The 72,089-nt window shown below is 35.9% G+C and overlaps 4 protein-coding genes and 1 long non-coding RNA gene across 16 annotated transcripts; 4 read left to right on the top strand and 1 right to left on the bottom strand.

Annotated features, from left to right (window-relative positions):
- The first annotated feature begins 7,637 nt into the window (after positions 1-7,637).
- Positions 7,638-40,559, top strand: LOC114403483 (proline-rich protein 36-like). 10 transcript variants are annotated; one of them, XM_028366491.1, is made up of 16 exons: positions 7,639-7,791; positions 11,587-12,339; positions 29,505-29,720; positions 30,261-30,476; positions 30,699-30,914; positions 31,155-31,319; positions 31,549-31,764; positions 32,007-32,204; positions 32,497-32,694; positions 32,870-33,337; positions 33,410-33,648; positions 33,728-33,940; positions 34,025-34,117; positions 34,201-34,302; positions 39,853-40,212; positions 40,341-40,559. In XM_028366491.1, exons 3-16 carry the CDS (start codon positions 29,507-29,509, stop codon positions 40,407-40,409), a joined length of 2,967 nt encoding a protein of 988 aa, XP_028222292.1. In that variant the 5' UTR covers positions 7,639-7,791; positions 11,587-12,339; positions 29,505-29,506; the 3' UTR covers positions 40,410-40,559. The 10 variants fall into 10 exon arrangements, with proteins under 10 accessions (XP_028222295.1, XP_028222297.1, XP_028222296.1 ...); XM_028366494.1 differs by lacking the exon at positions 11,587-12,339 and having other exon boundaries at positions 7,638-7,791; positions 31,564-31,764; XM_028366490.1 differs by lacking the exon at positions 11,587-12,339.
- On the top strand, positions 20,452-21,165 carry LOC114401877. The gene has a single exon (XM_028364454.1). It carries the CDS (start codon positions 20,452-20,454, stop codon positions 21,163-21,165), a length of 714 nt encoding a protein of 237 aa, XP_028220255.1.
- On the bottom strand, positions 22,508-23,038 carry LOC114401878. Its single transcript, XM_028364455.1, has one exon. The coding sequence runs from the start codon at positions 23,036-23,038 to the stop codon at positions 22,508-22,510; it is 531 nt and encodes a 176-aa protein (XP_028220256.1).
- Positions 40,560-45,162: 4,603 nt separating the features above from the next.
- LOC114403704 (peptidyl-prolyl cis-trans isomerase FKBP43-like) lies at positions 45,163-51,648 on the top strand. Of its 3 annotated transcripts, none has more exons than XR_003664689.1 (12): positions 45,163-45,286; positions 45,377-45,450; positions 45,640-45,875; positions 46,128-46,261; positions 46,379-46,730; positions 46,858-47,082; positions 48,128-48,355; positions 49,306-49,591; positions 50,516-50,616; positions 50,689-50,730; positions 51,008-51,056; positions 51,153-51,648. XR_003664689.1 is itself a non-coding variant. In XM_028366817.1 (12 exons), exons 1-12 carry the CDS (start codon positions 45,274-45,276, stop codon positions 51,232-51,234), a joined length of 1,809 nt encoding a protein of 602 aa, XP_028222618.1. In that variant the 5' UTR covers positions 45,163-45,273; the 3' UTR covers positions 51,235-51,648. The 3 variants fall into 3 exon arrangements, 2 of the variants coding, with proteins under 2 accessions (XP_028222618.1, XP_028222619.1); XM_028366817.1 differs by having other exon boundaries at positions 50,529-50,616; XM_028366818.1 differs by having other exon boundaries at positions 48,131-48,355; positions 50,529-50,616.
- Positions 51,649-58,678: 7,030 nt separating this feature from the next.
- LOC114402296 lies at positions 58,679-59,222 on the top strand. The gene is made up of 2 exons (XR_003664409.1): positions 58,679-58,754; positions 58,970-59,222. It is a non-coding gene; the product is annotated as an uncharacterized LOC114402296 (long non-coding RNA).
- Positions 59,223-72,089: the final 12,867 nt, after the last annotated feature.

Below are 72,089 nucleotides of genomic sequence, written 5' to 3' on the forward strand. Positions count from 1 at the left end.
TTTATAGAAGCCATAGATTTAAAGATATGGAAAGCCATTGAATTTGATTCTTTATTCCTACAATGGTAGAGAGAAATGCAACTATGTAAAAAAATTAGAGAAGAATGGAATGATGATGAAAGAAGAAAGAAAAAGATTCTTCTTTAGCCCCAAAATGCTGAGCACATGAGATTCAATTGTCCTGTCTTCAAAAGAAGAATGAAAAATTTGATAAGAGGAATTTCAAAGAAAAGAAAGGATACATCACTTGGGAAGATAATCATAAATTCTTCAAGTGATTCAAAGAATAAAATCAAAGTTTGGGTATCATGATGAAAGACTGAAAACGGAGAAGAGCAAAGTCGATACATTGATAGCAATTTCTCCAAACACATGGCATGCATCAAAGTTTATTCATATTTCTCCCCAAGATAAGTGGATATGTGATTTATGAAGACAACAAACAAAGGCCACTTTTCTCCCTAAGAAAAGTGAATCTCAAGAAAAGTGAATATGTGATTTATGGAGACAACAAAGGCCACTTGATCAACAAGTCCAACAAGTGATATCAAATGATACCAACAGGTCACTTGTCTTTGATTGATTACTTTTGATGCTTGTTTGCTACTTGAGTTTAGATTGTCCTTGATGATTGTGATTGAATTTGATTGGTTGTGTTTGATGATTGATTGATTGTGTTTTTTGATTAATGTGTTTGTTTTTGCTTGTTTGATATTCAATGTTTGTTAGTTTGATTGATTGATTATATTTTATAATTGATTAATTGTGGGTGTTGATTGTTTTTTATTGAGTTTTGATTGTCTTTGATAATTGTTTTTGATTGTGCTTTGTTAATTGCTTTTGATTGTATATTTGATTGATTGTGTTTGATTGTGTTTTTGATTGATGTGTTACTATACTTGTTTTTGCTTGATCAATATTGAATGATTGGTTTAATGCCTTTTGGTATCACTTGATTCTCATACATTACAACAAGTGGTAACATTTTTCTCCTCTCTATTCTTGATTTATTTTTTATGTTGACAAAGGGGGAGAGAAAGATAAAAGATAAAATAGTAAGAAAAATTATCTATTTTTTATGAGACAACTTTTTATATGTGAAAAATATGAAATCTTCAATTGTCTCATATAAGCAAACATTGAAAAATCAAGGGGGAGTAAACTATATGCAAATAGATATTTTCTTTGTTGTTGCTCCTAACCTACAGGTGGTTGTCATCATCAAAAAGGGGAAAAATGTAAATCATGAAGATTTTGATGATGTCAAGAAGAATTTGCTTGAGAAAGGGGGAGAATGTAAATCATGAAGATTTTGATGATATCAAGAAGAATTTGCTTGAGAAAGGGGGAGAATGTAAATCATGCAAGCTTTGATTGTGTCGAGAAGAAATCAAATGTTTGTCATCATCAAAAAGGGGTTTGATTGTGTCAAGAAGAAATCACATGTTTGTCATCATCAAAAAGGGGGAGAATGTGAATGTATGTATACATGATTTTGATGATGCCAAAGAAGAATCAAACAAGGCTGCTTCAAATGATAAGCATTTGCTTCAAGAATAATTCAAGAGTGCTTCAACAAACAAAGCCTTGTTTCAAGATTCACTAAAGACCAAGTCTTGCCTTAAAACAAAGTGCTTTCAAGACATTCAAGGCTCTGGTAATTGATTACCAGGCAGTGTAATCGATTACCAGAAGATAGGGTTGAGAAATAGCTGTTGAAAAAGGTTTTGAATTTGAATTTTCAACATGTAATCGATTACCATATGTCTGTAATCGATTACCTGCAACGAAACTTTTGAAATTCAAATTCAAAAGTCATGACCCTTCAAATTATAGCTGTGTAATCGATTACACAAACATTGTAATCGATTACCAGTGGAAAGTTTTCAAAAAATCTGCCAACAGTCACATCTTTTCATTAGATTTGTGAATGGCTATCAAAGGCCTATAAATAGGTGACTTGGGCACGAATTTTATGAGAGATTTTTGCTTGGAAAAAATGTCTTATCCTCTCAAAAGACAATGAGAGAGATTCCAAAAGAACTTCATTGTCAAATGCTCTCTCAAAAGAAATCTTTGGCCAAACACTTGCAAAATCAATAAGGATTCTTACATGATCTTCATTGTAATATTCTTCTCTTGAAGAGAGATTTCTTCTTTCATTCTTCTTATTCAATGAGATTGGCTAAGAGACTGTGGGTCTCTTGTTGTAAAGCATTTGAACACAAGGGATGGGTTGTCCCTGTGTGGTTCAGACTTTGTAAAGGATTTTACAAAGATAGTGGAAATCTCAAGTGGGTTGTTTGAGTACTAGATGTAGGCACGGGAAGTGGCCGAACCAGTATAAAATTGTGTTTGCATTCTCTCTTCCCTTATCTCATATATGTTGTTGCAATCAATTGTGTTAAAGAACATTGTTAAATTGATTGTTGTTGTGTCTTCTGCATTCTAAGTCTATCCCTCTTAAGATTATTGAGGCCACAAGGTCCAACAAAGTAATGGAAGTACAACTAACGTTTGAGTTATATATAGGGTTTAAAAGATTGAAAAAAATTCAAAATTTGAAATTAAACATCTTCTGAACTAACGATTTGAACTTAATGTGACACAATAATAGGGTAGGCATTTATAGTTGTAAAAGAGGTAACCATCTCCTATTGGTTAGCATGAAAATCACAACCATTATTAGATTATGTTCCCAAGATATTTAATGTTGATTAGACAAGATATTAAAATAATATCTAAATATTTGTTATGAAAATATTGTATTCTGGAAAGATGCTACTTGAACATACTATTTTTGGGGGGCATTTATTACCTCTGTTATGTAAAATTTGACTAAGTTATAAAAACATGTTTCGATGTACTTGTCTTGAGAGGAGTAGAAGAGTCCATTCAAAAGCGATTAAAATACGATCTAAAATTCGAGAAGTTATTTCGATTGGAATTGGTGATTTCAATAATTTCATTAAGGCACGTAAGATTGGAAAATGTTCAGAAGCAAAATCTTTTTCGACAATCGAAGTACAAGTTGATGTGATTGCAGAGAAGTTATACAAAGACAGTTACTCGTATAAGATCAATGTATTTAAGAATATCATTGTACATGTGTCGAAATCATATAATTTGACTGTCAGTATTAAAAGTCTATAAATAAAACTGATGAGTGTCAATTTTAGGGGGGTTGAAATACTATCATTCAATTCCTCAAACACCAATAATGCCTATCATTGAAAATCGGCTACAAGTTTAACAGATCATGGTATATGTATTTAATTCTCATCTTTCATGGATTATTAGTCTTTCTAATCTTCATCTTTTATGACTCCTTTGTTATGCCTCACTGAAATCAAAAATAAAAAATGAGCAAAGTATAAGAATCGAAAGCTGCAATCTAAAGGCCGTACTCTGATCCTGTTTGACCTGAAATTGTTTTGCAAAGTATTGAAAAATAAGAATAAGAATTTGTAACAGCCCCTCGTCTTGTTTGATTTTAAAGTCATGTTAACTCTTTTAAAAGGAACTAGTCTCTAATCCGTGCATACGCACGGGTCACTTGATTAGTTCAATTACAATAAAATAAGAAATTCTGAGTATAATTTATTTTCACCCATAAATATAAAGAGAAATAATTAAAATACACAGAAAATAAAAAATATACTATGTAAATAAAAATGCAGGAAGGCCAATAATATGTAATTTTTGCTCATAATTGTAACTCGTGCATATGCACGGGTCATTTGTTAACCGATTTGGTATACTTTTTTTTTTTTTGCAACATAGGCATAAAATGAAACATAATGTTGAAGCATAATAAAGTTGAATATTAATAATTAAATAATTATTTAAACATCAAAATTAACAAAACATTATATGTTAAATAATAGGGAAAAAATTAGCCACATTTTTCCATGTAAATAATATATATATATATATATATATCTGAACTCCATAACAGAATTCAAAAAATAAATTACATAAAGGATCTACAACAACTTAAAAATAACTATGATTATGTTAGACAAATCAAAAAATAGATGATACCATCAACTCCTCAAATTATAGAAGATACCAAGTTCGAATTGTGTACTCTATTCTGTTAGAGAGCTTCAAGAACTTAGTCCGGTCATAACCATGTTCTGCATATAGTATCCAAAATTTCATAACACATAATATAATAACATTGAATGGGAAAAAATAATATGAATCATGGTTAACAAATGTATAAGATGAAGCTGATACCTGCTTGCCCATCAGCCCATTGACAACATTCTCTATCCAACTATTCGTCACAGTCTGTAGATGATAAGTTTTTAAAATAAGAAAAGGCAGCTTCGCAACAAAAAATGTACACATTTTAATGAGCTTCAATCATCACTGTTCAAAAAAAAAAACTTCAAATTAGTAAGTGATTAGTTATCGACGTTCCTTTGGATTTCCAAAATCTAACCTGTGAATTCCACATCATCTGTCATTGTGTCAATAGTGACCTCTCCATGAAGCAAAAATTTTCTTCTAGGATCATTTCCTGTGTATGCATGTTAACACTGGCTGCTCAAGGCAACCAATTCGACATATCAAAGACTGCAACACTACATTAATATCAGCCAATATGTGAACATGATTTAGCAAAAAAAAGGGAAAATAGAGCAAGGCAAAGAAATTTAGTTTCAAGTTCACAAAAATAGAATAGTCTATCACAGACCACCATCAGCTCTCCATCGCATGTTCTGGATTCTTCTGGCAACTGCTCTATTATGTGGCAGCCATAATGGCTGGGAAAAAAAATAATTATTACGAAACACTATGCAAGAAGGCATAGAAAAAGTATAAGTACCAAGCAAATAGAAGCAAAAGCAAATGCCATCACAACAACATACCTCCCATCCGGAGAGTGATTAACAGTATTGAAAGTTCCAGTGTAGTAGCTTGCACCACTAATACCGGAGAAACTGTTCTGAAGAAGCAACAAAGATAGATAAATGCCTTGACCTTGCCATATAAAAACTGAAAATATCTAGCAATTTACATAATATGAAAGATGCCCAAATGAAAATATCTAGCAATTTACATAATATCTAGCAATTTAGATAAATGCCTTGACCTTGTCGTCCCAGTATCTCATTGAGCACATACTTAACAAAAGGGAAAAAAGAACTACAAAGAGATCTAAAGCCCAAATTCAAATCATTGATATAGAATAAGACTACCCTCTAACAATATACATTTTAACCCATATTGAATCCCCTATATTTGAAGCTTCCCCTTGGAAAACCAATGCTCTGTCACGACAAAATATGCACAAACTTCTCCTTCGTGAAGTTACTCATCTATACATAAAATCCACAAACTACAAATTCAATTGAAGTTTGTTAAAAAAATAGCAACAAATTAAAAAAACATTTCACAGTTAACAACCTGCTTTATAACTTCTATCCAAATAATTTAATATCACCACTTCGATCCTAAATAATTTAAATAAAAACTATTGTTGCATAAATGGATCATGCTAGTAGAAAAGGATTTGTCAGTAATATTTAAAATTCAAATAAAATACAACCATATTTTCTTAATTTAAAATGTGAGATATATTATTTTAATTAACATTCATAGTTTTGTATTTTTGAACGTTTACTTCTTAAACAATAAATATTTGTGAATTTTTAAAATGATTACATGATACAATAATTTTATTTTATCTTACAATAATAGGTTAAATTACTAACTAATTTACAAATGATTCAGAGACATGTTGAATTATCATTGACATTTTAGAAAGGTTGATTTCCTTTTGATATCTGCATCAACGCCACGGAACTTGATCGCAGCTCGATCATAAGCCCTGAAACTAAATAATAATAATAATAATAATAATAATAATAATAATAATAATAATAATAATAATAATAATAATAATAATAATAATAATACGAAATATTTCTTACGCCTAAACAATACCAAAAACACCTAATCACGAAATTCAAATTACCTTGCCGCAGCATGCATGGTGTCAAATCCACCTAAAAGAAAATAAAGAAAAAGAATGCGATATTAAAGAAAACTGTAGTTAATATAAAGCGAATCTTCTACTTGCACAATCAAATACATTGTGAGGAATTAATGCAAAAATGTGATATCCTCCCCAAGTGAATCATGGATTCTTCACACCGCAAGCACTTGAACAATCAATTTCTGCAAACACAACCTTATCCATCAGTCAAGTCAACGTTTTATCCATCATAATTCAGAAAAACAAAATACCCTATACCTGAGGGTACTCCACCCAAGGGGCCCAAACAAATTTACATATACACACAATATCATAGGGAGTAAAATATCATAACAAAAATAGACTTGATAAATCAGTAATTCCTATTACATTAAAAGAATTATACATGTCTTCTTTATTTTATTTATATAATCAAATACACAATATCATTAGAATCCAAAAATATACGTATAAGAAAATATTGTTATTTCTATTTTTGTTAACTTTATAATAAAAAAATTAGGTGTGGGACCCGTGCGTTGCATGATTTTTAAAAAATTTAAAGTGAGAAAAAAAAAACAAAAGGAAAAAGTGGGAAAAAAAAAGAAACGTGTTGCTGTGGGACAATTTATATATTGGTTTTGGAAAAGGAAGAACACGCTTCTGGAACCCTACCCCAACCCTAACTTCGAAGGCTAAATTTTATAGTTTAAAGCCAAGCCCAGAAAGGGAAACTCGGTTGAGTGCAAGAATGACGGCGAGATAAAGCATGGCCACCCAACCCATCCTCAAAGCCAAACCAAAATCGTAAAAACAAAAAATAGAATGAAGATGAGAACAGAAACAAAAAGCAGAAAATGCTCAGGCTTTGTGTAAAGAAGAGATGAAGAGAGAGGAAACATCTCAACGTGGCAGAAAAAAGGAAACACAGCAGGCAGGTGGCACAAAACCAAGCCAAAGCTAGACAAAACAAAGGAACAGGTGGCACAAAACCAAGCCAAAGCTGGAAGGGCATAAAATGACCAAAAAACCAAAAAAATGGACAGCTGTCAAGCTCTCAACTATGGATATTTTAGTATATTTCACATACTTCAACTTTAGTATATAGATATTGATACATACGGAAGCCATCTAACAAAAAAAAAAACCAAGAACAAGATTAAAAAGAAAAGCAAAAATGGTGAGAAAGCACTAAGAGGAGGTCTCCGATTGTGAACTTAAAGATAACAATTAAAACTTAACATTATATAATATGTAAAGATTGAAACTTATACATGAAAAAAAAAATAGAAGATTAAAACATAATAATTTTTTATATAATATTTAAATATATGTAAAATTGTATAAAATATTTAAATCTATGTGAAATTATAAAATTTACAAAATTAAAATATATAATTTATCAAAGTAATTATGCATCATCTATAAATCATGTTTATTTTTTAAGAGTTTTAAACTTGATGTGGGATGGTTAAAATTTATATATATAAGTTTTGTGGCAATTAAGACAAGCTACAACAAGAAATAATGTGATAATCAGACAGTTTATTAACCTGTCACTTTTTATTTAATGGATTGAGAGTTGGGTTAAAACATAAAACCGTCACTCCTAAAATTTTAATTAAAAAAAACATTTAATAGCCGACTATTGTTGCGTTTTTTAATTTTCGTTGTTTGCTACAATTTTTTGGCGCTGCAGAATGGGGCCCTAATTCCCGAATCGTGAACCTGCTGTACTCCTTTACTGCGATTCGTGCTCTCCTTTCCTCAGTAAATCGACATCGATCTCTGTTTTGAATTAGGTATTTCTCACTTCCTCTCTCTGATTCGTTCACTTACATCGCGTGTTAGGCTTTGCTTTAACCTCTTTAAAATTCGTGTTCGCTTATGTGATAAGATGTTTTCGTGTTTTTTTTTCTCTGATAATTTTCATTTGTAGATTGAGGTGCGTTTTTTGTGTGTATTTTTTTCTCTTGAAGTAGTTACATAGGTTGCAACAGTTGGTTCCCTCGAAAACCAGCTCTAACACAGAAAAAGAAAAGAAGAACTTGGCTGAAAACTTTGCAAATGATTCCTCTTGACCAGTAAATTGATAGCGATACGTATGTATAGGTATTAGGTAAAAGAGAGAATGGTTACTGCTAACATAATTTACAACAGAAAGCAAACCTATCTGACTTCCAGCTCATCACTAAACTAATTGCAACAGTATACAATTCATAGTATCCCCCCGCAAGCTAAGGATGGTAGATATCTAGCAATCCTAGCTTGGAAATGAATTTCTGGAAGTGAGAAGGGTGTAATGCCTTGGTGAAAACATCAGCTGTTTGATCCTGAGAAGTGATTGGAAGCAATCTCATCAATCCTGCCTAATTCTTTTCCCTCACAATATGGCAATCAATTTCTAAGTGTTTGGTTCACTTGTGAAAAACTGGATTAGCTGTTACATTCTCGGTAGTTATAAGGTTGGCTTGGTGCGAAAAAGAAGAAGGGAGGGAGGAAAAGGTCATGGATTCGATTACCCTCGCTAACAAAAAACTAACAATTAACAACTAACATTTGTCCATCAACTGATTTTGTGAATAGGGAGTAATCTTTTGTAGCTTGTGTGTGTCCAAGATTCATCAGCAAGCTGGATAATTTCAAATACCATTTGCGACTTGCTTGCTTTGAACCATATAGTGACTTCAAGAGCTTGCAAACTCTATTTTCCTCCTTACAGTTTACTCCTTTGGGCACTTCTATATATATATATATATATATCTTCTTCAAGGTGCCCATGAAGAAAGGCATTATTTACATCTAATTGGTGAACAAGCCAGTTTTGAGTAGATGCAAGAGCCAACAACGTATAGTAGTTAACTTTGCTACTGGTGAAAATGTATCAAAGAAGTCCACCCGTTCAGTTTGTGTGTGTCCCTTGGCAACCAATCTTGCCTTGTACCTTTCTATTGAACCATCCAACTTTCTTTTGATCTTATAGACCCACTTACTTCCAATGTGTTTCAGATGTGGAGGTTTTCTACAATTTTCCATGAACGATTTGCTTCTAAAGCTTTCAATTCTGCATTCATGGCATCAACCCAGCAGGTGTTTTGGATAGCTTGGTTATATGAAGAGGGTTCTGTAATAGTGTACACTAGCATGCCAAGTGGCAGCAGAAAAAGGTTTACAAGTGGCAGAAGTGCCAACAGAAGTATTATTCTGAGTACTATTTACAGAATCAGAACTAGAACTTGAGTAAACAGTAGTGAACACAAAAGACTTCGACTTGGGAAGTTGAAGCAAGTCAGGAAATTGGTAGAGAAATCTTGTTCCATCTAGCCTTTGAGAAGAAGTTCTTTAGAAACCTGTGATTTCACCAAACAGAAGGTATGGTGGAACTCAAAATAGACCAAATTGTCCTTACAAAACTGACTCACACTAATTGAATTTTTAGTAATTGAAGGAACAAAGAGCAAATTATTAAGAATGAGAGAAAACTTAGGGTTTAAAGGAGATGGAGATAAGGTTAGCACTGTGGAATTAATATCAATACCCTGCCCATTACCAATGGTTATCTGATCTCTGAACCTTCAAAAGGTGTCAACTGCTGAATGTTTTGAGAAACATTAGTGACATGATGGGAGGCACCAGAATCTGGATACCAACTGTTTGAAGGAGCTGAACCAGCAGTAGCAATTGTTAGCTTGAGGAGGAAGAGTTGCTTGAACTCCAGCATTATGCACGTATGGCATTTGAGGATAGTAGTAAGGAAAAGGAGCCATGATAGGCGTGTATTCCTGAGCAGAGGGAAGTTTTTGTGTTACAGCTTGCTGAGTGGAAGGTTGCTGAACTGAAGAGGTGATTTGTGTGTTTTCATAAGCCATGGGCTGTGTAGCAACATAATTTTCTTCATAGCGATGGTAGCAAAATGAAGCCTCATGACCAAATTTGTGACAAACTTGGCATTGAACATTTGCAAACCTACCACGACCATGGCCATCTCCTCTACTAGCATTGCTTCTACCTCCATAGTTACGTCCACCTCTACTAGAAAAAATCTGCTACCATTGTTTGAAACATTGGAATTATTATAATTCCCTTAAGTGAGGTGAGCTTGAGCGGCATCAACAATTTGAGTGCTTGAGCTACAACTGGAGGAACTTGGAAATTTTTTTAGCACTTGAACTGGTTGGACATAGGCAGTACTGTTAGAAGTTGAAGCTCCTTGGGAGAAATTAACAGCAGAGCTAGTAGAAGCCCCTTGAATCAAATTATCACTAATTTGGGAGTCAAGTTTCTGAAACCTATTAAGCCTAGCTTCATGACCTAGCAGTAACGTTGCAACTTCATTAATGGAAAGTGTTTCAAACTTACTGCAGATTAGTGTGGACTCATAATCCTTGGGTAGCCCCTCAAGAATAACATCAAGTTGCTCATCAGGAGAAATAGTGACTCCAATTGAACCAAGTGAATTAACAATAGTCTGAATTTGTAGCAAGTACTCAGATATAGACTTATTTTGCAACTGTATACTACAAAGCTCAGTTCTTAGTTGACAAGTTTTTGCTTGAATTAAAGAACGAAAGTGAGAATGTAGCCTATCCCATAGATGCCACGAGGTGTGACATTCAAGGAGCCTAGGAAGTACCTTAGGAGAGATCGTCGATTGAAGCCAAGACAGCAGCAACTGATCCTGTGATTCCCAAGCAAGGTACTCCGGAGAAGAGATTCCAAGATTGCGATCTGCTAGGGTTCTGAAACACGAAGGAATAGTAGGATTTACCAGAAAGTGATGAAGACGATGACCTTTCAATACAGGTTGAACTTGCTGACACCAAAGCGAGTAGTTCGAGTTTGTAAGTTTCGCCGAGATCACATGTGAGAAAGAGTAAGGCTGCAAAGACGAAGACGTTGCGGTTGCCGGAATCGCCTCCGTTGGAGTAGGGATCGATTGAAACGGTGTTGCAAACACTGGAGTCATCATTGGAAACTCTGTCGTTATCGGGAAAGGCTGAGTCGCCTTCGGAAACTCCGACATTGTCGGAAAAGGCTGAGCCGCCATCGGAAACAGTTGAGGAACCGCCGTCGCCAAAACGGTTGAGGAACCACCATCGCCGGTGTTGAAGCCATAGTCACCAAAATAAAAGAATCTGCGGAGCTGAAGAACTTGGCAGTGGAGGAGGAAGAGGTTGAAAATTATTTGCGGAAGCCATTAACAACACAAGGATCGAACAAGCTCTATGATACCATAAAAGGATTTCAGAATCGAAAAGAGAGAAAAAGATTAAACTAAAAAATGGAGTTTTTGATATTAACTAACTCAACTGAAAGTAGTTACATCTCTAGAATTTATACTAGCTAGAGCTGAAGGTTGTTACAACTAACAATAGTAACTGTCAACTAACCTGAGGTTAGTTGTGTAACTAACTCAGTTAACATAACTATCAACAGTTAAAAGGCAGAAAAGGAGTAATTCTGCTCCTATACTCTAATAATGTGTAAACTTTACCTCCTGATGTCTTTCCTTTATAAAATCTCTTACTGTCAGCAACATTTATGACAACTTGATTTTCATCTCCTTCATCTAACCCATTTTGTCTCTCATATTGTAGGACCATAGAAAACACATGATTCAATGGTGGCAGCGGGTCCATCAAAAGAATTTGCATTTTAATCACCAAATAACACTCATTCAACCCCATTAAAAATTGCATCACATAATCTTGTTCCCTGTATTTCTTCGAATCACAGTTACAATCAACCACAGGCCTGTAATTTTCTAATTCCTCCCAATAAACAGTGAGTTCTGTAAAGATATCAGTAACTGAAAGGTTACCTTGCTTGAACGACTACAATTCTTGTTGCAATTTGGTGACTTCCACTAAATCTCCTCGAGAGAACCTCTCTCTCAGATTCTTCAAAACAACAGTAGATAGTTCCACATGAACTATCTGAGCAACCGACGGCGAAATGGAATTAACAATCCAAGAATGAATCAGATTGTTGCATCTTTCCCAACCATCGTAGCTTGGATCAAATCGATCTGAAACCAAAAGAGATCAGCACACGCTTCATCAATTTCGCCCATGTGTGATAATTCTTCCAATTCAGCAAAGGACTCACGAGTGGAATCAAATGGTTTTCTCCTGGATAAACATAGTAGTGACTTGAAGGGTTTTGCATGGGATCTGTTACCTGACCGAATAGAACTTCAGAAGAGGAAGCAACACAAGGCAGCAGAGCTCACGAGCAGCTCTGATACCATAAAACCAGCTCTAACACAGAAAAAGAGAAGAAAAACTTGACTGGAAACTTTGCAAATGATTCCTCTTGACCATTCAATTGATAGCGATAAGTATATATAGGTACAAGAGAGAATGGTTACTTCCAACAGAATTTACAACAGAAAGCAAACCTATCTGACTTCCAGCTCATCACTAAACTAATTGTTCCAGCTCATCAACTAACTAATTACAATAGTATACAATTCATAATAACCTCTTTGATTGATCTGAAATGATTCAGTAAGATAGAGATCCACCACAGTTTTATTCATTTTCTTTTCTCATTTAATCTTTTTTAAGATCTAACTTTGTGCACATTTGTGTAATATTCATATTTTTCTCTTGCACTTTTATTGTTTACCTATTGGATTGAATTGTTGTAGGTTATTTGTGGAGTGCTTCTGGTGGTTTCTTTTTAGTGTTTTAAATTGTGCTTATAGTTATGTCAACTCTTAATATCATTGAAAATTGGGGATAAATGGGATTACAAAGCTATAATTGCGACGTGAGGTGGTTGTGGAGACCATGGAAACATTGATGATTAACACTTTTCTTTCCCTCAGTTTTTTTTTCTCTCTCAAATTATCTGAAGACTCTAACATAAAATAGTTTTTCAAAACTAAAAAACAAAAGAATGATCAAACACACCCTTGTTCTTGCATTCTATGCCTAAACTTCATAGCTCTTTCAAGTTGGATTCCTTGAAACCAAACCAAACACTAGACAAAGTGGATATATCCTGCCCTGTTTCTTGTTGGTCAGGTTTTACTCAATGCTATGCTATGCACTAGTTTAATTCTATTATGATTATGATAAGAAATTAGCTTTTGTATGGAAAGTAATAGCAGCATTATTTCATCATATAGAATGACTGACATTGATGATAAAATATTGTCATTTTCCTCTGTGAAACAATGAGAATAATTTTAAATAAAATATTCCAGTGCTAGCAGATGTGTAAGATCTACGATGTCTCACTAACTGAATGGGCATGGTCATGATGATGCCACCAAACAAAAAAGAATATTTATGTGGGTTAATAATTGCATATATTAATTATACATTATTGTTAAACTTAGGGAAATTAGGATGAAAACTGTGTGCTCTCCTCTGGAGAATTCTCATTTAAATAATAGGATACAATCTGATTTCTAGCCTTGAAGTTTGCTAAAAAAACTATATATGGTAACCTACAGTTGGGCTATGTAATTAAGGATATAATTACACAATTACAGTTATACAATCATACAAGATATGTTTTTTTTTTATCAGCAAAATAAATGTATTATATATATAGGATTAAAACAGTACCAAAGGTACTAATACAAAAAGGATATACAGTCCTTATATCTAGACACCAGAGATGAATGGTATTCTAGATACCAGGAGAACATCTAATTTGTTCTATTTGTATCACCCATTACATAAACAAAACCCTGTCTAATATTGCGTGACCATTGATTTAGATGGGTTGTGAAGTCTTTCTCGAAATGTCTAAGCCAAGTCCAGGTGAAGAAAATAGCTTCATCAAACAATCGATTAGCATCGAATTCTGCATTGGAAAATAACATTCTGTTTTTAAGCTTCCAAATAGCCCATTTTACCGCCAACCACCAATACCTCCACCTCTTGCCCCTTAATCCTTCTATCTGTATAAAGATATGCTGGAGAAAATGTTGTGTAGGCTTGAGGGGGAAGGCACATTTAATATTCAACCAAGACATCGATTCCCACCAAATTGGTTGGATCATGATGCAGTGGAAGAACAAATGAGATACCTCCTCCTCAGCATCTCTGCAAAAAGGGCAACGCATATCCTGAATCTGCATTTGTCTCCTGTGCAGATTCTTCTTTGTTGGTAATCTATCCCTTAACAGCCGCCAAGCAAAAACCGCAATCTTACTAGGAATTTTTATCTTCCATAATTCCTTCCACCATTTTTCTTGCTGACCTCTTGCAGTAACTTCCCAAATCAGATTATATGCACTGCGTGTCGAATAATTTCCTGACTGATCTCCTAGCCATTCCCACTCATCCGATCCTTGCTGCTGAATGTCCATGCCTTCTATCTCCCTTAGGAAATTGATGGCTGACTCAATTTCATTATCGAACAACAATCTTCTCCAAATGAATTGCCACTCCCACCCTGAATCTATATGATGTCCCAGCTGTCTGATGGTTTGGTTCTGCTGTGATGATATTAGATACAGTCTCGGGTATCTCTCTGCTAATGTTTGCTATTGCTGGCTCCACTTGTCTTCCCAAAACCTAATCTTGTCCCCACCTACAACCTTTCACCTCATGTTGCTTTGAATAATGTCTCCCTGATGTGAAATATTGAATGTTTGTTTTAAATCCCTCCACCACACAGATTGTTGTCCTGCCCTCCCTAGTTCATGAAAACTCCTCCACCCTCCATATTTCGACTCCAAAACTCTGGTCCATATCTCCCCCTTTTCTTGCATTAGGTTCCACTTCCACTTGCCAAGCAACGCAAGGTTAAAGGTGTCAATATCCTTAATCCCCAGACCACCTTTTTCTTTTGGCAAACAAACTTGGTCCCATTTAATCCATGCGATCTTTTTAAGATCTAGTCCTCCACCCCACAAAAATCTGCGTTGTATCTTTTTTATCTTTTCCACCATTGTTTTTGGAATCCTGAAAAAAGACAAGAAATAAATTGGGATTGATGTTAGTGCAGCCTGAATTAAAGTCACTCTCCCCCCCCCATGATATATATCTTTGCTTCCATTTTGTCAATTTCCTCTCATATTTGTGGATAATGGTATCCCACATTTGTGCTCGCCTTGGATTGGTCCCTATAGGTGTGCTGAGATACACAAAAGGAATAGTTAGCAAACTGCAGTTCAAATATTTAGCCGCATCATGCTTCCACTGATCAGATACCCCAAATGCTCCGAAACAGCTCTTTGCATAATTGATTTTTAGGCCTGAGATTAACTCAAAAGCCCTCAGGGTAGCCTTTTAAGCTCTCACATTATCCATACTTGCTTCTCCAAAGAATATGGTGTCGTCCGCATACTGTAGAATGCTTATGCTAACATTTTTGGATCCCACTGAATATCCTTTGTACAAATTTTCTGTTATTGCCCTCCTCATCAATCCTGACAAAGCTTCCGCTACCACATTAAACATGAAGGGTGCTAGCGGATCCCCTTGCCTAATTTCCCTTTGAGGAAGGAATTCATGTGTGGGACTTCCATTCACCAAGACTGACATTGAGACAGATTTGATGCATCCTTCAATCCATTTGATCCACAGTGAGTTAAAACCAAGCCTCCTTAACATATACAACAAGAATTCCCAAGATACCGAATCGTATGCCTTCTCAAAATCTACTTTAAATATAAGGCAAGGATTGTGGCTTCTTCTGGCTTCATCTATTACCTCATTGGTAATGAGTACACTTTGCAGTAAGTGTCTACCTTCAATGAAAGCAAATTGTGTTTCCTCTATGATTGCTGGCATGACTTTTTTGATTCTGTTCGCAAGCAATTTCACCACTATCTTGTACATAGACCCAATTAATGAGATGGGTCTATATTCACCCAAATGTTGTGGTTCTGATATCTTGGGGATTAAAGCTATAAAGGAAGCATTGCATCCTTAGGGAATGGCACCATTAGCATGAAACTCATGAATATAGCAAAAGATCTCAGGCTTTAGTGTATCCCAGAACTGCTTTATGAACTTAAAATTCATGCCATCAGGGCCTGGGCTCTTGTCACTACCACATTCCCAAACTGCATTTTGTATTTCTATCTCCTGGAATGGAGCCTCAAGCAAGGAATTATGTTGCTGATCTATGGTTTTGAAGCTAATACCATCAATCTTGGGTCTTTGAACATCTGCTTCTTGAAATCTTTTGGAAAAGAAGGTTCTGATTTCTTCCTTCACCTTATGAGGGTCATCTGTCCATATGCCATCAATGAACAGTCCTTTAATACAATTTCTATTTCTATTAGCATTCATCCTAATATGAAAGTAGCATGTGTTGCAATCACCCTCCTTTATCCATCTTGACCTAGATTTCTGCCTTAGCAATGATTCATGGGCTTGGGCAGTTATCCATAAAGATTCCTGCAGCTGCTTTCTTTTGAAGATTTCCTGGTCAGTCAGCTGTCTGTGCAGTGTGTCCTCCTCCAGCTTATTTAATTCAGCTTCCAGGTTCTGGACTTTTTTGAAGCTGTCTCCATATTGTTCCTTGTTCCATCTCTTTAGTCTGTGCTTCAGCCTCTTAATTTTTTCTTTTAATACATATGCTCCCCACCCTGAAACTTGGACAGAATTTCAACACTGGTGTACTACTTCCCTGAAAGATTTTTCTGTTAACCAGCAGTCTAGTATCCTAAAAGGTTTAGGACCCCAATCAACATTATTAGCTCTAAGTAGAATAGGATAGTGGTCAGAAAAACTCCTTGGCAAAGTAAATTGCACACTTTCAGGCCATCTGTCCCTCCATTCAGGGGATATTAGAAACTTGTCCAATCTGCTTCTAGACTCTCCATTTGGTCTAAACCAAGTGAATTGTCTGCCCAACGAAGGAACCTCCAGAACCTCCAAATCATCAATCCATTCATTGAATTCCTGTATACTGTTGTCTCCATATAGCCTTTCACATTTTCCAATTCTCTCTGTTGGATTCCTTATGCAGTTAAAATCCCCAAGCACACACCACAATCCTACTTGGGATGACTGTTTCAGCTGTCTCATTGTATCCCATAATATTCTCTTGTTGTGTATGTCACAAGGAGAATATATGGTAACAATGCATACTTTTTGTGCTTCTCTAATGCATTCCCCTTCCAAGAAGATGAAACCATTACCAATTACCTTATTTTGTAATTTGAATTCTGTTTCATTCCACAAGCAAATGATACCACCTGCTGAGTTGTTAGCAGGTTGCACCTCCCACATAACTTCAGCACTTCCCCATAGAGCTTGACATAATGACTTGTCAATTGTTTCTTTCTTAGTCTCTTGAATACTCATCATATGAGATTCTCCTTGTTAATCAATCTCCTTATTGCAGCTCATTTTACTCCCCTCCCCAAACCTCTAACATTATATGAAGCTATGTTCATGGATCATTTATCTTAGCTCCCAACCTCTCGGCTTCTGTCCTGTCTCTGTCCTCCATACTTCTTATTTTTTCTAGAATTCTGCTTTGCTGATCCTCTTTTGCATTCCCCAATGTCACCCCCAATTGTTGAATCATTTCCCACATGTTAATTCCTTCCTGGGCCTGTGCTATTCCCGTGTTTGCCTCTGTTATAATTATGTGTATCTATTGAGAGATTTTCTGTTGTTTAGCTTTCTTAGTTTTCCTGCTTAGCTTGTTGTAGAAGACAGCAGTATGGCTTGTCTTGTCAAGCTGTCCCTTTCTTCCTTGATGTATATATATGTTATTTTGAATGAAATAAAGTAAGCAAGTGAGAGAATAGTTCTTCCTCACTCTAGTCACAGCTTCAACTTGGCATCAGAGCTAAGTTCGTCCGCCGCCGTCCGCCGCCGCGCCGCCGTCGCCGTCACCATTTTTTTTCCGGCGACAAGCAGGGTTTGGTGCGCCTCGAAAAGCACAACCCAACCCCACAAGTCGCGTGACCATCAGGTCACTCACGCGCCGTCACGCGCCCTCGCCGTTCGCTGCCCTCACCGACGCGTGGCCGCCACGCGCCGTCTTCCCGGCGCCGGAATCCGGCCAGACCAGTGCCAAACGCCTCGTCGGCACGTCCTGAGGCCATTCCAGCCCACAGTTTTTGGTTTCGACACTCGGAACATGTCGACCTTGCTCATCTCTCCGTTTTCTCTTAGGGTTTTGTGTTCTTGAGTAGAAATGGCTTCGTTTGGTCCAGTTCTCTCCTTCTCCGGAACTCCAACCATCACAACAGCTAAACTCAACTGGAAAAATTATCTATCTTGGTCCGCTTCAGTGGAGCTGTGGTTTCTCGGCCAAGGTCACCATGACCACTTGGAGAAAGCTGCTGAGGAGGTTCCAATCGATAAAAGACCTGAATGGGAGAAGCTGGATGATCAGCTTTGTGCAGTTTTATGGCAATCAGTTGAGCCAGACGTTTTGGAGATCCTTAGATCATTCAAAACATGTTCTTTCTGGAAGAAGGCTCGAGAAATCTTTGCCAATGATATTCAGAGTCTGTTTGATGCAACCATGAAGGTTACAGCTCTCAAGCAAACCAACCATGATATGATTGCACACATAGGTAAAGCTCGGGCTGTAGTGGAAGAGTTGAAGAGGTTCCTTGTGGCTGACTCGCTGGAGGAAGTGAACAGAAAGCTGGATAAGTACTATATGGTTCTTATCTTGAGGAGTCTACATTCAGACTTTGATCATGTGCGTGATCAAGTCCTAGCTGGAGACCAAGTTCCATCGATGGACTCTCTCATCACTAGGCTGCTTCGTGTGCCTCATGCACTGAAAGAAGAAAATCCAGCTGAGGTAATGGAAACATCAGCCATGGTTGGATCTCGGGGGAGAGGGGGAGGTCGGAACAGTAGAGGAGGTCGCAGTGGAAGAGGTGGACGTCCTCAATGCACATATTGCAAGAGGATGGGCCACACTCAAGAGAATTGTTACTCCCTGCATGGCTTCCCTGACAAAGTAGCTCAGGTAACTCAGACAGAAAAATCAGAGTCTAAGTTCTCTGATAAAGAGTATCAGGAGTATCTGAAGCTGAAATCCGAGAAATCCAGCAGCCATGTTCCATCTTCCTCTGTACCATGTTATTCAACAGCATGTATTTCTCAATCTGTTGACGGTCCCAGTCCTTGGATACTTGATTCAGGTGCCTCTGATCATATTTCTGGTAACAAGTCCTCCTTTACATTCATTTCTTTTCCAAAAATTCCTCATCTTGTTACTGTTGCTAATGGCTCCAAAGTTGCAGCTCAAGGGAGTGGTCAAGTATCTTTATCTTCCTCACTGAAGCTGGATTCTGTTTTGTTTATTCCACAGTGTCCCTATAATTTAATTTCATTGAGTCAGTTAACTCGTTCATTAAATTGTTCAGTAACCTTTACCGCTAATTCTTTTGTTATCCAGGAACATGGCACGGGTCGACTGATTGGAGAAGGACGTGAATCACGAGGACTTTACTACTTGAAGTCCAACTTTTCTGTCTCCTGTTCAGCAACTTCAAATCCCAAGCTTTTGCATGATCGTCTAGGACACCCAAGTCTACCAAAACTAAAATTGATGGTCCCTAGTTTGAAGAATCTTCGAGTCTTAGAATGTGAATCTTGTCAATTAGGAAAACATGTTAGGTCATCCTTTCCACAAACTGTTCAAAGATGTAATTCAGCTTTCTCCACCATTCATTCTGATATTTGGGGACCAAGCCGTGTTACATCTTTTGGTTTTCGATATTTTGTAACTTTCATTGATGAATTTTCTAGATGTACTTGGGTCTATTTAATGAAAGACAGATCTGAACTTTTGCCTATCTTCATGTCCTTCCTCAATGAAATTGAAAACCAATTTGGAAAAACAATTAAGATTTTCAGAAGTGATAATGCCAAAGAGTATTTCTCTCATGATTTCTCTTCTTTTTTATCTTCAAAAGGCATTCTACATCAATCTGCATGTCCCCATACACCACAACAAAATGGTATAGCAGAAAGGAAAAATCGTCATCTCCTTGACACTGCACGATCACTCATGTTAGCTTCTCATGTTCCTACACACCATTGGGGGGATGCAGTGCTTACTGCTTGTTTCTTAATTAACATAATGCCTTCCTCCTTCCTTGATTCTCATCCTTCCTCAATCAATCCTCAGGCCATGGATCCTGTTACTTCTCATCCGTCTGATTCAGACTGGCCCATTGCCATCCGCAAAGGTACTAGATCCTCTCGTAATCCTCATCCTATCTATAACTTTCTAAGCTATCATCGTTTGTCTCCTTCATATTCTTCCTTTGTTTTCTCTCTATCTTCACATTCTATTCCTTCTAATATTCATGAGGCACTGAGTCATCCTGGATGGCGACAGGCTATGATTGATGAAATGCAGGCTCTTGAACATAGTGGTACTTGGGAACTTGTTCCCCTTCCTCCTGACAAGAAGGCTGTGGGTTGCAGATGGGTTTATACAGTTAAAGTTGGGCCTTGGACAGGTTTTGGGAAGATCCTTGGACAGCTGATGAAGTACCTTTAATGGCAAAATTCCCTAGATTATATCAGATTTCACGTCAACAAAACCAATTGATAAACCAGGTGGGGTGTGTCACAAATCAGGGCTGGGAATGGAAGTTCAATTGGAGGAGACCCCTTTTTGATTCTGAAGTTGAAATGGCAGACACTTTTCTGGGGGAGATCCCACAGCAACTGTTGGAATTTCACAAGGAGGATACATGGATTTGGAAATTTGACTCAAGTGGTTACTACTCAACAAGCAGTGGGTATAAACTGATATGGGGAGAAATAATGGGGGCTCATCAGAATTCAGAATTTTCGGAGCTATGGAAACTCAAAATCCCAGCCAAGGCGGCAGTGTTTGCATGGAGACTAATCAGAAATAGGTTGCCAACTAAGAAAAACCTCAGCAGGAGGCAGGTGCAGGTAAATGACATCCTCTGTCCTTTTTGCAGAAACAAAGAGGAAGATGCTGCTCATTTATTCTTCACCTGCAACAGCATTCTCCCACTATGGTGGGAGTCAATGTCATGGGTTAACTTGTCATCAGCAATGCCACAGCATCTCAGGGATCATTACCTTCAACATGGTCACAATGCTGCTGAAGGGAAAAAGTCCACAAGATGGAAATGTTGGTGGATTGCCTTGACATTCACTATATGGAAGCACAGAAACAAAATTGTCTTCCAAAGTGCCATTTTCGATGGAAGCAAGTTGTTGGATGAAGCGGTATAGAGATTGACATTCAGGCTGCTCTTCACATTGCTTCAAACCCAGTCTTCCATGAGAGGACCAAGCACATAGAGATTGACTGTCACTTTATTCGGGAGAAGCTATTGTCCAAAGAGATTGCCACTGAGTTCATTAACTCTAATGATCAGCCAGCTGATATTTTGACTAAGTCCTTAAGGGGGCCTAGGATTCAGTTTATATGTTCCAAGCTTGGTGCATATGATTTATATGCTCCAGCTTGAGGGGGAGTGTTATAATTATGTGTATCTATTGAGAGATTTTCTGTTGTTTAGCTTTCTTAGTTTTCCTGCTTAGCTTGTTGTAGAAGACAACAGTATGGCTTGTCTTGTCAAGCTGTCCCTTTCTTCCTTGATGTATATATATGTTATTTTGAATGAAATAAAGTAAGCAAGTGAGAGAATAGTTCTTCCTCACTCTAGTCACAGCTTCAACTGCCTCCTTATTGAAGTCACTGCTGATGTCTCTTGTCCCACTGTGAGGAGCATTGCTTCTACTGTCTGCATGTGTGTTATTTGCCTGCTCTTGATTGGCATTCACTTGCCCTTCCTGCCTTTGGTGTCTCCTTTGAGACCAGCTCCCACGAGAATACACCTGTCATTTACAGCCCACTTCATTGTTATTTTTAGGGGGGGTGAGGCCTAAATTAGTTGTAGGTTCATTTAGTAGAACATATGACAAGCCCAAGTTAGGCCCATATTGCATTGTGATCTTCTGTTGTCCCAAGCTGTCTCCTATTTCATGTGCCACGTCAGCTACATAAACTTCCTTCCCTTTTTTGTTGAGCTGTTGTCTCCTGCCCAGTCACGTGATGGTTGATGAAGTTGTTTCTGTACACCGCTAGTCTCCCCTTTCTCTCTCTGCCTATTTTCGTGAAAGGCACAGACCTGAGGCTCGTGGTTGTTGAGGTAGCTTTCCAAAGGTGAGATTTTTGCTGCATGCGCCTCGATGTTTGAGTTGACTGTTAGGTTGCCATTCCTTCCAGTCAATAACCGCGAAACTTCGGCATTATCCATCGGGTATCCATCCTCCTTCCAACCGGTGGTTAATCCGGTCGATATCTGCTCCCCGACGCCGTCGTTTGGCACGGTAATGTTGTGTGGGGGGTTGGGGCGTTGGTCCGTCGGCGTAGATCAAGGAAGCTCATGGTTTGCACCCGCAAACCTTGTCGGTCTTAAGAGTTCATCACCTGTGAGGCTGTCGGCGGACTCTATTTCCTCTGACGAGTCACTGTAGCTACTTCCTCTGATATGGTTCTCACAAGCCGTCAACCTGCACTCCTCGACGACATGGACCTTGAAGGTTTCGCCACCGATGTGAACTTCAATCACGTGCTTGATCGTCGGCGGACTCTATTTCCTGTGGCTCTCTGAAATCGTGTGTGTATGTCTCCTCCTTTGTTCTTTGTTTGTCTACCCGTGTCTTCCTGCGTTCGTCTCTCTCGATTATACTTGGGGATATTGACATATAGCTTCATACCTCCAATGACAATGCTATCTAGCTGCCTTGCCAATTGTTGTATATCTCGGACCCCTTTAAATCGAACAAAACCATATCTTCTTCCATTGTAATTCCTTTGATTGGGTATGAAGATTTCTCTTACATCACCCCATCTTTTGAATTGCTGCCAAAGTTCCCTCTCCGTGGTGTCGTCCGCAAACCTTATAAAGTAAAATGAAGAGATGTCTTTGTGATCTCTCCAGTTCACGACCATTGCCTTTTGTTGTACTCTTCCTCTGGTCTCGGCATATCCCCATTGGGATTCCTTTCCAAAGCTTACTCTGTTCCTCACATCTCTCTTACCTCTACTCCTAACTCTTACCCAACCAGTGTCTCGCTCCTCTCTCTCTTCTCTCATTCTCCCACATATACATGGTAAGGTATACAAGATATAACGAAAGATTTTGAGAGATGAGAGAGAGGGATAGTGAGAGAGACTATGAGGGTTTGAGAGAGAGAGACATAGGGACAGAGAGAGAGAGTGGGTGGGAGAGGGTTAGGACCAGAGGCCGAACAACAGCGGGAGATAGAGTACATCCTACGGGGAGCTCACGATGGATAAACCCAGCAAATTTAGGAAGAAACCAGCAAGTTCACACTTCGAACTGGAGGGATAAAAAGGATATATCCTCCTTCTACTTCACTCGATTCTCAGATGAGATCACGGAGAAGGATCTGTGGCGGCATTTCAGGCAGTGGGGTGACGTGAGAGAAGTATTTATACCTAGCAAAAGGAATAAGAATGGAAGGCGGTATGGATTTGTTAGGTTCAAAGGGGTTCATGATACGCATCAACTAGCAAAACAACTAGACGGACTTCTCATCGGGGGGCTGAAGATGTATGTGAACATACCGCGGTACAGCAGAGAAGGGCCAAGGCAGTGCGTCACGGGTAACAAGATTTGCGACCGAAAGGAAAGCAACCCTGAGGTAGCCGTTCGCAGCCATAGACAACACCACATAAACCAGGGCTCATACGCTGAGGTTCTGAGAAGGAATGTGGATATTGAGAGACCACGAGTGCTCCATAACAGCCATCTCCATGGATATCAAGCTTCCATGTTCTCGGTCCATTTAACCTTAGACCCCGATGACACTGGTTGAAGAACGCCTGGGTAGGGCGATTAACAAACCCAGCTTTGTTCGACAGAATTGAAGACGAGATGCTATGGGAAACGGGACTAGATATATCACCTAAGTATCTAGGTGATGATCAAGTTTTGCTACTTGGACTCACCAACAGAGGAGCCGAACAACTCATGAACGACAGGCAACAGGGGGGGCGACCGTTGTTCAGTACAATAGAAAAATGGAACCCATCCTTACGTACAACCTTCAGGCTAACATGGGTCCAAGTCTGGGGCATACCACCTCAGGCATGGAACTTGAAGCACATCAGGAGCATACTAGCGGCAATGGGGGACACGGTGGACGTCGATGATGACACAGAAGCCAAACGGAGGCTTGACAGGGCAAGGGTGCTTGTAAAGACCCAATGGAGACCGACAATCAATCATATGGTGGACGTTCATATTAGCGGCGACATCGGCAATAGCTTTAAAGTGTATATTGTTGAGGAAAGCGGAGGTGGAAGCCACGAATGTCGTAGAAGACGATGTAGTCTGAGTGGGACGTCTGACAAAATCGTCTCCGACGATTCCTCTCTCGGACATTTTTCTCTGCCCAGCAGTTCTTGCAACTACCGACACACTGCGGACCAGCCCGACGAGGTTGGGCGGTTCCGACGAACACCACACGGACGAAACAGTGGTGCTTCAATCGTGGGTAGACGACGCCGACTAAGCCCAACAGTTACTCCGTTTACCCAGCGGATCCGGTGATCGCTTTTACCCATTGGGTAATGGTATTAGCAGCAGCGCAAAAACCAGCACCAGTCACATCACACCAGAACTGGTGGGGTCAGCCACAACGGCTACTTATCCGAACGAGTTGAGTACTGCACAGGGATGGGTGAGGAGTGTTGGGGATGCAACCGCTGCAGGAGGGAGCCAGTTGAATCACGATATAGGAAACAATGGGAGAAAGAAATAAGAAAGGAAGAAGCTGGTTTGCATGCTTCTGATGTTGCAGATGGTGACGTGGCAAACATATTAAACGTGGCAGAGACTTATGAAGCTGGGGTAGCAAATATTACAAGTAATGAAGGCCAGGTGGGAGTTTGTTAAGAAAAAATACATGAGGACAGGCAGCCCAACCACGTGAATTTAGAAGGCCCACCTAAGACTAAAGGCACTTCTATATGCACCCCCCACAACAAAAACAAGTCTTCGGCCCAAATTGGCAAATTAACAATGGAGGCCATGGAAGCAGCTGCAAGGTGTATACCCGTAAGAGGTGGTCCCAAAAGAAAAGTTTAGTGGATCAACCTCCACTCACTAAGGAACCCACCATGAACTTACTTAAAAATCAAACTCAGCAACACCCATATCCCTTGAATCATGATTACTCTGCAATTCCGGAAAAGAATTATGTTGCAGAACAAGAGTCATCTCTTCACCAAGGTACTCAGGAACCTGATGGTCTATTACATCAAGAGGCTTCGGAAGTCTGGAATCGAGCCAAGATGTTGGGGGTTACAGAAGAAGAAGGCGCGCATTCAGTCATACCCAGACTCAAGGATATGGAGAGTAGAGATAAGAAGGAAGCAGAAAGGTTGGGAAATAGTTGTGGTTACCCATGAATATCATATCCTATAATATTAGGGGATTAGGGAGGGGTGTCAAATGGGCAACTATTCGTAGGTTGATCAAGTAGGAGCATGTTGATATGATCTGCATTCAGGAGACAAAGAGAGAGTCGGTTGATAAATCTTTGTGCCAATCATTGTGGGGAGACGTCGGAGTCAGTTGGGAGATGCAGTCAGCTAGTAATACAGCAGGTGGTATCTTGTGCCTTTGGAGTGAACAAACCTTTAAATTGCAGATGAAAGTTGTTGGAAGTGGTTTCATTTTTTTGAGAGGTGAATGGGTGAAGGAAGCTCAACAAGTCAGTGTTCTTACAATTTATTCTCCCTGCGAAATTCAAAACAAGAGGTTGCTGTGGGACCAAGTTAAACAGCTTAAACAGTCTTTATTAGGGGACCTTTGGTGCATCCTTGGTGATTTTAATAGCATCAGGGACCTTCATGAGAGATTTGGGATATGTCAAAGGGGTTCAGGCCCCCTAAAAGATTTATCTAACATCCAGCAATCTAGGATCCTAAAGGGTTTAGGCCCCCAGCAATCAGGTTGGGGTGGTTATGTCCTAAAAGAGAAAATAAAGACTTTGAAGCAAGTTCTGAAAAAGTGGAATAAGGATCATTTTGGTGACACTTTCAAGAGAGTCAAGAGGATTGAAGAGGAGTTAAACAAGCTAGAGGAGGAAACAAGCCATAGACAACTATCTATTCAAGAAGGGATGCGATTGAGACAGCTGCAGGAAGTTTTGTGGACAGCGGCACAAGCCTATGAGTCATTGCTGAGGCAAAAGACGCGTGTCAGATGGCTCAAGCAAGGAGATTGCAATTCCCGCTATTTCCACTTAATGATGAATGCAACTCGCAGGAATAACTATTTGAAGGGTGTTATGGTTGATGGCAATTGGGTTCATGAACCAGCCCTGGTGAAGGAGGAAGTCAAATCATTTTTCTCAAATAGATATCAAGAATCTGACTACCAAAGACCTACATTGGAGGGCATTTGCTTTCAGAAATTAAACCAACACCAGAATGATAGGTTGACTGCCCGCTTCCAAGAGGAGGAAGTTAAAAATGCCATATGGGATTGTGGGAGTGATAAATGTCCGGGACCCGATGGTCTGAATTTCAGGTTTATTAAGAATTTCTGGCAGCTTCTTAAACCTGATATTCTGCGCTTCCTTGATGAATTTTATGTCCATGGTGTTTTCCCAAAAGGTGGCAATGCATCCTTCATAGCATTGATTCCCAAGGTGGCTGATCCTCAAATTCTGAATGATTATCGTCCTATCTCTCTAATTGGGTGTATGTATAAGATTGTTGCTAAGGTGCTGGCCAATAGAATGAAGAAGGTGATGACTACTATTGTGGATGAAACTCAATCTGCATTTATTGAAGGAAGGCACCTTCTGCATAGTGCCTTAATTGTAAATGAGGTGATTGAGGAGGCCAAAAGGAGTAATAAATCCTGCCTTATATTCAAAGTTGATTACGAGAAAGCATATGACTCGGTGTCTTGGGGATTTTTGCTCTATATGCTTCAACGAGCAGGCTTCAGCTCTAAGTGGATCAAGTGGATTGAGGGATGCCTCAATTCTGCATCCATTTCAGTTTTGGTTAATGGCAGCCCTAAGGGTGAGTTCATCCCCAAAAGGGGATTACGCCAAGGGGTCCCACTTGCACCATTTTTGTTCAATGTGGTAGCTAAAGGGTTGAATGGTTTGATGAGAAAAGCTAAGGAGGAGAATATGTACAAGGCATATCAAGTGGGTTCCAATAAAGTGCAAATCAGTCTTCTACAGTTTGCAGATGATACTATCTTTTTGGGGGAGGCGGATATGGAGAATGTCAAAACAATCAAAGCTGTCCTAAGGTCCTTTAAACTTGTATCTGGCCTTAAAATTAATTTTGCCAAGAGCTCCTTTGGAGCTTTTGGTCAAACTGACCTTTGGAAGCAGCAGGCAGTCACCTATTTGAATTGTCAGTTGCTGGTTCTTCCTTTCAATTACCTGGGAATACCCATCGGAACAAACCCAAGGAGATGTACTATGTGGGATCCTATCATTCACAAATGCAAGAGAAAGCTAGCTAAATGGAAACAGAGAAATATATCCTTTGGGGGGAGAGTGACACTCATTCAATCCGTGCTAACCTCGATTCCTATTTATTTGTTCTCCTTTTTCAGGGTGCCTAAGTCAGTGGAAGACAAATTGGTGCGTTTACAGCGGAGATTCCTTTGGGGGGGAGGACTCGATCAAAATAAAATTGCATGGGTCAGCTGGAAATCAGTGTGCTTGCCAAAAGAGAAGGGTGGTTTGGGTTTAAAGGACATCAAAAGTTTCAATACGGCGTTACTTGGGAAATGGGAGTGGAATCTAATGCACCACAAAGGAGAGCTGTGGGCGAAGGTGTTGGATTCAAAATATGGAGGTTGGCGAGGCTTACCTGAAGTGGATAGGACGGGTCACAAATCAATTTGGTGGAGGGATTTACAGAAGGTTCTTTTTAGCACAAATAGTGGTCAGCTTATCCAAAAAGGATTCAAGTGGAAGGTGGGGAGTGGTGATCACATCAAATTTTGGGAGGATAAATGGACCGGGGAGGAGGAGTCTTTAGCAGAGAAGTACCCTAGACTGTATTCAATCTCATTGCAGCAGCATAAACTCATTAAATCCATGGGAATGTATCAAGACATGGGGTGGGAGTGGAACTTTACTTGGAGAAGAGCCTTGTTTGACAATGAGATCATCTCAGCGACTAACTTTCTCAGAGATATTGCAGGAATTACAATCCAGCAACAGGTTTCAGATACTTGGGAGTGGTCTGCAGATCCAGAGGGACATTATTCAACTCGCAGTGCCTATGATTTGATAGGAGAAGAAGCAACAGGTACCAGTCAGGAGGAATATTTTGAGAAGCTTTGGAGGATAAAGGTTCCAGCTAGATTTCTGGTGTTTGCGTGGAGGTTATTAAGAGATAGGCTGCCGACAAGAAAGAACTTGCAAGGAAGACAGATTCAACTCACAGATTTACTTTGTCCCCTCTGCAGAACCCATCAAGAGGATGCATCCCATCTTTTCTTTCACTGCAGCAAGGTTCAACCCATATGGTGGGAATCCATGTCATGGCTGCAACTTAAGGGTGCTTTTCCTTTAAGCCCAAAGCAGCACTTCCTTCATCATTTGGGTGTTCAACCTGCTGGTGGAAGAAATAATAGATGGTTTTGCTGGTGGCTAGCTTTAACCTGGTCCATTTGGAAACTTAGAAATAGTATAGTCTTCTCTAATGCGATTTTTGATGCTAACAAGCTGTTTGAAGAAGCCATATTCCTTCTATGGTCTTGGCTTAGGGGTTTTGAGAAGGATTTTTCAGTTCATTTCAATCAGTGGTCAAGTAACTTACCTCATAATTTTATGTATTAGCAGAGGATTTCTTAATTCTGCGATTTATACTTGTAAAATCATATGTATTTTGTATCCATAGCTTGGTTCCCCCTCAGAATATCTATGTCTGATTGTGGAACCATTTATATGGACCTTTTTGTATTATAAGTACCTCCGGTGCTTTTATCAATATAAATTACTTATCGTTGCTGATAAAAAAAAAAGGTATACAAGATATGCTGGTTTAAAGGGCCAATAAATCTACACAAATAATGGCAAAATAATCTGCCTATCAATCTTATTGACATATGTTAGATTTCAACTTAAAACCAATTGGCTCTAAGTAAAGTTACCCAACGGATATATAAGTTGCACCCCAAGAATTGAGGCAGACGATGTGGGACTTCCTAACACCCCCCTCCACAAATGCTTGCCAATACAGGCGAGCCTACTAGAATGGGCAAAAACTAAGATGGGCTATAGGCTTTGATACCATGTTAGATTTCAACTTAAAACTAATTGGTGCTAAGTGAAGTTGTCCAACAGATATGTAAGTTGCACCCCAAGAACTGAGGCAAGCGATGTGGGACTTCCTAACAATTATATCGCATTATATTTCATGGAACTAATTTTACTTTTTTCTCCCTTTAGGGTAGTTGTTGCATTGTATCAATTTATATTATATATATATATATATATATATATATTATATTTGCAGGCTACTAATTTTTTTTTATAACTTGTAGCAATGCCTCGTAAAGCCAAATGTTCAAAAAAGCGACCATCTCGTGGCATATCAAATTTGGTGCCCCTTGCTTCATCTCAAGGACATTCTGCACCTGTGGAGCCATCACTACAGCCTTCAACAACTGCGCAACCTTGTGCTCCTATGATCACCATTATCCCACCATCAGTTCCTACAGCTCAAAATATGGTCTCAACATCAGATCCACCATCACATAGTACATCACTGACCTTTGTTCCTCTAGGCTAGAATCAATATTGATTTTTTTTAAAAAAAAAAATTGATCACATATTGAATGGCACAATTTTTATTTTGTTTTGATAACTTGTAGCATAGCCTTGTAAAGCTAAACTTTAAAAAATGAGAATAACTTTTGGCATACCAAATTTTATGCCTTATGCTTCATCTCAGACATTCAATACCCATGGAACCACCATTACAGCCTTCTGAGTTGGCACAACTTTGTGCTCCTACTAGCACACTTATTCCACCATCAATTCCTATAGCTCAAGATCCAGTTTCATCATCAGATCCACCATTGCATACTATATCGCAGACCTTTGCTCCTCCACTGTTGACTTGATTTTTATTTTTTAAATTTTAGTTTAACTTAATGGTGACAACTGTGGATAACTCGTTGGTAGATACTCCATGAAGCACAATTGAATAAATGAATGGGTTAATATTTGTATAGCTTAATTATACATGATGCCATATTATGTTTGTGTGAACTAATTTTTGTTCTGGTAACTTGTAGCAATTCCTCATAAAGCCAAAAGGTCAAATAAGAGAGTATGTCGTGGAATATCAAATTTGGTGCCTCATGCATCGTCTCAAGGACATTCCGCACCAGTGGAGCCACCACTAAAACCTTCCAAAGTAGCACGGCCTCGTGTTCCTATTATCACCTTTATTCCTCCGTCAATTCCTACAGCTCAAAATCTTGTTTCAGCATCAGATCCACCATTGCGTAGTATATCACATATCTTTGTGCTTCCAAGCTAGATTCAATTTTGACTGTTTTGTTTTGGTTCAACTCAATTGCATGGTCACAGTTATGGATCAATGGTGGATTGATATGTTGTGAAACTCAGCTGAATATATGCATGGATTAATATTTGTATGGCTTCTTTGTGCATTATTGTATCATTATATTTGCAAGGTACTGATATTTTTTTTTAATTGGTAACTTTAGAAAGGCCTCGCAAAGCCAAGCTTTCACAAGGGAGAGCATCTCTTAGCATATCAAATTTGATGCCCTACACTTCATCCCATGGACATTCCACGCATGTGGAACCACCACCACTACGGTCTTCACAGGTGGCACATTCTTGTGCTCCTACTACTGTTGTTCCACCGTCAATTGCTACAACTCAAAATATGGTTTCATCATCGGATCCACCATTTCATAGTACATCACTGACCTTTGGTCTTTCAGGATAAAATCAGTTTTGAACTTTTTTGGTTTAACTTAGTTGCATGGTCACAATGGATAAATCGTGGATTTATATGTTGTGAAACACAACCTTGATATCTACATGGTTTAATATTTTCCTGTATAATGTTTTTCTAGCTTAATTATTCATTATATCATTATCACATTGTAGTCGCACCATACTAATTTTACTTTTATTTTTATGATAACTTATAGCAATGCCTCATAAAGCCAAACATTCAAAAAAGAGGGGATCTGATGGCATATCAAATTTGATGCCTCATGTTTCATCTCAAGGACATTCCATACATGTGGAGCCACCACTACCGTCAATTCCTACAGCTCAAAATCTGGTTTCGGCATCACATCCACCATTGCGTAGTAATATCACAGATCTTTGTTCTTCCAAGCTTGAAGCAATTTTGAATGTTTTGTTTTGGTTCAACTTATTTTGTGGTCACAATTATGGATCAATTGTGGATTGATATGCTGTGCAACACAACTGAATATTTGCATGGATTAATTTCTGTATGGTTTCTTTGTGCATTATTATATCATTATATTTGCATGGTACTGATTTTTCTTTTTTATTTGAATTGGTAACTTGTAGAAATGTCTCGTAAAGCCAAGTTTTCACGAGAGAGAGCATCTCTTGGCATATCAAATTTGATGCCCTTCACTTCATCCCATGGACATTCCACACATGTGGAACCACCACTACAGCCTTCACAGGTGGCACAATCTTGTGCTCCTACTATTACGCTTGTTCCACCGTCAATTGCTACAACTCAAAATATGGTTTCACCATCGGATCCACTATTGCATAGTACATCACTGACCTTTGTTCTTTCAGGATGAAATCAATTTTGAATTTTTTAGGTTTAACTTAATTGCATGGTCACAATCATGGATAAATTGTGGATTTATATGCTGTGAAACACAACATGATATCTACATGGTTTAATATTTTCCACTATAATGTTTGTCTTGCTTAAATATGCATTATATCATTATCATATTGTATTTGCACCGTACTAATTTTACTTTTAATTTTATGACAACTTGTAGAAGTGCCTCATAAAGCCAAACATTCAAAAAAGAGGGGATCTCATGACATATCAAATTTGATGCCTCATGCTTCATCTCAAGGACATTCCAGATATGTGGAGCCACCACTACAGCCTTCAGAGTTGGCACAATTTCATGCTCCTACTCTCTCCCATATTCCATCATCTATTCCTATAGCTCTGGATCCACTTTCACGCTGTACATCACCAACATTTGTACATCCAAGCTAGAATCAATTGGCGTTTTTTTTTAATGTCAATTATTTGCATGGTTATAATTGTGGGTAAACTGTGAATTGATACACCATGAAACACAACTAAATATATACATGCATTAATATTTGTATAAACATTATATCACATTTTATTTTGCAAGGTGCAATTTTTTTCTTTTCTGTTTTGTTTTTTGGTTGAAGTATTAAGTATAGCAATGCATGACATTATATTTGCATGGTACTAATTTTTTTCCTTAACTTTTTGGTAACTTGTAGCAGTGCCTCCTCAGAATGTATTTTCAGGCATACTAAATTTGATTCATCAAGCTGCATATCAAGGATATTCCTTACTTGAGGAATTACCACAGCCTCCTTCAAATTTGGCACAACCTTGTGCACCTACTATCACTGATATTCCACCATCAATTCCTACTGTTCAAGATCTGGTTTCACCATCGAATTTACCAAAGGGTTGTACGTTTCATTCCTTTGTCCAGGCTAGATTGAATTTTTATTTATTTTTAGTTTATCTTAGTTTCATGGTCAGTATGATGGATAAACATGGATTATATGCTGCACAACCCAACTGAATATATACATGGCTTATTCGCATTGTCCTAATTTTATTTTATTTTTTGGTAACTTGTAGTAATGCCTCGTAAAGCCAAACATTCAAAAAAAAGAGTATCTCGTAGCCTATCAAATTTGATGCCTCGTGCTTCTTCTCAAGGGCATTGCATACCCATGGAACTGCCACTACAGCCTTCAGAGTTAGCACAACCATGTGCGCCTCCTGTTGTCCTTGATCCATCATCAATTCCTGTAATTCAAGATCCGGTTTCATCATCTGATCCATCATCAATTCCTGTAAATCAAGATCCGGCTTCACCATCTGATCCATCATCAATTCCTGCAAATCAAGATCTGGCTTCACCATCTGATCCATCATCAATTCGTGCAAATCAAGATCCAGTTTCACCATCTGATCCATCAGCAAGTCCTGTAACTGAAGATCTATCATTACACACCATTGTCCCTCCATCTACTGTTACTCACCAACCCCTTGCCCCTTATTTTCGTCATTGTAGAGGACGAGAATGGGCTGTACAAGCTATAGGTAATAACATTTCTCTAGTTGAGTGGTGATCGTTATAATTTTATTCAGGCTCATTATGTTGTCTTTTGATAGATCAACACGGAAATACAAAAGAGATTCAGGTGACAAAAGCAGATGTGTTTCTGATGCCTCCTGGTCAACACATAGTAGTGTCATTTGATGGACAATTGCGAGCCTATGGAGATGCAGCAACACTGCTTTCTGGAGCTTGTGGACGAATTGTCACCGATTCAAAAAATGTTCCTATTAACTTTGAAAGTTGGACAAAAGTGCCAAAATCATACAAGGATAATTGCTTTAACATTTTAAAGGTATATCCATAAGCCTAATGTCAGTTTTTATTGGCTTGTTCTTTTTTTTTTAATAATGTACTAACATGCTTTTTTTTAGACTCTGTTTCATTTTCAAGCCTCTGAATCAACTGCTAGGCGTTATTGTTTACTTACCATGTCGAGAAAGTACAGAAATGGGAAGCATAAGTTGTGGACGAGTGCTTTTGACCCTTCGTTATCTAGAGAACAGCTAATCGCTAAAGTTCCTTATGGCATTCCGGAAGATCAGTGGTTGTCATTTATTGACAATCATTTGAAGCCAGAGTATCAGGTAGCTTTAACATATACTGGTTACCATTAATTTTATTTTTGGGCATGAATTTCAATTCATAACCTGCTCACACTCATATCATAGGAGTTATGTCGGAAGAATGCTGTAGTCAGACAAAAGCAAACTGTTCCACACACTGGTGGGGCTAAACTGTTGTCGAGGAAACAACATGAGATGGTAAGTAATTTGGTTATATTATTGGGTCTTAATGAGTAGTTACTTTTATTGTTCATTTGGACTTATATGAGCCATATTATTAGGAAGTAGAGCTTGGACGTCCCATTAGTCGAGTTGAATTGTACATTGCAACTCGCAAAAAAAAAGATGGATCCTTTGTCAATGAGGAGGCAAGGTCTATTGGGGTAAGATAAATGTGAAACTCTGCTACTTAAATTGAAACAAAAATGTGGTATAGTCTGCAATTTGTATTTTTATATTGATATATTGATTGTTTTTGTCAAAATCAATATATATATATATATATAAGTAGTGCTAGTTTATAAAAATACAAATTCTCCCTGCCAATATCTCATAGTCACACGTCCTGACATACCTATGATGCATTTTAAGATCCATATAACTACATCCAAATGATCTTGGCAGGGAGAATTCAAGAACTGACTCACTACACTGACTGCAAATGCTATGTCAGGACGTGTGACTTTGAGATAGTTTAGTTTCCCAACTAAACTTCGGTATCTTCCTATGTTAACAAAGGGATACTCCTAATCAGGTACCAATTTGACACTAGGGTCTATAGGAGTGTCCATTGGCTTAGCATTCATAAAGCCAGTTTCTTCTAGGATGTCAAGAACATACTTCCTCTGAGAGATCACTACACCATCCTTGGACTGAGCAACTTCGATGCCTAAGAAATACCCAAAGTTTCCCTAGGTCCTTAGTCTGGAACTGACGAGAAAGGTATTGCTTCAGTTGTGCTATGCCATGTTGATCTCCTCCAGTGATAGCAATGTCATCTGCATACACGAGGTAGATACATCCTTGTGGTGAATGGAGATAAAAAATTGAGTGGTCATCACTACGAACTGACCCAAACTGTTGTACAACAGTACAAAATTTGTCAAACCATGCTCTCGGAGACTGTTTAAGTCCATAGAGGGGTCTGCAAAGTCGGCAAATCATGGTAGAGGCCTCCCCCTGAGCAACAAAACCAGGTGGTTCCTCCATGTGTACTTCCTCCTCAAGATCTCCATGCAGAAAAACATTTTTAATAGTGTTGGAAGAGAGGCCAATGACATGACTGCAAGGGAGAATAACAGTCTGACAGAGTCCATCTTGGCCACAGTGAGAATGTGTCATAGTAGTCCTGATCAAACTCCGGAGTGTAGCCTTTTGCCACCAATCGGGCTTTAAAACGATCAATCTTGTCATTGGGTCCAACTTTACGGTTGTCTAACCAGCAACATCCAACTGGGGTCTTCCCAAGGGGGAGAGGAACCAAACCTCAAGTATCACTTCTCTGGAGAGCACACATCTCTTCAATCATTGCTTGTCTCCATTCTAGGTGGGATAAAGCTTCACTTGTAGGGTGAGGAATAGACACAAAGGACATAGAAAAAAGGCAAGTATAAAGTGAAGGAGAAAGATGATGATAACTCAAAGTAACATAATAAGGAGATGGGTTATGTGTGGAATGTGTACCTTTTTGAAGAGCAATGGGTTGGTCAAGGTTTGATGGAGGGTTGGGATTCAGTAAGGTGATTGGAGCTAGGGAAGAGTCGATCATGGTCTCATTGTCAACTGTAGGAGTAGGCACATGTGCCACTTGTGGTTGATTACGCTTGTGATATACCTCAAATGGTCAGTAATGAGGAGGATTCTCAAATGGTCAACTCTGAGGAGGATGCTCAGATGAGTGTTCTTGTGACACAAAGGGGAGAGGAACAATAGAAGTATGTCCAAGAGGGATAGATTGCTCAATATCACTGGAAGTAGAAGCAGACTGGTGCTAACTCAGAAAGACACATCAGCTGGGATGAAATAATAATTGAGTGTAGGAGAAAAATATCTATATTCTTTTTGGGACCGATTATAGCCTAGGAAGACACACTTGATGGACCGAGCCGATAGTTTGTCAAGACCAGGTGACAAATTATGAACAAAGCAGGTAGAACCAAAGACATGAGGAAAGATAGGATGTAGAGGGGTATGGGGAAACAAAACAGAATGAAGAATTTGATCGTTGAGGACAATTGATGGCATATGATTGACAAGATAACAAGTTGTGAGGACAACATCAAATGGTCAGTAATGAGGAGGATAGTGTGAAGGGACATTGTCATGGAGAAGAAATGTTCAAGTTGTTTCAACAAGATGCCTGTTTTGTGTTCGGCAACCCCATTTTGTTGAGGGGCATTGGCACATAAAGTTTGGTGAAGAATATCCTTAGATGCCATAAACTTTTGAAATTGATTGACAATACTGACAGGCATTGTAACTGTGAAGAGTTCTTATTGGAATCCAAAATTGGGTTTGAATTTCATTGTAAAACTGTTCAAAAATGGAAAATATTTCCGATCTATTTCTCATTAAAAATAGTCACATGCAATGAGTGAAATCATCTATGAATGTAACAAAACATTTGAAACCAAAGGGGGTTATTATTCGAGATGGACTCCAGATATCAGAATGGACTAAAGCAAAAGGGAATGCAACCTGTTTATTGACGAGTGTTTTCCTAACTGACTCGACTCAATGAGAAAAAGACAACTTGGATAAACTAGATACCAACTTCTGAAGAATAAGACCAGGATGTCCCAACTGAGCATGTATGGTAAGTGGAGATGTTGTGGCAGGACATGCCTGTGGTGAGGCTGATAGGTAATACAGACCATGAGACTCACATCTGGTGCCAATTGTCTATCCCGAATTCCAGTCCAGCAAGGTAACAGTATCTTTAGTGAATGTTATCAAACAATCATGGGATTAAAGGGACAATCTTTAGTGGTGAGGCAATGAACTAAAAGAAGATTAAAGGGACAATTAGGTACTAATAAAACAGATTCAGCTGTTAGGGAGAGGAGGGGATGGGTCGTGTCGATTCCCTGTGATTGTATTTGGGAACCGTTTGCAGCAGAGGTAATAATAGGTAAATTGCTGGTCATGGAAAGGGAAGAGAAAAGAGATTGGTGGATCATACCATGAGTTGCCACAAAATTGCTAAAGGATTCAAAAACACTCTTTTGCATTGCCACTATGTAAAGTATGAATTTTATTACCAAATTGAGTATAAATTTCCAGACAACTTTCGAAATACGGAAAACAACTCTGGCCATTCTTTCATTAAGATACAAGTATTCCTAGAAAAATCATCAATAAAAGTGACAAAATACCTAAAAGCTAACATAGATGGGACACGACTAGGGCCCCAAACATCTGAATGGGCAAGAGCAAAAGGATAATTTGTGTGGTGAGGAGTGCTGCCAGTGCCAAGGAATGTAGCTCAAACATGTTTGCCAAGCTGACAAGATTCACTCTCCAAGGACTGCAACTCAGAAAGGCTGGGAACCATTGCCTTCAATGTATTCGGACTAGGATGACCTAAATGATGGTGGAGAAGACTGGGAGACTCAATAGTGGTGCATGCAACAACTGTTGATGAGTGGAAGTAGTAGAGCCCATGTGACTCATATCCTATGTCAATCATCCGTCCTGTCCTTCGGTCTTTATACAAAAAGAATCAGAAAGAAAGGTAATAGAGCAATTAAGAGTTTGGGTGAGTAGGCTAACAGAAACAAGATTAAAGGGAGACAACAATGTTTAAAGATAAGGAGGGGGTGTGGGTGGGCTGTCCAATAACAATAACAGGGGTTTTAGATCCATAGGCTAAGGTTATGTGGTGGGAGGATTTGGTTTGTGACAAATTGAAGACAAGTGAGGGATTACCAGCAATGTGATCAGAAGCACCAGAGTCTATCCAAGATCCAACAAAAGGTGAGTGAGAGAGGCAAGCTGTAGAATTACAAGACTCAGCAATTTTAGCAGAAGCTTGTTGGGCTGCCTTGTACTGGAGGTAGTCTTTATATTAAGCATCTGAAAAAAATATTTTGTTGGGTCTTGGTCTCTAGTTGTTCGGACTCTAGGGACTGAGAATAAGCAACGGCTGCAGACTTATCAAGGGAGCCAATCAAATTATAGCACGTATCTTTGGTGTGTCCCATACGCTTGCAGTATGAACACTGTGGGTGTCCACCTCCGCCACTACAAGCACTTTCTCTACCAGTATAACTGTCTCGACCTTGGCCACGACCTCCACGTCTTGCAACAAAATTTGAAGATTCTCCACCTGTGGAAGAACCAATACCTGATATGGTTTCTTGGAAAGGAATCCTAAGAAGTCGTCCCATGAATTCCTCTGAGGTAGAAACACTGGGATTCATCAAAATTTGATTGTGAACAAACTCAAACTCTTTGTGGAGGTCATGGAGTACATACACCATACACACATTGTCCAACTTTCTGATCTTCTGGTCATCAGAAATTATAAGTGTCTTCAACGCACCGATAGCAGATTGAACTCTGCTACAGTACGAAGGAAGATTGTCGATCATGCTCAATGTAGACAAATTATGAATGGCATCATAGAGGCATTGGACATCGTTTGAGTATAAGTCTCGGGCTTTCGTCCATATGGCGTGACAAGTGTTGTAGTTGTAAAAGTAGACCATGAGTGTAGGATCGATAGAATGCCATAGGAGAACAACTAACTGTGCATCTGCCTTCTTCCAAAGGCCGCAGTCTGCATCGGGTCTCTTGGCAGGTGATCGGATAGCCCCTAGCCCATGAACCATATTTCCACAGCTGCTTGCCACTGCATATAATTCTTCTTGTCGAGTTTGCTAACGTAATAGAAGAAGTACCAGAAAAGACAAAGGAGACCGGACTTTTGGATGAGGGATCCGCCATCATAATGAATGAACAGTACCAGGACACGAGTGAACAATGACAGAGAAGCCAAACGAGTCAAAGGACACTTGTGGGGGTATAAAAATGTCGAACCACCTCTGAAACAGAAAGGGGGAAGCCCGACGAAAACTACGGAGGAAACCGCGTCTGAAACAACGGTCGGAAGGGTGGTGTGTGGGCTAGACGCACTGGCAGTGGCGCATCGGAAAATGAGCATGTGGATGATTGGATGGAGTCACTGGTGCCGGATCTGAATAGATTGGCACTGTCTGTCCCAGGTGCGGGTGGTTCACCTCGAATGGAGGTGGTTGTCGGGACAACCCAATCATCATCATGCCTTGACATGATTGGATTGGAACCTAACTTTGATACCAACTTGAATATCAGGAAGAGATTGACTGAATGCCTTGAGGAGAGTGATTCCTAGCTCCTTATTTATAATAATCAGAATGGCAAACAAATAATAATAAGATCCCTTGATTGTAGGGATTATACAATCAGAATCAATTGCATAAAAAACAGTAACTAAGAATAATAATTTAAATCTGGAAACTAAATCATATATCAGCAATGTAAATTAGGAAACTAAATCATATCTCAACAAGGTTGAAGTGTTTCTATCTTTTAGCCTGTTTCACTGATGAAATGAACTATCTGTGGAATAGATAATCAATATCTGCAAAACCGCATAATAATCTCATTCACTTACCTTTTTGCTTATTTTTTCTTATTGCTCTCTACATTTGAAATGTTCTATTGTTGCAAATCCCTTTGAATCTATAACCCCATCTTCTCTCCCTTGGAACATTTGGCCAATCAAATTCTTAAGGACTGCCTGATTGTCTGCCTTTGAATGTATATAATAATAATAACAATAACAATAATGTCACATTACAAATATATCCACAACAATCATAAATTTCAAAGGCTTTAACTATTTGTTTGTCATTATTTTAGTGTTATGTACATATTTTTTTTATGCACAGGAGAAGATGACACAAGAAATTAGTGAGTGTGCCAATCCTACAGAAATTTCAACTAATGATGCGCTTGCCAAAGTATTAGGACGAGATCACTGTGGTCGTGTACGTTGCTTAGGCTTAGGAGGTCTTCACAGTGTTGCATTTCAATCCACTGAAAAGTTTAGTGGCACAGGTAGAAATTTATCAAATTCTAATTCAGTTGAAAGTTCTCAACTGAAAGAGGAGGTTACTAGTTTGAAGACCAAGTTAGCAGCTTCTGAGGAAAATGTCAAGACATTACAAAATATAATGCTTACATACATACAAATGAAGGAAGGACACATCCCTAAAGAGTTGGGTGCTTTGTTTGATACTAATGTAGCGGTAATCATTTTTATACTCTCTGTTGAACCGAATAACGTTACTAACACGAGTTAGTGAATGGTTTAGTATCTTGTTTACATATATATCCTCTTAACCATGCTAACATGATGCAACATTGTCTTTCATAGGATGAAAATAGCGGAGAAGATATGTCAACATCAGAAAGTGGATCTTCATTAGATAGTAATCGTCATTAGAAATGACGGACTTGGTTATATTCTTTTGTACTGAAGTTTGACACTTTATTTAGTTTAACTTGCAGTATGTATTTTGTAACTTTCCTTTGTTTGGATTTTTGAAGTCGTTATTGGAGATCTATTGTGAACTTCTAAATCCTGTTATATTTATGATACGTGATTTCTTACACAAAATTTGAAAATATTTTTTATTCAAATGATAATTTACATGAAAAGTATGAAAAATATAACTGTTGCAAATATAGCCCCTTCCCCAAAAATAATTGACAATTATTGCCAATTTTCAAGGTATAGTCTTAGACTTTTAGTATATTTTGATTGGTCTAGAAAAATAGATTATTTCAAATTGATTATAGATATAATTTTGATTACATGAAATAATGTTTTGATATTTTATGTGAAAAGTGGTTTTTAAGATAATCTATTTTATTTCAATTGTTTAAAGGAGTTTATTTTATATAGTAAAATTATGGAAAATGATAGTATTATTTATAGTAGTTAAGGATTTGAAAAAATATTTAACTGAAGTAATTTGTTAGTTTTTAATATAATCTCTAAAATTTTGTTTAACATAAAAATATTTTCTTTGTTGAGACTGATTTTTTTATGAATAAATTTTTAAGCGCGTTTAAAAACCAATATGATGTTTTATTAATTATATTATAATTCGATTGTATTATTATTACACCTTTTCATGTTATTTTGGGAATTAAAAATATTTTGTAGCGGTTAAATCAATCATAAACATGACACTTTTGTCATTAAAATTCACCAGAAAATATGGCATTTCAAACTACTTGGGAACTATTTGTGGGGTTTAAGAATTAAGATGACCACTATTCTAGTAGTTAGTTAACTAGAAAGCATGGGTTTCTAGCATGATAATTTCACAAAAAATATTATTTAAGTCTAATGAATTTTTAATTTTGACTAGTATGTTTATAAAATTTTAATTTAATGTAATATCATAGAAGATGACACAACATTTAATTGGATTTAATGTGGAGAGATTTTCTTGGAGAATATCAAAATTTTAATAATATATATTATCGTTTCAACTTTAAATAAATTTAAATCAAATCAAAACAGTAATTAATTTAATTTTATTTCATTAAAAAAATTCATAATAATAGAAATATTTTTAGGAAGAATAAAAAATGATACAATTTAATTGAATTTAATGTGAAGAGATTTTCTTGGAGAAGTTAAAAATGTTAATAATATATTACCATTTTAAATTTAAATAAATGTAAATTAAATCAAAGAAACAATTAATTTGATTTTATTCCATTAAAAAACTTCATAATAAGAGGAAGATTTTTATCAAGAATTTCCTAAAAGTTGACACAACATTTAATTGTATTTAATGTGGGGAGATATCCTTAGAGAAGATCAAAATCTTAATAACAAATTACTATTTTAACTTTAAATAAATTTAAATCAAATCAAAATAACACTTAATTTGATTTTATTTCATTAAAAAAAAGTTCATAATAATAGGGAGATTTCATGGAAGATGAAAGACGACACAATATTTAAATAAAATAAAAGCAGCAATTAATTTGATTTTATTTCGTTGAAAAACTTCATAATAATAGTGAGATTTTTATGGAGAATTTAGTAAAAGATGACACACCATTTAAATCAAACTAAAACAAAAATTAATTTGATTTTATTTCATTAAAAAAAACTTTATAATAATAGGGAGATTTTTATGGAGAATTTTGTAAAAGATGACAACATTCAAATCAAATCAAAGCAAGACAACAAATAATTAAATTTTATTGCATTTAAAAAAAATCATAATGATATGAAAACTTTAATGGAAAATTTCATAAAAGATGATACAACATTTAATTGGATTTAATGTGGGGAGATTTTTATGAAAAAATTCGTAAAATATGACAACATTTAATTGGGTTTGATAGGTAGTTTATGCTTGTTACCATTCTTCTCAATCTCCTTAATGTCATCATTTTCTGCTACATGACTAGTAACATCTGTTTCAAACATAATAAAGTAAAAAATCAATTATAAAAATTATTATTATTATTATAGATTATAAAATTAAACAGAATTTTAGGGTTAGGATAAAAATATTTAACCAAGAAGTAAATCTTCTCAGTTTGAGAAAGAATATTTGAGAATGACTTAAAATCAATATCTGCTACATGACTAATAACATCTGTTTCAAACATAATAAAGTAGAAAATCAATTATAAATTATTATTATTATTATAGATTATAAAATTAAACAGAATTTTAGGGTTAGGATAAAAATATTTAACCAAGAAGTAAATCTTCTCAGTTTGAGAAAGAATATTTGAGAATGACTTAAAATCAATATCTAACATCAATATTTTGTCTGTCTTGATTCGAGTGCAACTCATGGTGCCCATAAGTTGTACCTTGAAATTATGGTTAGAAACCTTGAACTTTGGATCATTCTTATTCTCCAAATGTGTTTCAAACAAATTAGTACATTCTTCTTGAACAACAACCTTGATATTCTTAACGTGAGATTATTTTTATTGTCAAAGGAGAATACTTCTGTAAGTCTACATCTTGCTTTTATAGAGAGACAGTGGCGTTTTGGTTGACTGAGGTTGGTGGCGGGAGTAAATGTTGGAGTAATGAGGTTTGATGAGGTGAAGACAAAGAAATGTAACGGATTACATGCAAAATACATGAAAGTAATCAATTAAAATGACATAGTAATCGATTAAATTGTCCTCGTTTTCACTTAAAACCAAAAGTTGTTATAAGTAATCGATTAACACACAGGCGTAATCGATTAAATATACCAGAAAAACTCCCATTGAGGTTATTTAATTGATTAAAACATTAAGTAATCGATTAAAATAGAAAGAAATTCACATAAAACTCATACTTAGAGGCATGTAATCAATTAAACATACAAGTAATCGATTAAAACAAACAGTTTTAAACAAAAACACCACAATCACGAAAACAATAATCGATTAACACACGGGGTAATCAATTAAAATATAAGATTTTCAAAACTAATAACACATACCAAACAATGGTAATTGATTAAATCATGGCCTAATCGATTAAAACATAAAGTTTTAAAAAACTGATCATACAACTAACACATAGTAATCAATTAAAATGAAGAGTAATCAATTAAAACAAAGAGAAATCATAAAATAACCAAGGAGAGCATGTGATTTTTCTAAAAAATAGATTATTAAACACATATATCAACAAACTAAGACACATTAAGAGAAATCAAGAGATATAGAATGCAATATGCAACAAATAATAGGGCATTAAACAAAATGTCATCTATGCTAGATCCATCTAAGATGCCTAGTTCATTTCTAAAGATGAAAATCCTATCTCTAGCAAGAGGTTTAGTGAATATGTCTGTTAGTTGGAGCTCACTATCTATGAATTCAATGCAGTAATCACCTTTTAAAACATGATCTCTAAGAAAATAATGTCTTATTTCCATGTGTTTAGTCCTAGAATGCATGGCAGGATTTTTAGTCAGATTGATCGCACTTGTGTTGTCACATTTTAGAGGAATGTGATCAAGGTTTACTCTAAAGTCTTCAAGTTGTTGTTTTATCCAAAGACTTTGAGCACAACAACTTTCAGCTGCAATATACTCCGCTTCTGCAGTGGAAAGTGCTACACAAGCTTGTTTCTTGCAATTCCAAGATACAAGAGAGCTTCCTGGTAGGTGGCATGTCCCACTTGTTCTTTTTCTATCCAATTTGCAACCTGCAAAATTAGAATCTGAAAAACCTGTTAGATTTAAGGATGTAGCTTTGGGATACCACAAAGCTACATTGGTTGTGCCCTTAAGGTATTAGTGATCATATTTGAGTTTTGTGTTAATTTTTTGAAGGTTTTATATAATCATATTAGTATATTTGATTTGCTAATAAACATTTGCAGTGTAATAAATTAGTCTAATAGAAACATCTTCATATTTAGGTTCAACATAAAATTACTAACATTTATGTCCAATAAAAAATTATTGACATTTTGATATAATAAAAAATTACTAACATTTTGGTCCAATAAAGATAACTTATTGATATTTTTGTCCAAAAAAATTATTGACACTTTCGTCCAATAATGATAACTTATTAACATTTTCATCCAATCTATGCAATATGATCACAATAATAGTTAATTTTGTGACAAATGTTTCCTTTTGTTCCACGTAAGTTATTTTATTAACGACAACAGACAAAAGTTCACGTCTAAATAAATTTGTCACACTTTTCACATTTTCAAGGATTAAATTTTGAATTTTAATCTTTTAAAAGTAAATTTGTCAACAATTTACACATTCAAGGACGAAAATGATTATTTACCCTTAAAATAAACATAACCATTTCTGTTGGTGAATAAATAAGCATAACCATACTAACAATTAAAAAACATTAGTTGTTAGTCTTTTTTATTTTCAAAATTTAACAATTAACAATTAAAAACTATTAGTTTTAAAAACCTTAAAATATTTTTTATTTTCAAAATTTTAAAATTAATAATTAAAAACTGTCAAATATTTTTTATTTTCAAAATTTAATAATTTTTTATGCTGAAAATTTAATAATTTAATAGTAAAGAATACAAAAGAAAGAATTGCATGAGAAGTAACTTGACAAAAGAAAAAATGAGACAAATGTGAGAAAATTACAGCCTTCCAAAATATATATAGTTGATTGATTATAAATAATTATTTTTAAAAAAATTAATCATCTAAAAAGCTTGTGTTAAAAAGGCGGCAAGAAAGAAGATGCACACGCAGCGGGTTTAGGGTTTTAGGGTTTTAGGGAGCGCGGGGGAGGAGGAGCTTTGTCTGAGCTGAGACTGAGACTGAGACATGGCTTTTTGGGGTAAGAAAAGCACGTCGTCTCGTCTCGTGTGTCTGTACAATCCGTTCTGATGTCTAAAATCTAACCACATTCCAATCTTCTGCTCTGCAGGAGTCGAAGTAAAACCGGGAAAGCCTTTTTCTCATAAACATGACCCCTCCAAAGGACGCCTCCATATTTCGATGGTAATGTAATCTTGTTCATAAGTGTGAATGAATTAAAATATTAGATTTCTTGCTAACGGAATAGTTATTATTAGTATTACCATACTATTGTTAATTTAGGGCACTTTGAAGTGTGAATGAATTAACATATTAGATTGCTTGCTTGCTAACGGAATGGTTATAATTATCATTACCATATTATTAATTTAGGGCACTTTGGGGTTGGGCACTGCAATAGCAAAAAGCACTCTGCAGTGCAATGTGGGAAACAGGAGCCCTGTGTACCTGTGCTCTCTCTATCCCGGAAAAACCGAGTCGTTGCAGTTAAATTTAGAGCTCGAGGAAGTTGATGAAACTGTTGTTTTCTCTGTAATTGGTCCTCGGAGCATTCATCTCTGCGGTTACTATCTCGTCACTGCCCGCAACTCCAATCTCGTTGATGATTCGTATCCTTATTCTTCCTTTTCCACATTTCCCGTTTTTCTAGCACGGACATAAAAAATATTGCTTTGTTGTATTGAAATCTTATTTGTCTGACTTGATTTTTCAGTGTTTTCATGTCCATTTGTATTATATTTGATTTGATTAGACAGTGACATACCATGCCCTATCAAAAGAGAGAAATAAATATATAATTGTAATTTGAAATCTTTTTTGTTACAATTTTTTTTCTTGATTTCCTTTGCTACAATGGAAAGGGAGTCATTTGGGGAGGACATTGCAGATACAGAAACAGAGAAATCTGATTACAGTGAAGATGAGTATGATGATAGTTTTATTGATGATGACGGTGTTCCAGAGGCTTTCCTACCATCTCCTATTTCTGAAGAAGGCATGTTCAGATAAAAATGTCCACCCTTCAACGGATGGAACATTTTTTTATTTCTAGAGTTTGCCCCCATTTCAAAACCAAAATGATGTCTGTATTTTTTTATTGTGCTGACTGCAGAGGAAGCTTCTCATGATAGCAGAGAAAAAGGTAGGAAAGGCAGCCTTAGACGGCTGAGGAAAAAGTACCAGTCAGTAGAGTCTGATGATGATAGCCGTCACGAAGAAAAGATAATTGCTGATGACAGTATGGATGACCAAACCCAGGAAATCAAAGATGATGAAGATATCCTACCTATTTCATCTCTTTACAAGAATAAAGCCTCTCAAAGGGTCTTGGACGAGGAAATGGATGCTAGTGTTGACAGACAGGCAGGTGATGCCAGCAACAAGAATGGTGAAGATGGTGGAAATAGTATTGTTGAAACAAATTTAAAAGCTGACCATGACCTTGTAGATAGTCAGACGCTCAGGTGACAATTCTTCTTAATTCTCAATCAATGTTCAAAGACATGTTTGCTTTTCTCTGCTTCAGGTTTTAGGGGGATATGCTTTTTTTGTTCTTTCCTTTGTTCATAAATTACGCTTCTGCTGAAACAGGGAAGCTCAACCCTCAAACCACTTGGTAGATCCTTGCATTGTTCTGGATGTTGGGGATATTAAAAATTTAAAAAAGAAAAAGAAGAGAAAGGGAAAAGAGATTGATAGCTCCAGTAATGATCATTCTATCAAACTAGATAGTGGTATAGGAGGTGAGCCAAAAATGGAAAAGATGACCCAGGATTTTGTGGCAGGAAACAAACAACAGCAGCATGATGATGATAAGTGAGTGATTATGTGCTTTGAGTTTTTGATTCCAAAACCGCACCTGTATTTACATGGTTGAATATTATAAGAAATTGTTCTTGCTGAGCTGAGTAATGTTTGTTACTTTTTGTAGGATAAAGATAAACAATTAGACTAATATGGAAAACTATACCAAGTTATGTGTGTGTGTGTGTGATATTATATTTGAATGATCAAGTTTAAAAGACAAATACGCATGCCTTTTTTTATAATACATTCATAATTTAAAGATTTTTTATATTGTCATCTAATCACAAATTGCTATGTATGGTAAGTTTATTGACTTTTACAATAAATACATTAAAAGTCATATCTAGGATATTTTTTATTCACTGATAGTGTATCTCCACAATGGCAGTGCATTAAAAAATAAACTCATGTTAGACTAATTTAGGGTGCTTGATTTAGGAATGGATTAGTACTGTTCATAGCAAATGCTGATGCCTCTTTATTTCATATCTTTTTTTAATAAAATTAATTCAAGGAAACTTATGTTTTCAGAAGCATTTCTTATTCTTAAAATTAAAAAAAATAAAAAACCTTAAACAGATTATCATATTTAAAATGTTAGTTTTGACTAGTACGTGTTCTTTGGAATGCCAAGGTGGAGGTCTTTTTGTGTTCTAAATTTCATTTTGAAATGTCAATGCCAGCAGGTTATTGCCAAGTATCAAGTGAAATGGCAATTTATCTGTTTATTTTGAATAACTCGCAAAGTCTAGTAAGCAGATATAGAAACTAAATTTGCAAATGACTTTCAAATATAGTCTGCCATTTCACTATTGAATACGGAATGAAACCCTTTCAATGCTAAAAGAAGTAAAACTTGACAAGAAATCTCTCTCCTTACAAATGAATATATGCAGTTACTTTCAATGAAGATGCAATGTTTTGAATTGTCCAACCTTCAAAACTTCACTATTTTCGCCACTGCAATTTCCCCTGCAATTTTCCGTTAAACTTTTGTGTCATCCTGTCAAAAAAGAAATGAATTTTTGATATCTGACATGCATTAGCAAATTAGCAGGGATGCCAATATTTCAGGCAATGTTGCATTGCCTTCTGCTGACACAGGTCCTAAAAAAAATAGAACAAAGAAGAAAAAGAAAGAACAGGTAAACAAAAGTGACAACGGATATCAAGAAGGTATCATCCAAGAGGACAAAGCCAAAAGAGATGCAGCAGAGTCCCAGAATCTGATCCATAAAGTTTTTGCAGAAAAAGAACTGCATGAGAATCTAACTAATGAGAAGTACGCTTCTATTTTGTTTATGCTTTTGATGTGAGATAATACTATAACTTGTCACTAATACATGCCTTAGTGCTAAAATTGAACTGGTGATAAAATTATCTTAGTAACAGAAACTTGGCAAACTTGCTAGTATTAGTATCAGTTAGAATAATAAACTAAAGTACCCGGTGCTAGAAGGCTCCTGCTATGCGAAGGTATGAGGTAGGGTGATTGTATGCAGCCTTACACTTGCATATGCAAAGAGACTGTTTTCAGATTTGAACCCATGACCAACCCAATACAATTTAGAAAATAACATGGGTGTATATATCCAATCGCAATAAAAACAATAAAATGTAAAGATTGAATTGTCTAATAAAATATCAGACATTCAAAAAAATAGAAAAACTCTCGGTCATCAAGGCGTAACTTTACCGTTGTGCCAGGGCTTGCCCTCTAGTATCAGTTAGAGTAATAATTTAACAAAAATCATGATTTCATGACAAGCCTCTAATATTGTGATAACTATTGTTATTTGTTTTCTTTAACCTTTTTTTGTTCTTGTAGAGATTGATAGGGTAGGGATAGACATTAATACACAACTGAAGTGGGACAGTCATTCTGGTAGTCCAGGGAGAAAAGGATAAATAGTAATCTCTTTTGTGAATTATCAGCAAACTGATAGACTAATTTAATAATTGCTCATTGAAAGACACAAAAACTAGTACATGGGCTATTATGCTTTGGTTTGGAATTCATTTAAGAAGGCACTTGCCCTAGTTCCTTGGTTGGTCAGTATCAATGAGTTTTTCTGATTTAGCTGAATGGTGATAAACTTATCTTTTAATGCCATTTCCACTATTTTAAGTTGTCTAAACAGCTCTTTTTTATATATTACTTGTAGTCTGAGACATGTTATAAACCTATTTTGTGCAAGCATCTTACATTCTTAGTTAATTTTTCCGGTGCAGGAGTGTGGACAATGGTGCTCATGAGTCTCCTGATGGAAATCTATCTGATGATAGAAAAGTTAAGAAAAGGAAGAAAATGAGTAAGAGTCCGGGCAATGGGGAAGTTGCAAATTCTGATATGCCTGTATCTGTTGAGCAAAGTGGTGAAACTGAGATGATGGAGGAAGACAGAAATAAGAGGGAAGATGCAAAGCCTTCCCAAGTTAGAACATTGGCAAATGGACTAGTTATTCAAGAACTAGAAAAGGGGAGGCAAGATGGAAAAATAGCTGCTTTGGGGAAAAAGGTAGTTCATTTAATTGATTTAAAATAGTTTAGCAACCAGTTCCATAAAATCAAACCAAAAGAGAATTGCAAAGCACAAGGATTAGGCTAGTGGTGTTGGGGATGGGGAGTTTAGGTGAGGTCATACCATCACGGACTAGGAAGCATCAACACCTCTGTAGAACGTGTGGATGTGACAAACACTTCTCGGACACGCTTTTGACCCATGTCAGACAACCCTCAACTGCGTTGCAATTAAAAAATATTATTTTTTGGCTCACACACCTCTTCAACACAATTTGTACACAGCTTGAGCATGAGTCAAGAGAATGAGCCAACACCTATTCTTGGCTATACACTACTATCATTAAAAAAAAAAATAAAAAACAGCAGTGGTTAATTCAAGTGGCTGGGGCTTGGACTCCTTAAGCATGTGGTCGGGGCTATGAGTGCCAGCAGATTCCCCGAAGGAGTTTAAAAATCTTGGCGACCGACCAGGATACTCCTTTGCAATCATATGTGAAGCAGAAAAAAAGAAATTAAAGAAATAAAAAAGTCAAATTATATTATAAATATTGCAAGGCTCATAGCATTTTTCTGAGGCTAATACTTGTTTTAATCAAGAGATATGTTTCTTAGTATTGTATCTGTCAGGGTCATTATTCTATGAAAACTGTAATGCTTAACAACTTTGTTTTTAGAATGTGAATCATATAAATCTTAATTCTCAATATATATATATATATATATATATATATATATATATATAAGTGGTGTTCCTGTGTCCTATATTTGGGACATTAGTGATGTCTTGGTGTCCATGTCATGTCTGGTGCCCATGATGGAGTCAATGCTTCATATTCACAGATTCAAATCTCATTGGTGCCATTGTATCAGTAATAAATAATAATTTGAAGATTTGATTTGATTTAATTTAAATAAGTAGTCTTTGGTTACAGATCAGCATCTATTACACCGGCAAGATGAAGGAAGATGGAGTAGTATTTGCATCAAATGCTGGCCAAGCTCCTTACAAATTTCGCCTTGGTAAACACCATTTACCTGAACCTTCTGTTACCTGGATGACTCTCTGTGCTTAATGGTATTAACTTTTTGCAGGCAAAGGAAAAGTTATTGAGGGTTGGGATGTTGGCCTTGAAGGTAGTCATTTAGACATTTTGTCCTTGTTCTTTTTCCATCGTCCTGCTTTTACTTTTATTGAATTAGGGCAATGCCTATAATATCTTTTTGACATGTACCTTTCAATAAATTCTCTATCATTGGTTGAAAAAAGGTGAGTGGGTCAACACTGTCATGGGATCCATATAAAATTCACCTAATAACAGTAGCGAGTGTGTTGGAAAGCGTGTTGTTAACGATTTTCATTGAATATATTCTTTCTCTAAGTACTATTGCGATGTATATACATGTTCCTCAGGCATGCAAGTTGGAGAGAAGAGAAGACTTGTAATTCCACCATCATTGACGTATGCGATTAAATTCTTGTGTCTTTTAAACACCATTTTCTCTTCTCTGATTTCTTATTTGGGATTCCTATAACCTCTACTATGTGCATGTATCAGGTCTGAGAGTGATGAACATTGTGCCAAGATACCACCAAATTCATGGTTGGTTTATGACTTTGAACTGGTTAAAGTTCATTGAATTTCATCGAGGTGATGGTGGCTAGTTAAGATTTTGGGTGGAAAAAAATTTCATGGAGTCTGGAGGCAATACAGTGGACGGCTGAAAGCCAACTGTCAAATCAACAGTACAGTTTTCTTTTTTGGATTGGTTGAACTTGGATTTCTGTTAGCCGGTGAATAGTTTTTGGTCTAGAAGATAGTGGGTTTTGGTATACCGTGTTAAAAGTATAAGATGTTGAGGGTGAAGATAGTGAAAATGTTCACATAAATATAACGCTGAACTAAGTAACATTATATACTTTTTGATTACAAAATGTTCCGGGGCATAGCCAACTATAACCCTCAACGAACGTTGATTTTTAAGTTCCCTCTCATACTTCTCTGTTGAATGTTATTGGAATTCATGCTGCCATCAAACCCCACACTTTGTTTTAGATTTAGGCCTTGTTCGAATTTGTTGATGTTTGGCTCTCTGTTCCCTGCACCTTGAACGGACGTTTGAAGAAAGAACCCTTTGGTATCTTTTGGATCGTTGAGAGACCTGCCAAGGGTTTTCCAAATATAGGTTAAAGCTTTTCTATAAAAAGTATTTAGAAGAGAAACAAGAAGAAAAATTTAAACAAGCTTTTAAACATTTCAGTAACCTCATAACATGATTAATCACTTGTAGATAATTGTATACAATCATGTTTATTTACTATAACATCTGTGAAGAAAAATTAACTGCTTACACATATAGTTAAAGGTGTGATGATAAAAAATCACATGATGACACTAATAATCGTTTGAGGCAAAGTAATTAATCATCAATAGAGGTTTTAGTAACCTCAGGACACTATATTAACTACAAAGGAATGATTGCATATAATTGCATTCATCGTTGTCCACCTATGAAATGGTTAGTCATAGTTTTATATGTATTTAATCATTTCAGTAACCTCATAACTTGATTAATCACATGTAGATAATTGTATACAATCATGTTTATTTACTATAACATCTGTGAAGAAAAATTAACTGCTTACGCATACAGTTAAAGGTGTGTGATGATAAAAAATCACATGATGACACTAATAATCGTTTGAGGCAAAGTAATTAATCATCAATAGAGGTTTTAATAACCTCAGGACACTATTAACTACAAACGAATGATTGCATTCATCTACTGTTGTCCACCTATGAAATGGTTAGTCATAGTTATATATGTAATTCATCATGTGTGTTGAGCAAATCATGTGTTACACTTTTCCCTTGCTGCTTGTTTTGTCAAATTTGGCTGCTGCTGATCTATGCATTCCCATGTCTTGGTAGAAAGCAAAAGGAAGCATGTTATAGTAATCCATATCCATATCTATATAAAAACTGTCAGGCGATTGCCATGTGTCAACAATTGAACAATTTTTTATTTTTTATTTTTTTGACAATTTATTTTCTCTTTTTTTTTGTCTCTTTCTTTTTCTTTTTTTTTTTCCTTTTTTCTCTTTTGTTAAAAATTTGTGCATTGCACAGAATCTGCTCCTAGTGTTACTCTAAAGTTGGTAGTCAATCACACTTGATATGTACTTTATTTCAACCACACATGTTAGGATAGCTTGCATTTCTAACATAAATTTTGATTGAAATAATGTGTAACTTCAAACTAGGTAAATAAAAATTTCTCACTCAAACAAAGTCTATTTTTGATAATGTATTTGATACTAACATTACATTTCACTAGATGAAGTGATAGAGGATTACACTTTTCTGGAATTTCACATGGTGATGTTATACACTATATGTCAAGATTCGACAACATGTGTAATGAGGAGATTGAATCATTTCATTTTTATTTTATTTATTCAAACATCAATTACATTATTTTAAAAATTATTAGCGCTAGTTATTTTTTCAGTTCCATTGGATGACTTATAGAGGATTTGAGTCATTTTATGCCAAACCATGCATGCAAGGACTCCAAAATATGAAATGTTTGAGTCGCTTTAATCTGCTTCTGAGTGGTAGTATGACATCAAACTGACAGGATCATACCCCAATTTGGATTTTGTTAAGACATATCAAATCCATCGCATAATCTTGACAAAATCCATCATATTGACATGAGAGGACATAGTGACACAAATTGGACAAAGGAACATCAATAGTAGATTGCAATTTGGAATGAAAGACGCAAATATGTGTTAATTAGCCAACCTATTCAAGGACATCTTGAACATACGAGTCATTACATGAATTGGTAACAAACAAATTCAAAAGTTTGCCTAACATGATTTGCAACTTATCCAAATGTTGCTGCCACATCTCACTCAACTCTAGGCATGAAAACTGAACAACATCCTCCACAACGAAGTTCACTAGTCATTGCCAGTATGTATGATGAAGGACTACAACCACATCCTCAATTATATGAATTCATGACACAACCTCATTATCATCAAGAAGATTATGGGTACAATCTGTACTTCTTCAATGCTAGCGGAGAAGACTTTATGAGCAACCTCATAGGTACAAATCTTCAAACACTAGAGTATGCTTATGTGTACATGCAATGTATATTTATACCTTTCTTTGCATCCTTTCATCAAAGTATTATTGGGAGTTCTTTCACTAATGACTTTGTCCAAGAATAGCAACTTGTTCCTGATGAACAACTTCAACCACAAGAATACGAACGAGTATGTCGACTGCTGACAAGAAACAGACAACCTCCCAAATGTGGAATTGGTGGACACAAACAACATTAATTGCCCTTGTTAATTATGTCCAATTATGATGATTATCAGTTTGTCCTTGTTAATTAAATGAACATTGAACAATGCATTTAATACAATGAGCACTGCATTTTTCTGATTTGAATTGATTGAACATTAATTTTTTCGAGACAATTTGATCCCACATTGCTTTTTCTCATACAATTTGACCTCACATTACTTGTTTTGAGATAATGTGATTGGGCAATGCTTTCTACGAGACAATTTGATTGAAAACTTTTTTTTTGAATTGCGCAAGCTAAACATAATTAATTAAGACTCAATCTACACTGTTTGTATTGTTGGTGCGATCTCAGTTGTTGGTATGAATTATGGGAGAACACTTGATCACCTATTATATATAGCAATGGGGGTTAGATGCAACTCAATACCTTTGTTTGATATTCACCATATTGCTTAAAACATGGAGAGTGCATCCGCTCTTGTGTATTGCGCTCTTGTGTATTGCGATAGTGACATGATTCCATCATATGAAGGGATAATGTTTGAATGTCCAAGTGATCATAAAGTCATCACAATAAGTGAGGACATATCGCTTGATACCTTAAGGAAAATAATTTTTGACGCCAACGAAGGTTGCAAAATTTTAATAAATCTTTTTTACTATAAACCAATATACATAGGTGATGGTAGTGTTGAATACGACATTATGCAGCTTAAACACAACGATGATGTAGGAAAATATTTTTCATCTATTCATAATTTAGTACCAAAGGTCGTCCGATTGATTAGAATGCAACTTTTGGGCGTTCTCTAGATGAAATCCTTGCCCTGGTGCACAAATCAAGGAAACCAAAAACACTTGATAAAATCATTGATATGATGTGTGATGAATCTGTGTAGTCATTACGCAAACTACTGTTGTTACTTTTTTTAGAAAAAAATGTAATTCATCATTTAAATTTTGTTTCTTTTCTTTTTTAAGATTATCTACTTTAATCATAGGCAAAATTGCAAAATTGGTCCCCCACTTTATCTCCAATTACGAATTTGGTCCCCCTATAATTTAATTCACAAATTTGGTCCCCACTTTTATAAATCCCTGCAAAATTGGTCCTGGAAGCCCGATTTGGACATTGACTGTTAACCTCAGATGTTGACGACCACGTGTCAATGTCACGTGTGATTGCCATGTGTCAATGACACGTGTCAACGTCTGAGTGGTTCCTTGTAAAGGCTTCATTTTTTGTAGGTAAAATTACACTTTTGGTCCCCTAGTTTTACTCCAATTTCGATTTTGGTCCCCCTATAATTTAATTCACACATTTAGTCCCCCAGTTTTATAAATCCCTTTATAAATTGTTCCTGCAAAATTGGTCTTTTAAATGGTTTAATCACTGATGCTAGAGACATGATAGGTCTTAATAAATCTCGCACTTTTTTTTCATTGCAAGTTTTTCACTCACTTGGAACCCAGAGAAAAATCACTCTTTGTCTCTCTTCTACTTCCGGAGTTGTTCAACTTGGGAAAGTGGCACATGAATCCCAACTTGGGTCTGAAATTTTTAGATCTCTTACTTTAACAGGTTTTGTAATAACCCCCTATTTTTTTTTTCTTTTTTTGCTTCCCCATGCGGTATTATGTGTATACGACTACTTAAGTGGCCTATGTATGACAATGGTATTTTTGTTTGAAATTTGAAATACAACTTCTCTAGTAATGAAATTTGACTGAATTTATAAAGAAATTTATAAAACTGGGGGACCAAATGAGCGAATTAAATTATAAGGGGACCAAAATTGAAATTGGAGTAAAATTGGGGGACCAAAAATACAATTTTACCTACAAAAAATGAAGCCTTTATAGGGGACCACTCAGACGTTGACACGTGGCATTGACACATGGCAGTCAACGTATGAGGTTAACGGTCAACGTCCAAATCGGACTTTCAGGACCAATTTTGCAGGGATTTATAAAAGTGGGAGACCAAATTTGTGAATTAAATTATAGGGGGACCAAATTCGAAATTGGAGATAAACTGGGAGACCAAAAATACAATTCTACCTTAATCATATTCGTCCTAAAGGATTATGATATTTACCTTTTTTTTTCTTCAGTCATGCAAAATAGCCCTACATCTACAATTTTTTTAAATGAAAATAAAATTAAAACTATTAATACTATATAAATTTTTTCATTTCCATTTTTTTAAAAATATTTTAATATTTCTTGTAAAAAATGTCAATAAAATTTGTATTTAACCCACAATTTATATTTAGGGACTACACTAACATTCAATCGATAAAACATCATAAACATAAATAATTATTTATTTATCTAAGTCACCTATTTTATATACATTTTCATTTTCTTCGTCTACTTCATTCTAGATAAACTTGATTCATTTAAGAATTATTATTTTTATTTAAAAATACTATTTTAGATAAATTATATATATATTTTTTATAAATTAATATATATAAATTAGTAAAATAAAAAAGTAACACAACTCAAAACAAATAAAAAATTTAAAAAAATTGTGTGTTAAAAAATACTATCTTCTGAAAATAAACCACATTATGAAAGAAAAAAACACACATGAATAACACATGTAAAAAAAATAAAATAAAACAAGAATTAATTTCTAAACTAAGGCAAAAAAAAAATTATTGTTCACGTTGAGAAATCGATTCAGGAATCAATTCCTCAACGTGAACAATAAAAATGTATCATTTATATAAATATTTTTTCACTTTTTCTTTATTTTGGGGGAAAACAATTCGGGTGATTACTTGTTTGAAAATATATTTCGAGCCAGCAAATAACGTCCACGAAAGCTATACAAATAATGTTTAAACTTTTTTTTTTATTTTAACAAAATCATTAAACAACTTTAATTTTAATTCTTTAAAGATGTAACGTAATAATGTTGACTTTTTTATGGCTATTATTTGATCAATTTTAATGGCTTTTCAATTGAGATTAAATAATAATAATAATAATAATAATAATAATAATAATAATAATAATAATAATAATAATATATTTGGCAATAACAACAGATTGAAACTAAGTCTTAGTGAATTTTAATTATAATACTTGGAATTTATATCAATTTTAACTAAATTTAACTTTTGACGACTCCAAAATTGCAACTAAAATAAAATTTACAAAAAAATTGGTCTTTGTGTTAAAAGATTAATCAAAAGAGTAACTCCTTGTTACATAATATTATTTTTGTTTCTCTTTATTCATTTAGAATGATTTTCTAAACTATTTAGAAATAATATTAATTACATTATTATTTTTATTTAATTTTTTTATACATTTATAATGAATGAAAGAAAAATGATTAAAAATGAATATTATATTCATATGAAGAAGTTAAAAAGTAATTTTAATATAAACGGATATATTAATTTTGTTCTCTAAGTTATATATTATCTTTTAAAATAAACAAATAAAAGAGAATAAATGTATTATTAATTTTTTGGCAAATGTTAACCCATTAAAAGAGTAAAAAGGAAAAAATATTTTATTGAAAGATACAAAAATGTGTTCTTCTATAATTTTTAAATACATTGTTTAGCAAGAATTTTTTATATTAAAAAGTTTTACCTAATATTGAAAATTCAAATTATTTTTTGATAAATTTAGTGAGACACATTCAATGATAATATGAAAGTCATATATTAGTTTAAGTTTAACTATAGATTATTATTCATCATTTTCATTGAGACTAATTGATCTTGAGACTAATATAATATGTATCCGTAATTATAAAAGATTAAACATAATTTCTTACAGAAACATGTGTTTAATGCAATTTTTTTCTTAATTTAACTTAGGTGTCTTTTTCTCAAAAAAAAAAACTTAGGTATGTTTATTAAAATATTATTAATTGATGATTTGGTACACGGGTGTTCGTGAGATTCAAGAACAACAATTGGAGAAAGGGAATATCGTAGGCCACGACCTGATGACCTAACAAGGACTTGAGATGAAACTTCTCATAAGCAAGTATCATAAAAGTGAAACCAAACAAATTGAGTGTTAAAAGATAAAAATAAAATGCTTAATTGCATTTTGTTTTACTCTTTACTTTTTAACTTTTACTAAATTTTACCTTTAATAAATTAATGAGATTATTTTTACAAAGTCATCCATCCAATCATAATTATTATGTATGATACATTTCATGATTTTTAAAATAATTAAGAAATTCAAATAACATTTTATGATTAAATGACGATATAAAACTATTTTATATGTGAGACTATAAACATTACATTCTAAATTAATTTAACATATTTTATCTCAACTTTTCAAGAAACTTGACAATTTTAATTTTTGTCATTTATCTATCAATAAACTTAAAAGTGGGAGGTAAAATTTGTAAAAAAAAGTAAAAAGTTAAGGATAAAATTAACTAAAAATTAAGAAGTTAGGTGTAAAATTTGTTTAAAAAATTGGAACAAAAATTGCAATTATGATAGGGGTAAAATTTGTAGGTTTCTTTAAAATTAGATTGAAATATGGTAAAAATTAATTTGTTCGTAAAATTCACAAAAATATAAAATTAGGGATGAAAAGTGCGATTAAGACGGATTAAAACTAACGGCAAACCAGGTCAATGCATAGTCAACCTTTAAAAAATACTGCATTGCTGGCACTAGTTTGGAAAGTACTCAGCTTGAAAGGGCGTTATAATCGGAGACTAGACTTTGCATAACTTTTAAGGAACATAAATGACAGAGTTTGCACCCAAGAAGCTCTTGCGCTAAAATAAAGAATGGGTGTTTTCTTCTTTGTTGCAAGCAGTTGGATTGGGTTCGTACTTTGTAGTAGGCTTTTTTTCCCCTCCATTTTCAATTTTTCACTTCTGAATAGAAATAATAGAAGATTACATTAATTCTCTTTCAATTTAAGGTAGATCTACATAGCTGATATATGTTGGTTTCTTTTTTGTTTTTTTGGTTAATCTAATGAAGTGTTTAAACTTAAGGCTAGAAAGTACAAACTAATAGTTTACAATTTATTGCTAGCTAGCTCGCTGCCATCTGCGTGACTGTCTATTCTGTTGTGAAGATGGGGTTTGCAGATTTAAGTACATTTCAATGTGATACATATGCTTTTCTCAGAATCTGGATTGTTTAAGGCTAAGGTAATGCTCTGGCAGCACTTGCTAGTCACACATGGGTTGTAACTTACAGCACAGAGTTTTAAATTTTTTTTATATGTAAGAATTGAATACGATACTAGGAGTTTACAACACTCACATACTCTATTTAATCAACTGATTTAGATTCCCTTATTACAAGTTTTAGGTTCTATTCTTGCGAAAATCAATGTTAAGTTTTTTATTACAAATTGAACCAACTTTAAGTGTTTCCTCTGTTTTAACCATAACTGTCGTTTTACTGTTGAACTTAAGCACCACTAGATCCAAAAAGAAGGTGAAACATAAAGTATTTAATTTTCATATTATTTAAATTTGATATTAATCTTGTTAATTTGTATTTAAAAGTTGATAATATTTTCAAGACAAAACTAGTCTATTGAGGAGTTATGTGTTGGAATTTTAGGGAATCCTTATAAAATACCAATAACCACCAGAAACACATTATGTTAAATTATTAAAAGAGGTTATGAATAATATCCATAGTATGCAACAAAATTAACAATTATAAGAAGCAATTGGTTTGGTGATCTTCCTTAACCAAATCACCTTATTCCTTACGGGACTGTCGTTTTTTCTTCAGATGAGGAGTGGAGAAACTGTTTTTTTATTTGATGTATTGAGGACCACAACCGTACTTTAGGTTTTTAACCTGTTAGAGTTCTCATTATTCCCTATCGGGCCAAACTAGTTTGTAAGCCCATATTAATCTTCTAATGATAGTCCAATAGACTCACCAAATTAGATCACTTATATTGAGCCATAAAAAAATGTAAATAACTAATATAAATGTTATAATATAATATGTAACCCACATTAGTTAATTAATTAGGAATTATAAAATTCCTAACAATCTCCCACTTGGCCTTCATATTAACTTTATCCATTTATACTGCAAAAGTCTTTAGGCGTGCAAGCGTATGTTATTTACTTTTAGACTTTCCTTAAATAATCTGGTCCATCTTATATAGTAACACTGAACCGTTGCAATTTTCATCACTATCCAACGTGATTGAGCTATAATGATCACCAATATCACATATACTTGATCACATAGATCAAATATGGATAACTGACATGAAAATAACATGTAATGTGATCTTATTCATGTTCATTTCCAACTAGTCTAAACTTTATTCTTTATAGTGATCAATCCAAACACAATATAAATATTGCAAACAAAACAAGCTCATAATGAAATGATAAACTTCAACTTTATTTTATAGAAAATTCAATCTATACAAATATCTAAAAAACATAAAACATAGTACATAAATGAGACTTCCGCTAAACCAAGATACTATAAGGAACCACACCCATACGAGCAATGTGCTCATGAAAAACTTTAGGTACCAAACCTTTCGTAAGTGGGTCAGCTAGCATATCATTAGTCCTTAAATGTTCTATGGAAATATATTTATTCTGAACTCTTTCTTTAACAACCAAAAACTTGATGTCAATAAAGTTTGATTTCGTTGTACTCCTATTGTTGTTGGAGTAAGGAACTACAAATTTATTATCATAATAAATTTTCAATGGTCTTTCAATGCCATCAACCACACGCAAACCAGTGACAAAATTTCTCAGCCATATCCCATGGTTGGATGCCTCAAAACATGCAATGAACTCAACGACCATGGTCAAAGAAGCTATGGGAGTTTGTTTAGCAGACTTCCAAGAGATAGCTCCTCCAGCCAACAAAAATATGTATCTAGATGTGGAGCGTTTACTATCTTGACATCCAACAAAATCAAAGTCTGAGTACCAATGATCTCCAAATTCTCAGACTTCTGATAAGTGAGCATGTATCCTTTTTTTCTCTTCAGGTAATGCATCACATGTTTTGTTGCTTTCTAATGCTACATTCTAGGATTACTCAAATATCTACCCAAAACTCCTACTACAAATGCTATATTGGGACAAGTGCAAACTTGACCGTACATTATACTTCCTCCTGCTGATGCATAAGAAATCTTTTGCATCTTTGTTCTTTCAAGGTCATTACCGGGGCATTGTTTGAGACTAAATTTGTCTCCTTCGGCTATCGGGTTATCCCCTGATTTACTATCTTTCATGCCAAATCTATCTAGGAGGTTATCAATATAACTCTCTTGTGACAACCTTAGGATACCTTGAGAGCGATCTCTTAGTATCTTAATACCTAACACAAAAGAGGCTTCCCCAAGATTTATCATTTCAAAATTTTTCGTCAAAAATTTTTTAGTCTCTTGAAAGAAGCCTATATTGCTGCTAGCAAGCAATATATCATTGACATATAATGCCAAAAATAAGTATTTACTCCACTGAACTTGTGATAAACACAATCATCAACTGCATTTGCCTCAAAATAATACGAGATAATGACTTGATGGAACTTGTAATACCATTGACAAGAAGCCTGTTTCAGACCATAGATGGATTTATTTAGTTTGCAAACCATAGACTTTGAGTCGCTTGATACAACGTTTTCTGGTTACACCATATAAATTGTTTATTCAATGTCACTATTTAGAAACGTAGTCTTAGCATCCATCTGATGTAGCTCTAAATCATAATGAGCTTCTAGTGTCATTATTGTTCTAAAAGAGTCCTTTGAAGATACTGGAAAAAAGGTTTCTTTATAGTCAATGCCTTCCTTTTGAGTAAAACCTTTAGCAACTAGACGAGTCTTATAACTCTCGAAATTGCCCTTTGAATCTCTTTTGGTTTAAAATATCCATTTGCAACCAATAGGTTTCACACCTTTAGGCAATTCAATAAGATTCCAAATGTCATTGTCTTGCATAGATTTCATCTCATCCTTCATGACATCGATCCAAGTTTGAGAGTTATATCTATGCATAGCTTGACAGAAGTTGATTAGATCATCCTCTATTAAACCAATGCCATCCTCATGTTCTTGGAGAAAGATAATATAATCATCTAGGATTAAACTTCTCCTCTCTCTAACAGATCTCCTTAATGACACTTCTTGAGGATTTGGAGGTTGTTGTATAGGTATTTGAGGGAGAACCTCATTGTTGTTTTGTTCTAGAACAATGTCATCAAAAATAATTGGAACATCGTTTTCTATTACTAAAGTTGTTTCTCGAGCAATAATAGGTATGAGGACTTTACTACTGTCAATAACAAGTTCTTCCTCAAAGAAAACATTCTTTATGTTCTCTTCCTTCCTAAACTCAACTTCCTCAAGAAATCTCGCATTTCCTATTTCAAAAAAGGATCTTAAAGAGGGATCGTAAAACTTATAGCCCCGAGAGTGTTCGGCATAACGAACAAAATAGTAACCAATTGTTCTTGAATCTAGATTTCTTTCATGCGGTCTATAAGGTCATGCCTCAGTCAGACAACCCCAAATATGCAAGTGTTTAATGCTTAGTCTTTTGCCAGTTCAGAGTTCATAAGAGGTTTTGTTAACTACTTTACTTGGTACCCTATTAAGGATGTAAGCTACGGTCTCCCCAAAGTGACTTTGGCAAAGAAGAATGGCTAACCATACTTCTCACCATATCCTTAAGAGTTCAGTTTCATCATTCTACTACACCATTCATGTTAGGTTTGCTTGGCATAGTGTATTGCGGAACAATTCCACACTCTTTGAGAAAAAAATGCAAAAGGTCTTGGACGTTGTTCTTCTGATCCATCATATATGCTATAGTATTATTCATCACCACGGTAAAATTTGACAACCTTAATTTTCTTTCCAAGTTGAAGTTCAATTTCAGCCTTGAAACTCTTTAAAATGTATAGGGATTGAGACTTCTCATGTATTAAATATAGGTAATCTAGAGTAGTCATCTATGAATGAGATAAAATATTGTTGCCCATTCCAAGAAGGTGTTGGAAAAGGACCACAAATTTCCGTATGTATTAGTTCCAAGATGTCTTTAGTTCTTTTGACACCTAATTTCCTTATGTCTGTTCATTTTCCCTTTATGCATTCAACATAGACTTCAAAGTTTGATAAATCTAAAGGTTCAAGAATTTCACTCGACACAAGTCTATGAATTCTCTATTTAGAGATATGACCTAAGCCTTTGTGCCATAAGGTGGTTAAATTCTCATTTAATTTTTGTTTTGTACTAGGTGAGTTTGCCGTATTTCATTATAGGAACAAATAATATCTAGCATATATAGAGAACCAGAACCAATCAAATTTGAATTTTAGTAGAGATTAGCTTTATTATTTCCAAATGAACAAGAAAAACCAAGTTTGTCCAAACTAGAAATTGAAATCAAATTCCGTCTAAAAGATGTTACAACAAAAGTTTCAAATAAATCCAAATAAAATCTAGTTTTCAACAGTAATCTAAAAGTTCCTATAGCTTCCACCACAACCCTCGTCACCCACAAATACGAATCATTCATCATCAATTAGCAGTCGGCTCCATAGGCAACCATGCATGGTTACACCTACCGGAATCCACCCACCAATTATCTTTAGGTACAAAAGCTAAATTAACTTGAGAACAAAGAGCAAGAGATTTACCTTTCTTTACACGCCATGCAACATATCTTGGACACTTTTTCTTCATGTGTCCAACTAGCAGGTAAATTCTTCATCTTTCTTTTGTTTCTTTTGCTGGGAAGATCCTTACACAACATCCATAGTTTTCTTTCTTTTCTTATTCTGAGAGGTCGAGCTAATGAGCACTTTCAGATCTATCTCTCTACATCCTCTCTTCCTTTTGCATATAATGAGATATAAGCTCATTAAGGGATCATTTCCTTCTAAGTGTTATAGCTCACTTTGAATTGCCCAAAGTGTGCAGGAAGTGAGATGAAAACTAAATGCACGAGCATGTCTTCACCAAGCTCTAGATTAAGTGCTTTCAGTTTTGATGCCAAGTTAGACATTTCTCCCTTATATTACCTTTCCCCCTATACTTCATGGAGATGAGTTTAACCAAAAGGTTACTCATCTCCGCCTTATCATTTTTGGCAAAGTATTGTTCAATTTACTTATTTCTTTTCATTTTCACCCTAAGAAATAGAGTACCGAAACAATTTTGGAATAAAGCACTTCATGATCATAATGCACATCCAATTTGAACGGTCCCATCTCTTAATTTTTGCCTCGTTAGAGGTCTCTCTGAAGTGGAAGTGGGGTCGTTTCGTTCTCAGTGCCAAATCCATACAACCGAGAACAATTCCTTCCGAATCTTAAAATTTGTCCCATTCAGCATTAGGAGACAATTCACTTGAACATATACATTTGCAACACAAGCAACAAAAACTGAATAATAATATAAAAAATAATAATTACATGCTCACAAATAAGCCAACATGTTATAAAAAAATTTATATAACACGACATGTGCAAGATAGTTCACTCAATAAAGTCGTCACAAGATGCCCAACACAATATTAATTCATATTCTTTGAACAAATAAATTAATTTAATTGGTACTCTCAACGCAATGATTAAAATATTGACAATAAATTCTGTCAAATAATAGCCTTTTATATATATATATATATATATATATATATATATATATATATAAGTTCCTTATTACTGGATCGATATATAAAAATAATATATGAAATGAAAACAATGCATTGTACACAACAACTTGATAATGGCTCATCCAATGATGAATTCACAACTTGCATACAAAAAATGTAAAGTTATAATCCCCTGGATCCACAAAAAAATTGCCTTATTTACTTAATCACGTAAAGAAAGCCAATTTACATGAAAAAAAATGCCATGTACATATATATGATCATTATATAGGCATCCAAGAATGGATTAACAAATCACACACAACAATAATATGTAAAGGTAAAACCTAGTGACTTTGAATTTGAAGAAAAGGTTTAGAAACCTTGTATGAAAAAAAATAAAATTCATGCTTTCGAAAAAATCCAACATGGAGTTATCGATACACTCATACACAATGCCTTTATCTCAATTCTCATGCCTTTATCGATACACTCACACAGGACATGAAAAAAAATGGTACGCATAAACCCGTAAATTAAATGTAGAGTCCTTTTATACAATCGAAAAAAATTACGATCATAACACAGAAATAAACAGATTTTTTTCAGGATAATTTTTTTTATCAATCATAATATAGTTTCCCGAAATAAAATTAGGGTGCAACATAGGTATAACACAAACTAAACAACTTTAATTCCCAATAATCTAACAGTGATGATGACTTTGATACCACTTGTTGGAATTTTAGGGGATCTTTATAAAATACCAATAGCCACTAAGAACACATTATGTTGGATTATCAACAGGGGTTATGAAGAATACCTGGATCCATAGTACGCAACGAAATTAACAATTATAAGGAGCAATTGGTTTGGTAATCTTCCTCAACCAAATCACCTTATTCCTTTCTGGACTGTCATTTTCTCTTCAGATGGACAAAGGAGAAACTAATTTTTTTTTATTTGGTGTATTGGGGACCACAATCGTGCTTTAGGTTTTTAACTTGTTACATTTCCCATTATTCCAAAATGGGCCAAACCGATTTTCGCTTATTAAGCCCATATTAATTTTCTGATGATAATCTAATAGGCTCACCAAATTAGATCACTTATATTGAGCCATAAAAAAATGTAAATAACTAATATAAATATTATAATATAATATTTAGCCCACATTAATTAATTAATTAGGAATTATAAAATTCCTAACACTATGGTCTTTTGAACATACTGCATAATTTTCAGTCTTAGAAATTGATTAATAAATGTTAAAGAAATATGGATATGAATCTAAATATTAGGACTTGGGTTTGAAATTGCATTTTTATGTAAGATAAATAAATTTATCAAGAACGGATTTATAAGAGTTTAAAAGACTTACTTGTTGAAGACATGATCAAGAAGATGATAATTGTTTATATGTAGTAGGACTTGTAGAAACCTAAAAGCTAAGTCTTTCTTTACCTGATTAGACTCTCCTTATTCTAGAGTTTTCAATGGGACAAACCTTATAGAGCATTTGATAACGTGATGACAAAAAGGGTATCTAGCCTTGCTATTTATTAACCCAGGCACCTCCCATTATGGGCCCAATGGTTAGGCCTCACTGTTTTCCCACATTGATCAGAATTAGGTATCCAAAGCCCATAAACAATTAATCACATTATTAGTGGGCTTAAGTATGATCAAATGGATCATAGTATTAGCTTGTTTTTGACAAAACAAACTATTAGAATTAATTGTAACCCACAAGAATATATGAGAAAATTCTAACATTCTCCCACTTAGGCAAAATTAATTGTCCTTTTTTAATTTTAAAAAATATTTTCAAAAATGACTCTTGGGCTAATAACATGTGGCCACAAAACAAAATGATCCCAAGATACAACACCTAATTAAGACTCCATCCAACAAAATCCATGTAACACCGAATCATGGCGATAATTACATTTCTCATTGATACAACACCTTCCATGATTACAAATATTACCGACTTCGTCAACTAGTCATCAATGCGGAATGTAGCAAGAAATGATGTGCCAATGTGATTAAAAAGCCATATCGTCATTTTCTACATTAGTCCTCAATTTCTCTCAAGAGCTTGAAAGCCAAAGAAATTACATGGTTTATCAAGAAACCATCACGCCTCAGCTCCAATCCCGGTGTCGATAACCATGACAATGATCCTAACTACACTGAGTTTTAATATCATTATGCGTTAGCTCTAATTCTAGTGTCGACCATCGACATAGTGGTCTTGACAACACCGCACTTTAATAATCTCACATTTGATACATACACACACAAAAGGTATCATAATGAAATTCATATCATCATTTATTCATCAAATTAATTGTTATATGTCATCAATACATCACTTTCCAAAATTCAAAATAAGGATCCAACAACATGAAAAAAGGAAATAACATAAATCTAAAGCTCCCACTAACAAAAAATATCAAAAGAACTCATGATGTCCATGTTTTGAACATGTCGTTTGAAAACATGGAATCTGTGTTTGGTCAAGCAATCAACCAACATGGAATCTGTGTCCACATGATCCACCACTATGGAACCATCTTTGACAAGATCTCTAACAGTCAGATACTTCAACTCCAAGTGCTTAGATCCTCTAGAAGTCTTATTATTCTTTGTATAAAACACAATAGCATTGTTATCACAGAAAATTTTAGTGGCCTAGCAATGGAGTCCACAATGTGAAGTCCTATCACAAAATTCCTCAACTAAAAAACATGAGTAGCGGCACAAAACAAGTAATGAACTCTGCTTGCATAGTAGAAGAGGCAACAAGAGTTTGTTTCTTACTCTTCTAGGATATCGCACCCCCAACCATTATAAAGATGTATCCAGAAGTCGATCTCCTATCATTGGAGAATCCACCAAGATCTGAATCTATGTACCCCATAACCTCCAAGTTGTCAACTCTCCTATACATCAGCATATACTACTTGGTCTTTTGGAAGTACCTCATCATTTTCTTAGTAGCCATCCAATGATCATTCCCAAGGTTCATCTGATATCTACCAATAACGCCAATTATGAAACCATTATTGGGTCTAGTGAATACATGAGAAATTACATGAGGCTGCTTAGAGCACTCCCAAAAGGTCTGTCGTTCATCTCTGCTTGCTCAATCTCATTCTAGGGACATTGGTCCTTGTTGAATTTGTCATGTTTGACAACTGGAACATCTCCAGGTTTACATTTCTGCATATTGAACACTCTAAGACTCTATTAATGTAAGCCTTTTGAGATAACCCAAGTGTATGGAATGATCTATCTCTATGAATATGAATCCCCAACACAAAAGAGGCCTCACCAGGATCCTTGATGCCAAAAGATCTCATTAGCATATGCTTTGTCTCATGTAGCATGTCAAGGTCATTAGAAGCCAACAATATATCATCCACATATAGCACAAGAAAGATAAATTTGCTCCCACTGTGCTTGAGGTATATGCAATGATCAACCTTATTCTCCGTAAATCCCATGGAGGTCACCATTTCATCAAATTTCAGGTACCACTTAGAAGCTTGTTTCAATCCATAAATCAACCTCTTTAGTTTACATACGAAGTCCTCATTACCACTAATACAAAAACCTTTAGGAAAAGTTTAGAAGCATGTATACTATCTGACTCAAATCACCATTCAGAAAAGTTGTATTCACATCCATTTGGCGCAACTCCAAATCAAAGTGAGCTATAAGGGCCACAATGATTCTAAAGGAATCCTTTGTCGATACAGGGGAAAACATCTCTTTAAAGTCAACACCCTCCTTCTGTGTAAAATCCTTTGCCACCAGTCTAAAACATCTCTTTAAAGTCAACACCCTCCTTCTGTGTAAAATCCTTTTCCACCAGTCTAGCCTTAAATCTCTCAATGTTATCATTTGAGTCCATCTTTGTCTTGAAGACCCATTTACAACCAATTGCCTTATAATTCTCAAGCAACTCAACTAACTCCCATACGACATTAAGTGACATAGATTGCATCTTTTCATTCATTGTGTGATTCAATCCTACCCCCCAAGGGAATTGGATAGAAGACTCCAAGAAGATTGGGCCAAAGATGCAAAAGAAGGCCCTAGGGTTCTCATGAGCCTTAGGGTAGATTTTGGGCCCATAGGCTAAGTATGAGCCCACTTATCTTTGTACATATTAGATTAAGGTTTCATTAATTTTGGGACTTGTATTTAGGGCTCCATAATGTAGGTAGGGTACCCCAGAAATGTAGGATTTTCTAGCCCTTGTATTTTAGGGCACCTAGACTAGTTTTTGTTTTAGGGGTAGTTTTGTAATTTCACATGCATTAAGTGAATATTTGATGTGTGTGTTGAGAAATAAATTTAATTGAATTGGGAGAAGCCCAATCCAATTAAACTTTGTGCATGTCCTTCATGCTTTACATGCCTCATGACACCTAAGCACACTTAATGGAAAATCTTGGACTTGATCTTGGATTAATGGGCTGAACCATATCTGAAATTCACTAATCATAATTAGTGAAATTTTGGCTCCAAAATTTGGCTCCACAAATTCAATTGCAAATTCTAGTGAAATTTGAATAGAAATTCAAATTTCCCTCCAATTTGTGTGACACTTAGGCTATAAATAGAGGCTATGTGTGTGCATTTTTTCAACTTTGATCATTTGAAAATTAAACTTCAGATTTCAGAGCTCTTTTAGAGCATAAAATTTCGTGCTCTTCTCTTCCTCTCCCTTCATTTATCTCGTTTTTCCTCCAAGCTCTTATCCATGGCCTCCTATGGTGGTGAGCTTCTTCTAGACTCATCTTCTCCTTGAAGTGGCGTCTCCTCTCTCTCTTCTTTCTCCATTCCACCGCCATTCATCTTCCAAGAAGCAAAGGAATCCATTGATAAAGAAGATCCTAGGCCTACAAGCTCCAATGGAGCTTACATCATTGTGTGCTTCCAAATTTTTTACCAAGGGCAAGAAACAACTTCATGATAGCTCTTTGGATCAACAATGTCTGCAATGTCATATGCATCCTCACTAAGATAGACTTGAATACCAATAACAGGTCTTTTCTATCTAGTTGTCCTCCTTAATGGAACTTGCTCAACTGGTTGTGCATTCTCATTCATAGTAGGAGGATCAAGCATATCATTGGCATGAGAGCCAACTATATCTCCAGTCACAATTGTGGTCTTAATTGGAACAATTGGGACCCTAGTCTTAGTTGCGACAATTTGAACCCTAGTCTCAATCAAAACAACATTTGAAACACTAACAACTGGAATAGGTAGTGGCAAAGAAACAATCTCATGTGACTCGACATCAGTGCCATAAAAGGGAATAACAGGGTCCGCTACATCAAGCTCTAAAAAATTAGCACTCATGCACTCTACAATTTTGTTCTCCTTACTTGGATGAAAGAACCTGCATCCTTTAGCGCAATCTGAATATCCAATGAAAAAGCAACGACTCGCCTTGGGGTTTATCTTTTTCTGGGAAGGATTATAAATTTTTACCTCAACTGGGCAACCCTAGACTCGAAAATGGTTTAGGCTAGGTTTTCTTCCTCTCCAAAGTTCAAAAGGAGTTTTGGGAATGAATTTACTAGGAACTCTATTCAGGATGTAAATGGATGTTTTCAAGGCTTCTCATCATGTCTTTAAGTGTTTTGTTACACCTTTTGGTTACATTATTTTGTTCAGGAGTCCTAGGCATGGTGTATTATGGAACTATTCCATAGTCCTGCAAGTATAAGGCGAATGGTCCCTTATTTTGCTTTGTGGCAACATATTTACCATAATATTCTCTACCACGGTCATACCTTACAATCTTGATAATTTTTTCGAACTCCTTTTCCACTTCAGATTTATTTTCCTATCTTCAAAACTAAAACTAAAACCAAGTTTGTGCAAAGAAGAAAGATCAGAAGAAAGTAAAAAGGAAAAGATCGGAGGAAAATAGAATAATTCCCGATCAATAAAGGAAAGCAAGAAAGAGAATAGGAGATCTTTGGACCAGATAAATTTTCGGCGAGGTAAATAACCGCCGGCAAAGGGAAAACCCATTTTTAAAGTGGTTCTTCCTTTGGGATTGCCATTCAAAGTCGCTCCCGACTGGCGATGTCCCGCCCCACATAAACAAAGAGGAAAAGACCGAAAACACCCAGCTTCCTCTCCAAAAACACTACCCTCGAAAAAATCCTATTGATCCGTGATCGTGCGTGTGATCTTTTGGTTCAATAGGAAATCATGTGCAAAATAAAGTCATGGTGCAGCTATGGTTTGGGATTAGGGTAAAACACTTACCTGTGTGAGTTTTTATACACTATGAGTGATTTTATTCCCAGTTTCAGTTTGACCCGACGTTTCCCCTGAATGTTCATTTAAAAGCTAAATGTTGACATCTGCCCTTCATTTTCGGTTACAAGGAAAATTACTTTTGGAATGAGTATATTGTTTCTCTAAAATATGGTGCTCTCGTGAATGATTTATTTTTCCTTGCTAAAGCATGTTCGCCTTTTTAGGTGAAAAAACCCGGCGGACCATTCGGTCCTGCCAACAAATCTTATCCGGAGCCCCATGAATTGATTATCATTCATGCATCCTCCACCATCGAGTTTGGAGCCCCACAAATTGATTGCCTAGCGCTATTCGTCTATCCTCCACCCTCAAATCTTATCCGGAGCCCCATGAATTGATTGTCATTCATGCATCCTCCACCATCGAGTCTGGAGCCCCACGAATTGATTGCCTAGCGCTGTTCGTCTATCCTCCACCCTCAAATCTTATCCGGAGCCCCATGAATTGATTGTCATTCATGCATCCTCCACCATCGAGTCTGGAGCCCCACGAATTGATTGCCTAGCGCTGTTCGTCTATCCTCCACCCTCAAATCTTATCCGGAGCCCCATGAATTGATTGTCATTCATGCATCCTCCACCATCGAGTCTGGAGCCCCACGAATTGATTGCCTAGCGTTGTTCCTTTATCCTCCTCCCTCAAATCTTATCCGAAGCCCCATGAATTGATTGTCATTCATGCATCCTCCACCATCGAGTCTAGAGCCCCACGAATTGATTTCCTAGCACTGTTCGACTATCCTCCACCCTCAAATCTTATCCGGAGCCCCATGAATTGATTGTCATTCATGCATCCTCCACCATCGAGTCTGGAGCCCCACGAATTGATTGCCTAGCGTTGTTCGTGCATCCTCCACCCTCAAATCTTACCCGGAGCCCCATGAATTGATTGCCTAGCGCTGTTCGTGCATCTTCCACCAACGAATCTTACCCGGAGCCCCATGAATTGATTGTCATTCATGCATCCGCCACCATTGAGTTCGGAGCCGCACGAATTGATTGCTTAGCGCTGTTCGTGTATCCTCCACCATCCTATTCGGAGCCCCATGAATTGATTGCCTAGCGCTGTTCATGCGTCCTCCGTTATCAAGCGCGGAGCCTCCGGTGACTGGAAAATATGATTTTTTGTTATTTTCCCGATCGGTTCCTTCGCCAAAAATGTGTATATGTATATATTATGTT

This window comes from Glycine soja, chromosome 20, assembly GCF_004193775.1.
Source record: "Glycine soja cultivar W05 chromosome 20, ASM419377v2, whole genome shotgun sequence".
Classification (NCBI taxonomy): Eukaryota; Viridiplantae; Streptophyta; class Magnoliopsida; order Fabales; family Fabaceae; genus Glycine; species Glycine soja.

Excerpts from the sequence above, each read along its gene's own strand:
- LOC114401877 (XM_028364454.1), top strand. The coding sequence starts at position 20,452 with ATGGCAAAATTCCCTAGATTATATCAGATTTCACGTCAACAAAACCAA.
- LOC114401878 (XM_028364455.1), bottom strand. The coding sequence starts at position 23,038 with ATGAGAGAAGAGAGAGAGGAGCGAGACACTGGTTGGGTAAGAGTTAGG.
- LOC114403483 (XM_028366491.1), top strand. The coding sequence starts at position 29,507 with ATGCCTCGTAAAGCCAAATGTTCAAAAAAGCGACCATCTCGTGGCATA. Across the intron at positions 30,477-30,698 it reads ATCAGATCCACCATTGCGTA|AAAGGCCTCGCAAAGCCAAG; the intron begins GTATATCACATA and ends TGGTAACTTTAG. Across the intron at positions 33,338-33,409 it reads ATGGGCTGTACAAGCTATAG|ATCAACACGGAAATACAAAA; the intron begins GTAATAACATTT and ends GTCTTTTGATAG.
- LOC114403704 (XM_028366817.1), top strand. Across the intron at positions 45,876-46,127 it reads TCCAATCTCGTTGATGATTC|GGAGTCATTTGGGGAGGACA; the intron begins GTATCCTTATTC and ends TACAATGGAAAG. Across the intron at positions 51,057-51,152 it reads GTAATTCCACCATCATTGAC|GTCTGAGAGTGATGAACATT; the intron begins GTATGCGATTAA and ends TGCATGTATCAG.